This window comes from Dipodomys ordii, unplaced genomic scaffold (genome assembly GCF_000151885.1).
Source record: "Dipodomys ordii isolate 6190 unplaced genomic scaffold, Dord_2.0 Scaffold127, whole genome shotgun sequence".
NCBI classification, from domain to species: Eukaryota; Metazoa; Chordata; class Mammalia; order Rodentia; family Heteromyidae; genus Dipodomys; species Dipodomys ordii.
Window position 1 is genome coordinate 8,016,741 of NW_012267343.1, and position 68,746 is coordinate 8,085,486.

The 68,746-nt window shown below is 46.6% G+C and overlaps 5 protein-coding genes across 9 annotated transcripts in view; 3 read left to right on the top strand and 2 right to left on the bottom strand.

The window, feature by feature from the left end:
* Positions 1–737: 737 nt before the first annotated feature.
* On the bottom strand, positions 738–18,461 carry LOC105996149 (chromosome unknown open reading frame, human C9orf43). The gene is made up of 12 exons (XM_013030132.1): positions 18,214–18,461; positions 15,933–16,131; positions 15,678–15,822; positions 13,815–13,866; positions 11,317–11,417; positions 6,919–7,069; positions 6,554–6,605; positions 6,147–6,271; positions 5,943–5,991; positions 2,481–2,554; positions 1,394–1,460; positions 738–1,196 (listed from the first exon to the last, which is right to left on the bottom strand). Exons 1-12 carry the CDS (start codon positions 18,253–18,255, stop codon positions 922–924), a joined length of 1,332 nt encoding a protein of 443 aa, XP_012885586.1. The 5' UTR covers positions 18,256–18,461; the 3' UTR covers positions 738–921.
* A 313-nt stretch (positions 18,462–18,774) lies between these two features.
* Pole3 (polymerase (DNA directed), epsilon 3, accessory subunit) lies at positions 18,775–21,857 on the top strand. Its single transcript, XM_013030191.1, has 4 exons — positions 18,775–19,227; positions 19,320–19,405; positions 19,761–19,879; positions 20,230–21,857. Exons 1-4 carry the CDS (start codon positions 19,162–19,164, stop codon positions 20,400–20,402), a joined length of 444 nt encoding a protein of 147 aa, XP_012885645.1. The 5' UTR covers positions 18,775–19,161; the 3' UTR covers positions 20,403–21,857.
* Positions 21,858–24,401: 2,544 nt separating this feature from the next.
* On the top strand, positions 24,402–38,964 carry Alad (aminolevulinate dehydratase). Of its 2 annotated transcripts, none has more exons than XM_013030188.1 (12): positions 24,402–24,496; positions 31,632–31,802; positions 33,371–33,421; positions 33,896–33,992; positions 34,339–34,474; positions 34,588–34,671; positions 34,762–34,850; positions 35,124–35,179; positions 35,264–35,351; positions 35,670–35,756; positions 36,096–36,225; positions 38,147–38,964. In XM_013030188.1, exons 2-12 carry the CDS (start codon positions 31,690–31,692, stop codon positions 38,206–38,208), a joined length of 993 nt encoding a protein of 330 aa, XP_012885642.1. In that variant the 5' UTR covers positions 24,402–24,496; positions 31,632–31,689; the 3' UTR covers positions 38,209–38,964. The 2 variants fall into 2 exon arrangements, with proteins under 2 accessions (XP_012885642.1, XP_012885643.1); XM_013030189.1 differs by lacking the exon at positions 24,402–24,496 and adding an exon at positions 29,379–29,399.
* Positions 38,965–45,204: 6,240 nt separating this feature from the next.
* On the top strand, positions 45,205–48,304 carry Hdhd3 (haloacid dehalogenase-like hydrolase domain containing 3). 4 transcript variants are annotated; one of them, XM_013030119.1, is made up of 2 exons: positions 45,205–45,317; positions 47,226–48,304. In XM_013030119.1, exon 2 carries the CDS (start codon positions 47,340–47,342, stop codon positions 48,087–48,089), a length of 750 nt encoding a protein of 249 aa, XP_012885573.1. In that variant the 5' UTR covers positions 45,205–45,317; positions 47,226–47,339; the 3' UTR covers positions 48,090–48,304. The 4 variants fall into 4 exon arrangements, with proteins under 4 accessions (XP_012885573.1, XP_012885574.1, XP_012885577.1 ...); XM_013030120.1 differs by lacking the exon at positions 45,205–45,317 and adding an exon at positions 45,370–45,456; XM_013030123.1 differs by lacking the exon at positions 45,205–45,317 and adding an exon at positions 45,661–45,719.
* Positions 48,305–51,766: 3,462 nt separating this feature from the next.
* The window catches only part of Bspry (B-box and SPRY domain containing), a 17,529-nt gene continuing 549 nt past the window's right edge, over positions 51,767–68,746 (bottom strand). Inside the window, exons 2-6 of the mRNA XM_013030130.1 lie at positions 64,625–64,723; positions 61,912–62,142; positions 59,716–59,741; positions 56,790–56,914; positions 51,767–53,176 (exon numbers count right to left, since the gene is read on the bottom strand). Of these exons, the coding sequence (XP_012885584.1) occupies positions 52,650–53,176; positions 56,790–56,914; positions 59,716–59,741; positions 61,912–62,142; positions 64,625–64,723 (1,008 nt within the window). The 3' untranslated portion in view covers positions 51,767–52,649. The remainder of the gene's footprint in view (positions 53,177–56,789; positions 56,915–59,715; positions 59,742–61,911; positions 62,143–64,624; positions 64,724–68,746) is intronic.

The following is a 68,746-nucleotide window of genomic DNA, read 5'->3' on the forward strand; positions in this document are numbered from 1 at the left end:
TCAAAGAATTTCTTGGCCCCAGGTATGAGGAACATGAATGTTCCATCATTCTTTATACTTTTATGCACTTTGAAACTGTACTATATTAAAAGGCTTTCTGTGTGTTTTTTTCTTCCCATTGTTGTTAGGGTGATGTCTTGTTCTTGGTTGGCACATCTCTAGCTCAGCATTTTGCTAGTTCATTGGAGAGGGAGTTCTGTACTTTTCTGCCAAGGTTTGAACCATGGTGGTCTAGGTTTCAGCCCTTTGAGTAGCTAAGATGATAGTTATGAGCAATTGGAGGCTGACATTACTTTAAAAGTTTTTAAGAATGAAAACATTTTTTATATCCTGTCCCCCCCCAAAATAACAAGGGCTCCAGATGCTCTAGAATTCTGAGTCTATATAAGCATCGTTGAGACTTCCTGCAAACCCAGCTCCCTAGAAAATGGAGCATTAAGCGCTTCCAGGTTAACATGAGTCCAGTACCACATATGTGGAATGCAATGAATATTACTTAATGGTGATGTGGACCCCATCTCAAAAGAAATCATTTCAGGAAACGAGATGGAAATCTAGAAATACAATAAGGGGAGGCAGTATCCCCTATCAGCTTCAGAAAAAGAGATAAAAAGTGACCTAGGCAATAGATACTAAAAACAGAGAATGAATGAGTCTTTTGATTGTGCAGTAGTTGTGTTTAATGACTGAAATTATTATGACCCTAATAAAGAAATCTATGTTTACAAGGGGCTGGATACTTGCTTGCTTAGAAGCAAGTAGTACAAATAAATAATGCAGTATCTCTAAACTCAGACCCTAGAAAAAGCTCCAGAGAGTGAAAGTCCCTCTCTCCTCTACCCTGCGCCTAAGGTCATTGCCTTCAGTATGTGGATCATCCTGCCAGGACAAGGCTGCCCCCACCCCCTGTGGGGCCTGTGCCTATGCTTCCAGAGACTCCTCACTCTGCAGCAAGAATTGGTTCTCCTCCTCCTCCTCAGCAGTAGCTTGAATTATCTTCAGTAGTTTGAGCTCAGGGTTCCAGAAATATTCAGATGGATTCTCTGGAAAGTTGGTAAAGACGGTCTCTTGGCTGGCAACTGGAATTTCCAATATATCCTGCTCCTTAGGACTAGGTTCTATGTAAGAGTAGTCTGACTCCTGCTTAGTGGGACTAGAGTCTTTCCGAAAGTATTCTGTATCAGACACATCAATATCTGAAAGAAGAGCCATCCGTTAATTATACCGTTAGTCTGCTCCCAAATAACTGGCAAGTAAGGCCTTTACAGACTCTAGGATGTCTGTGAGGGCTTAGAACTGTGTCTTCCAGGGAGTTAAGCCATCCAAACCAACAGAGGCTCAGCTCTCCCTCCCCTCAGGCATTAATGAATTTTCCCCCATCCTAATGACTTACTTTGCAGACTGGGGAAGAAAGACAAGTAGTTCTCAAAGTAATCCATCATTGTATTTGCCATAGAACCCTAAAAGTCATTGGAATATAATAAGGAAAGGTGAGTTGAGACCTTAGGACACTAAAAGGATTTTCCTAAAAGACTTGAAGAAATTAACATCTAAGACAGTAAAGACCCAGCCCCCAGTACTGAAGGCACACACACTTCGCCTTCCAGGCTGTCCAGATCAAGCCAGAACTCACTTCTGTTTCCTGTCAGTCACCTAAGGGTGGACCATCTCCAGAGAGACTGACAACAGTTACTCTGCTCCTCTCTTGAAGAGATGCGATTTCTACACTTGTGAATCTGGACTCAACTGTGACTCCTCTGACCAACATAGGGTGGTAGAAGTGACACTGTTTTAGTTCCAGACCTACCACTTAAGAAAGTGTCTCCTAGGCAATCACTAAACCTAAACAAACCATATGGAGATGTGTCATAGAAGAGAACCAAGGGCTCCACATTGCTATAGTGACTGAGTAACTTCAGGCAAGAGTAGATTGACGGTCCACTCAACCCACAAGTTCGTTAGAAATAAAGAATCCCACAGAGCACCAGCAGCTCATGCCTGTAATCCCAGTGATTTAGGAGGCTGAGATCTGAGTATCACAGCTTAAAGCCACCAGGTAGTAATGTCCACGAGACTCTAATCTCCAATAAACCACTAAAAAGCCAGAAGTGAAAGTGTGGCTCAAATGGTAGAGTGCTAGCCTTGAGGGAAAAAATTGCCCAGGGACAGCATGCAGATCCTGAGTTCAAGCCAAAGACCAGCATGAAAGAAAGAAGAAAGAGACAAAGAGAGAAGGAAAGAGAGAAAGAGAGGGGGAAGGGAGAGATGAAGGGAGGGAGGGAGGGAGGGAGGGAAGGAAGGAAGGAAAGGAAGGAAGGAAGGAAGGAAGAAGGAAGGAAGACAGGGAGGAAGACAGGGAGGGAGGGAGGGAGACAGAAGAAAAAAAGAATGAATGGCCATGGCTTGCACTGTGAGTGACTTGTTACTTAGTGGGAGGTAACTGAAAGTGGCCCCTGGCAGAAGTCCTCACACATGCTCACCAGTCTCATAGCATCTGCTTTCTCCATTTGCTCCAGCTTCAGGGCACTTTCCTCACTTGAAGGAGTTGTATCACCTAATAATCATAAAAGAATTACCTTTTCATTGATGCTTCATATCCCATTATTGGACTTCTAATTGATCCCTAGTCACTTGTAGAGCTGGGGACTTGTGGCTCATACCTAAGAATCCTCACTACTCAGGAGGCTAAGACTGGAGGATCACAGTTTGAAGCCATCCCAGGCAGAAAAGTCTTTATTTCCAATTAACCAGCAAAATACCAGATTGTAGGCATAGCTTAAGTAGAAGAATGCCAGCTGTGAGCAAGAAAGTTGAACAAAGCTGGAATCCCTGAGATCAAGTTCTGGTATGGCACAAATAAACAAAAACATACCAGAATTGCATGGCAGACGAAAAGGACTTAACCGTTCTAATTTCCTTTTTTGTTTTATTGTTTCAATTTACACACAAAAAAATGTTATATCTATTTATGGGATGCCATGTGATATTTGAATATACATGCACACTATGTCAGGTCTTCTGAGTTCTATTTGTAATCATATTTACCAGGGCTATAATCACATCTGCTATCGAATTAGAGATGATGGCAATGTGTATGTTCATATACCCAGGAGTTCTCCATAGAGCATGTTGCAAGAGAAACTAGAACTCTGCTTCCATTCATGACTACTCTTGCCAGCTTGAATGGCCAGAAAATATCAGCTTCCTGTGCCATCTCTAATATACCCATATTAGCTTTCTGAAAAGAAGGCTCTAGTCTTACATTCCTTTTGCACTAGCTGTGTCCCTAACTGGTCCCTGAATGCACTCTTCATTTCCTTTCTCAAACTCCCTTTCTGTAAATAAACTTTTTCCAAGCTATCACCAGAGATATCATGCTAAAAGACAGTTGGACCCTAAGCACTGGTTCTCACGTAGATGCATACTGAGAGGACTAGAAAGCTTTAAAAGAGAACTGAGCTGGGCACCAGGGGCTCACAGGTGTAATCCTAAGCTTCTTAAAAAGGTGAAGTCTGAGGATCATGGTTTGAAGCCAGCCAAGGTAGGAAAGCCCATGAGACTCTTATCTCCAATTAATCACCAAAAATCCAGGGGGGAAGCCATGGCTCATGTGGTAGAGCATCATCAGCCTTGAACAAAAAAGCTAAGGGACATTGCACAGGCTCTGAATTCAAGTCCCAGTACTGGCATGAATAGAAAGAATAAAATAAGATAACTGAGGCTTCGTTCCCCATACCAGGAATTTTTATCTAATTGCTCCGGGGTACAGCCTAGTTATTGAGTATTAACAGCTTCTCAGGGACAAAGTTCAAATGCATGTGCAATCTATGACAAGTCTCTACCTACCTTGATTGGTCAGTGAAATACCCACAGCAAGGGGCTGAGAAGGTGGCTCAGTGGTAGAGTGCTTGCCTTGCATGCATGAGGCCCTGGGTTCGATTCCTCAGCACCACATAAGCAGAAAAACCAGAAGAGGCATTGTGGCTCAAGTGGTAGAGTGCTAGCCTCGAGCTGAAGAGCTGAGGGACAGCGCCCAGGCTCAGAGTTCAGTCCCCACAACCGACAAAAAAAAAAAAAAAAGAAAGAAAGAAGGAAATACCCACAGCCAGGCTGAAATGATGCATGCTTACTGAGCAGCCATGCTCCTGCAAGATGACTTTGCACAGGCTATTCCCACTCCCATGAATCCTTTTCCATGTCAGGAAAACTAAGACATATTCAGGATCCAATTCAAAAGCCATCTCTTCTATGAATCCCTCAACTCAGTAAGGACATGACACTTCTCTAAGAACATGACTCAAAATGCACCCCAGTTACTAAGCAAAACAGCTCCTGTTAGAGACATCTAGAAGAGATGCAAAAGGCACCCAATTGAAATTTGGGAGCAGTAGTGGTCACTTTGGATAGAGTGCTATTGGACAAGTCACCACCCACCCTGGACCCCTGCCCTGGTTCTTCTACACCCACAAGAAAGTCAGAACCCTTCTCACATCTTCAGGTTACAAGACAGTAGAAGTAGCAAAGAGCACAGTGAGGTGGGGAGAAAAACAAGAGGGAGCCAGGCACCATAGTTTATGTCTATAATCCTAGCTACTCAGTAGGCTAAGATTTGAGGATTGCAATTTGAAACCAGCTGGAGCAGACAAATTCAACCAGCAAAAGAAAGGCAGTAGAGGTGTAAGAGAGCACTAGCTTTGAGCAAAAAAGCCAGGCAAGAGCCTGAAATTCTGAGTTAAAGCCCTAGAACTAGTGTAAAACAGAAGAAAAGGAAAAAGGAAAGGGATAAGAGAAAGGAAGGAGGAAGGGGAAAGGGAAGTCCTCAGGAACCTCTCACTTGAACCCTGCAAGAGTTCTTTCTCCTCTGAACTCAAACTGAGAAATGGCAGGGGAACATGGCTAAGCTCAACCCTCTGCTCACACAAGATCAGTCCTGTGAAAGGAGATCCTGCTGGTCTCCAGCATGAACACTGAAGGAAAAGGAAGAGCTGACTGCAGTGAACTGGCAACTGCCTTCTGTGTGTGCTGATTCCCAACCGTGTTCTGAACTCTGCAGCTAGTGGTGGGAAGCCAGAGGGCCCTGCAGCTCTGCTTCCTGGGACCCTTCTGGGACTCCAGTGAAGAGCACCAGAAATTCCCTGCCTTGTTGGCACATGGGCCTCCAGAATTATTCTCTCCCCAAACCTGGGTTTGTTCCTACTCTGAGTCCTCAAATCATTTGGCGTTCTTTGCTTTGCTTTCAGCTCTTCCCTTGAGATAACGTGTCACTGTATAGTGCAGGCTGGCCCCAAACTCAAGATCCTCCTGCCTCCGTCTCCTGAGAACTGAGATTACAAGTGTGTGCTACAGCACTTGGATCTCACTCTCTTTTCTAAGGTAGGACCTGGGGACACCTGCCTATGATTCACACTCACAGTCATCTCTCAGATCCCCATGGGAAGTGACATCTGGCCCACTTCCTTCCTTAGTAAGCAGTAGGGAGATGGTACTTGGTAGGCCAGACAGACTGACTTGAGCATTTCCGGAAGAGTTCTGAGAGCCGGACAAAGGCAGAGCTCAAAATGACAAAAGCATGTATGTCTTTTCCTGCCTTCCCATACATCTTAACAAAGCACATATTCCTTACACATCTCCTTACCATAGACAGGCTAGTGAATAAATGGCAATTGCACCAGGTACAGGTGGCTCATGCCAATAATTCTAGCTACTCAGAAGGCTAAGATCTGAGGATCACAGTTCAAAGCCAATCCAGGCAGAAAAGTCCCTGAGATTCATTTCTAATTGACCACCAAAAAGCTACAAATGGATCTATGGCTCAAGTGGTAGAATGCCAGCCTTTAACAAAAAACTAAGGGATAGTACCCAGGTCCTGAGTCCAAGCACTAGTACTGGCACAAAGAAAGGGGTGGGGGGGAGAGAAGTAAGAATGTCAATCAAATGTTTACCTGGAATTTTCTCTTTCTCTGAGACAATCTTGGCTTCCTTGTCAGTTTCCTAAAACCCATGAGGACAAACAACATTAACATTTGGAAGTAAAATTTTTGCAAAGCACTTGGAAATATAGAATTTAACAGTTATATCCATGAGCAGAGAGGAGACAGGGAAAACCCATCTCTCAAGGATTTCTTCCCATGGCGGGCTGCACTCACTTTTAGCAAGTCCTTGGACATTGCCGACTTCTGTCTACTCTGTTTTTTAGCTGAGATCTTTGCCTTCCTCTTCTGAAGCTGTTGCTGGTGCCACAGCAACGATGGGAGCTGCTTGTTCAGGGAACCTGGTGAGCAGAGGGCCAGCTCAATTGTCCTCTCTGGGAGGGCCCACAGCCCCCACAAGGCCACCTTGTATGGCCTGCCCTGCTCCATGACTCTTCCTCACTGGTCAGGACCAAAGCTGGGGGCACTGCTTCCTAACTGGAATTTCCTGAGTTCTACATATGGCCTTGAAGCACTGTGGCCAGAAACATAACTAAATAGGGACCAAGTTAAAAAGAGAGATGGGGGCTAGGGAGCAGTGTGAGGGGAGGTGCCTAGAATTCCTCCAGCACCAGCACCTCTACCTTCTTTCTTCTGTGACTTCATCAAATATTCAGGTTGTTGCCATGAACGCCTCTGAAGGAAAAGAAGTGTAGTTATTCAAAACAAGCATGTTTTGGAAACCCCACATTTTGCAGCACCATCGCAGAGGCTATACAGGAAGGAAGAGATATGGGAAAAGAAGAGCAGAAAACATCGAGATATTGTCCTCATCATCCCTTCCCCCTCCATTGGCTTTCACTGACACACAAGCCCAGCCTTCTGTGGGACCTGGATCCAGAGTGGCAGGATAGAGAAAGAGGGATTGTAAGCCCAGCTCTTCCTCACCTGGAGAGCTGGGTTTGGATTTGTATGTGGGCCTCTCCCCCTGGTACACTCTGGCTCTTACTTGCAGCGTGAGGCCGTGTATAGTTAGAAACATCTTAGAAGAAATCGCACTACCGGGTCTAGCCTTTTTCAAGGGCAGATTATTTTTCATCATGGCTAATTGTATCTTCATCTCTGAACAAGGAACATCTCTATCCACATCTGGCAAAAGGCTGAAGAGGACATGCAGATGACTATTAGTAACAGCTCTTCCCAGAGAGTGTGGCTAAAGATATATAGACAGAACCAGACAGAGAGACAGAGACAGAGGCAAAGACAGAAAAGGTCTCTAAATCTGAGGTGGATCTGCAAAGGTGCCCACAGGTGTTCATCCAGCAACACCTTTGTAAGCAGCTTCCATAATCAGAGCTGTGTTCACCAACAACACAGGGGAAGATAGCACCCTTTTGCCACTAAAGAAAATAAAGTTGAAAGAAGCTAAATAACTCATTGGTGTTCACAAAGCCAGTTAAGATTGAAAATGAAACCCAAAGGCTATCACACTCCAAATTATATAGACCATTCTGCCTCCCCCTTATCCATAATTCATCTATGAATAGTGCCTACCTCTGGGTAGGGGTTAAATGACAGTACACAGGTATGCTTAGCCCAGGACCTAGCAGATGGGAAGTGTTCACTAATGGTTTAGCAAGAATTGTCATCCCTGCCTAAGACTTCAGTACGCAAGTGGGGCGACAGCTTGCTTGCCCTGCTCAGGGAGAGCACACTGCTTAGATGTCCTTCAGCTTTACGGAAGAGCTGGACCCCAGCTCCCCAAAGCTCTTCGACACTCACCCCTCCTTCAGCAGATCCTGAGGTACCCCATCAAGTTGAGCCGAGTCAGATGTGGTTTCTGATATCAATTTCTCAAGCATGTGTACTGAGGAAGATGGAGGCACCATCGCCCCAGGAACTTTTGAGCCTGTTGAGGTGTACTGACTTCCAGAGAGATGCCGGGGTGGCTGGCTTTCCTGGAAGAGAAACATTGGAAAAGAACTCTCTGAAGGGGGCTGGGAAGGTGGCTCAGTGGTAGAGTGTTTGCCTTGCATACATGAGGCCCTGGGTTTGATTCCTCAGCACCACATAAGCAAAAAGAAAAAAAAGCCAGAAGTGGCGCTGTGGCTCAAGTAGTAGAGCGCTAGCCTTGAGATGAAGAGCTGAGGGGCAGCGCCCAGGCCCAGAGTTCAGGCCCCACGACCAAAAAAAACTCTCTGAAGTCATCTCTTTAAGCCTGTTTCTTTCCACCAACATCTCACCCTGACATGTGAATCTCCTTGTTTTCCAAGACCCACTCCAGCCAATCCCACTTCCTCTCCACCATGAGACCCACCTATAGTGCTATATATGAAACCTATGGAGATTGTTTCATTTTTTTCTGGAGAAGCCATTCATTTATTCACTCAACAAACTAATAAGCTTGCCTATGTGCCAAGTGCAAGGCTGGAGAGGGGGCAGATTCAACCAATGAAGTGGAACAAGACACTGTTATCATTGATATAAGTCTCTGATGGCTCTGTGATTTAGCCCAGGTCATATTTACCCAGAAATGGCAGGATTAGGGCTGGAAGCCCAAGTCTTACAACTCCTGGTCCACTGGAATTATATCCTATCACTTGGATAATAGTTTGTTTGGTTTGAGGGTTTGGGGTCTTTTATTACATTTTTTTTCTTTAAGTAGTTGTACAAAAAAGTTAACATTCAACAAATCCGTTTATAAGTACAATGCATTTTGATCAGGGTCACCTCTTTTCATCACTCTCTCCCATTTCTCCTAACTCAAACCCTCCCCTCAGTTTTCTTAGTTTTATAAGATATGCATTGATATTATGACTGCTTTCTTGGGGACAATGTGTCTATGTGTGTGGATCTGTGTGTCTGTGTCTGCATGTATGTCTCTGTGTATATATGTCTATATCTATGTCTGTATTTGTGTATCTGTATGTGCCAGTACTAGGACTTGAACTCAGGGCCTCGGTGCTATCCTTGAGCATTTTTTTTTTTTTTGCTGGTCGTGGGGCCTGAACTCTGGGCCTGGGCGCTGTCCCTCAGTTCTTCAGCTCAAGGCTAGCACCCTACCACTTGAGCCACAGCACCACTTCTGGCTTTTTCTGCTTATGTGATGCTGAGGAATCGAACCCAGCGCCTCATGTATACAAGGCAAGTACTCTACCACTGAGCCACCTCCCCAGCCCTATCCTTGAGCTTTTTGCTCAAGACTAGCGCTCTACTACTTGAGACAGAAGCTCCACTTCCAGAATTTTGGTGGTTAATTGGAGATAAGAGTCTCAAGGACTTTCCTGCCTGGGCTGGCTTTGAACCATGATCCTCAGATCTCAGCCTCCTGAGTAGCTAGGATGACAGGCGTGAGCCATCAGCGCCTGGTTAGGAAGTGTTTAACAGACCAGAAGCCCCCAGAGTACCCATTAGTTCCTTCTCTCACCTCCTTCAAGGTACCCTTCACCTTCCTCCAGGAAACAGATAGGGAAAAGGAGTCTGAAGAGGCATGGTAATTATTCCTGAGAAAGGGATTTCTTGGGCAGATTTGTTCATTTAGAGAGGAATCAGGGCTAGAGTAGAATGGGGAAGACTTTAAAGGAGAACAAAAACAAGGCCAGTAAAGTAATATCATAAAGGATTAGACAAGACATCAAACTTACCCTTGGTGATTTCTTTTTTGCTTTCATCCTCTGCCAAAAAGCCTTTTCATATGAGCTTAAAATGAGAATAGACACAAATTATTTCTCAGACATCTTAAAGAGAGGTACCAAGGATATTTGTGAAAAATGACCATGAAGATTCCTACTTAGTATTCAAAGATGGCTGGTTGGAAGCCAGCAGTTCCAGCTACCCAGACACCAGCTATTAAATAGATCCCTCATCCTCACATCAAAATTCCGTTCCCAATATTTTTTTTCTGACAATCTAGTAATTGGTGCTGACACCAGAGCTCAAACTCAGGGCCCCATGCTCTCATTCCTCTCTCTTGCTCACAGATGGTACTCTACCACTTGAGCCATACCTCCATTCTAGCATTTTGCTAAGTTAACTGAAGTAAAGAGTCTCACAGCCTTTTCAGACCAGCCCACTTCAAACCATAATCTGCCAGATCTCAGCTTCCTGAGTAGCTAGGATTATAGGCATGAGCCACTGGCACCAAGATTAGTAACTCATTTTCATGGCATTAATTTAAATTTATATTATATACCTGACATGATTGTGTTTGCAATGTCTTCTCTCTCCCTGTATATACATCTAGTAGAACAGAATTCCTCACCAGACCCTTGATTCTTATTCCAGAGAAGGTAGTTATAAGTCAGGACATCCAGACTATAGCTCCTGAGTAAATCATAGGCATGAGCCATGGTGTCTAGCTTACAAGATTTTTTTTAAGAAGAAAAGGGAAATGAAAAAGAAAGAAACTGACAAAGACTGGACACTGATGGCTCATGCCTATTATCCTATTTACTCAGGAAGCTGAGATCTAAGGAACACAGTTCAAAGCCAGCTCAGGTAAGAAAGTCTGTGAGACTCTTATCTCTAATAAACTACTCAGAAAAACTCAGAAGTGGAGTTGCAGCTCAAGTGGTAGGGCATTAATCTTGAGCAAAAGAGCTCAGGGACAGTGCCCTGAGTTCAAAAAGAAAAAAAAAAGACTGACTAAAAAGAAATTCCATCACTTAACAAGAATAGAAAAGCCTCAGTGGTCATTAAGCACCAGCTAAACACTTTTCCCATAGCTGTCAATCCTAGCAAGCCTTTGGGGTTTTGCTTAATGATCTCTGTCAGGCTCTACTGTATACACAAGCCCTACAAGCTGTTCATTTTGTACCACTGTCTTAAGCCTTGGGGTTGAGAGCAGAGGTTCAAATGCTTCACTGAAAGCTCTTTCACTGGATGCCCTGGATTACTTTAAAAGAAAAACTGCACAGCACTGGTGGCTCATACCTGCAATCCTAGCTACTAATGAGGAGACTGAGATCTGGAGATCTCAGGCAGATAAGTCTCTAAGAGAATATTTCAAATTAACCAGTGAAATGCCAAACTGAAGGTATGGTTCAAATGGTAGCGCATCAGCCATGAACAAGACAACAAAGAAAGAACAAGGCTCCAAGTTCAAAAACCCAGTATTGCCAAAAACAAAAGATAAACTAGTAGAGAGAGAATTTATTTCTTAACCTAATTTCACAAATAAATTGAGTCCTGGTTTATATGCTATTTGCCTCTTGCTATGTAGAATCTGATATGAAGAAGTCTCATAGCATGATCTCAAAATGAATTAAAACAGAATGTCAGGGTGGTCAAATGCAGAAGCTTGGCCTCTGGCTGAAAGGGAGACCACAAAATGGAGGACTGAAGAGGACTAAGAGGAAGTACAGAACACAAGGGTCAAAGGTCTCCAAGTTCTAGACATGGTACTCACCCCTCTTTCTTCTCTACATCTTTTGGGATCCAGACTACAACCATGTTTCTGGCAGTTTCAGAGTAAGGTAGTTCTGTCCCATTGAAATTCAATATTGAAAGCTAAGAGAAAGATAGAACAAGATGGCTGGAAATGTTAGGCTTTTGCTGGTACTCTATCAGGCTACAATATTATGTTAACCAAAAAGATTATGGCTCAGTAGTTGACCTAAAAGCATATGTGGGGGTAGTGAATATGATCAAAGTACTTCTTGGGCATAAATAAAAATAGAATAATAAAACCTGTTAAAAAAGTGTTTTTAGGCCGGGCGCTGGTGGCTCACGCCTGTAATCCTAGCTACTCAGGAGGCTGAGATCTGAGGATCGTGGTTCAAAGCCAGTCTGGGCAGAAAAGACCGTGAGACTCCTATCTCCAATAAACCACCAGAAAACCGGAAGTGGCGCTGTGGCTCAAGTGGTAGAGCGCTTGCCTTGAGCTGAAGAGCTGAGGGACAGTGCCCAAGCCCAGAGTTCAAGCCCCACGACTGACAAAAAAAAAAAGTGTTTTTAGGGCTGGGAAGGTGGCTCAGTGGTAGAGCGCTTGCCTTGCATGCTCAAGGCCCTGGGTTCCATTCCTCAGCACCACATAAGCAAAAAGAAAAAAGCCAGAAGTGGCACTGTGGCTCAAGTGGTAGAGCGCTAGCCTTGAGCTAAAGAGCTGAGGGACAGCGCCCAGGCCCAGAGTTCAGGCCCCACGACCAGACCCCCCCCCCAAAAAAAAAGTGTTTTTCAAAAGAGGAAAGGAACTGGATGCCAGTGGTTCACACCTGTAATCCTAGATACTTAAGAGGCTGAGATCTGAGGATCATAGTTTGAAGCCAGACCAGGAAGGAAAGTCCCTGAGACTCTTATCTCTAATAAACTACTCAGAAAAACCCAGATGTGGATCTGTGGCTCAAGTGGTGGAGCACTAGCCTTGAGCAAAAGGAAGCTCAGGAACAGTACTCATGCCCTGAGTTCAAACCCCAGGATCAACAAACACACACACACACACACACACACACGCACACACGCGCGCGCGAGAAGGCAAGGCACTAGTGTCTCAAGACTACATTCCTAGCTATTCAAGAGGCCGATATCTGAGGATTTAGGTTTAAGGCCAGTCTGAGACTTTTAACCAGCAAAAGGCAAGAAGTGGAGCTGTGGCTCAAGTGATAGACTGCCAGTCTTGAGCAGAAAAAAACTAAGCAAGAATGAGAATGCCAGGATCTGAGTTCAAGCCCCACTACTGACACCAAAAAAATAAAAATAAAAACAAGTAAATAAGTAAAAGTGAAATACTAGAATAAACCAAAGTAGAAAACGATTAGATTACCTCCCCCTTAAACACTATATAGATTATCTCATGTTTTTGTTATTAAATCTATTTCTTTTGGGGGGGGTGGAGCCCAGTCATGGGGCCTGAACTCTGGGCCTGGGCACTGTCCTCAGCTCTTCAGCTCAAGGCTAGCACTCTACCACTTGAGCCACAGTGCCACTTCCGGCTTTTTTTTTCCTTTTTGCTTATGTGGTGCTAAGGACTCAAACCCAGGGCCTCATGCATGCAAGGCAAGCGCTCTACCTCTGAGCCACCTTCCCAGCCCATAAATCTATTTCTTAACCATAAATACTTTTATTTTATTTTATTTTTTTTGGGTCCAGTCATGGGGCCTGAACTCTGGGCCTGGGCACTGTCCCTCAGCTCTTCAGCTCAAGGCTAGCGCTCTACCACTTGAGCCACAGCGCCACTTCCGGCTTTTTTCTTTTTGCTTATGTGGTGCTGAGGAATCGAACCCAGGGCCTCAGGCATGCAAGGCAAGCGCTCTACCACTGAGCCACCTTCCCAGCCCCAACCATAAATACTTTTAAAAGTTTGAAAGTCAGCTGGGAGCTGAGAGCTCAGGCCTGTAATCCTAGCTACTCAGAAGGCTGAGATCTGAGGACCTCAGATCAAAAACCAGCCCAGGTAGGAAAATCCCTGAGACTCTTATGTCCAATTAATCACCAGAAAACCAGAAGTGGACCTGTGGCTCAAAGCCATAGAGTGCTAGCTTTGAGCAGAAAAGTTCAGGGACAGCATCCAGGCCTGGAGTTCAAGCCTATGATTGATAAGTAAGTAAATAAATATATAAATAAACAAATGTATGTTTGAAAGTCATCAGAGTAGATGACCTAAGGTTCACTTTAGGTTTGATATTACAGCATTTTAATTTTCTGACTATGAGACAACTATTTGCTTTGCCCCTAAGCAGGAAACTTATACCAAACCTTCACAAACCAATCCATCTTGTGCCTGGGATTCTGAAAATTAACCTATAAAGCTGTTATTATAGAGCCTTACACACATTAAGTCACAATACTAGACAGTGCTATCATTATTCCAGCTATAGTGATTCTGAAAAACAATGTTAAAAGCAAACTATTTTTTTCCATAAATAAGGAGAAAATGTAGAAGAGTTACCTTTTTATTTTACAACTTACTTTTGGAAACTTAATTTGATTCATCTCATTTTTGTTAGGTAACCTCTGAGGCCTAAAGAAATGAGAATTTTACTGATTTAAAATATAATGGAATTCTGATACATAACTACTACATAGATGAATCAGAAAATACTATAGCAAGTGACACAAGCCAGATATAATAAGACAGATTCCCATGATTTCACTTATATTAGGTACCCAGACTAGATACCTGTCTCAAAGAGACAGTAAATAGAGTAGGGATTACTAAGGGTTCAATAGAGAGAATGAAGGATTATGGTTTAATGGATATAGTTTGAGATGATAAGAATCCTGGAGGTGGATAGTGGTAATGGTTGTATAACATGGTGAATATACTTACTACCAATTAGTTATACTTAAAAATAGTGAAAACTGCGAAGTGCTGGTGGCTCACACCTGTAATCCTAGCTACTCCAAAGCATAAGATCTGAGAAATGCAGTTCAAAGCCAATCTGGACAGAAAAGTCAGTGAGACTCTAATCTCCAATTAACCAGCAAGAATCCTGAAGTAGAAGTGTGGCTCCAATGGTAGAGCCCTACCCTTGAGGAAAAAAAACAACAAGCAATAGCTCTGAATGTTCACATATGCACACACACACACACACACACACACACACACACACACACGTGTGAAAATTGTACCCAAGCCTGGAAATGTATGGCTATAATCCCAGCACTTAGGAAGCTGAAGTATAATTGTGAGTTCAAGGCCAACCTGCATTATAGTAGAGCATATATATTTAGAGCACTGGGCTACATGACAAGACCATGTCTAAAAAAACAAAAAAATTATCAACTACACATCCTACAATAATAAAGATACTATTGTTTCCCTTACTTTATAGACATCTTAAATTTATAAATGAAAGGATAATGTAGAAGCATAAAATAAATTTCCAACTTTCAGCTTGATTTGTAAAGCCCCATCCCTGCTGGATGGGCCAGATACATAGTTCAATAGTACTTAAAAGATGTCTTCTGTCAGGTGCTGGTAACTCACACCTGTAATCCTAGCTACTCAGGAGGCTGAGATCCAAGGATCATGGTTCAAAGCCAGTCAGGGCAGGAAAGTCCATGAGATGCTTATTTCCAATTAACAGCTAGAACATGGAAAGTGTCACTGTTTCTCAAAGGGCTAGTGCACTAGCTTTGAGTAAAATTGCTCAGGGACAGTGTATAGGCCCCGAGTTCAAGCCCCACCACCACCACCAAAAAAAAAAAAAAAAAAGATTTCTTCTGTCCTTCATGCCTTTACATATGCTATTGTTTAGAACTCTCTTCCAGTTCACCTCCTGCACACAATCCCCACTTTCAGCAGTCAGCTCAAACTTCAGATGTTGGGATCAATGCCACTTGTATAGATGAAAGTGCCCTGAGTTAGGAACTACTAGGCAGAAGTATTTCCTGGCACTCAAAAGAAAATGAACTTCCTGGGAGAGAGCGAGGGAAGGGATGACATTCTTCCAAAAAAGTTATAACTTGACTTATGTAACTGTAGCCCCTCTGTATAACACCTTTATAATAACAATAAAAGCAAAAATAATAATAAAAGAAAAAGCTCTGATACCAGTACTAAACATATGAATAAATATATGTAAGGCTAATCCAAAGAAATGAATTTCATTCTTTAAACCACGCAGTCTAAATCCCAAATGGTCCAAATCCTAAAACATAAGCAGGTATGTCTTCTGTTTGTTTTTCCCTGCTTAGTCACTACTTCTTTAACTGAATGACTATTTCCTTTTTCATTCAGAGTTCTCAAAGCCTACTGTGAGGGTAAGGGAAAATCATAAACTACAATTTGGAGAAGCAGTCTACTAAGAAGATTCCATGATAATTTACCTGCTGGAATGTTTATATTTAAGCTTTGAACCCGGAGACAATGAAGTCTTTCTATAGGGGAAGTGTGATAACTGTTGGTTAGCAAGTCGCTTGGTCTGCAAGCTGGAATCTGACATGTTCATAATAGTGAGCACTGGGAGTTTTTCTGAGAAAGCAGACCAGAAGAAAGAATGGGAGATATTACATGGAGAAAGGGAGCCAAACAGAAACATTTTAAGGATCTTGTGACAAAGAAGGCAGAACTAGCTTATTCACCTCTAGCTTCCAGGGGGGATTTGTCAGGTGCTCCCATGATTCGAGGATGGCCCCTCTCAACGCGGCGAATAGATGCCCAGCATTGCGGATGCTGACAGACAGCCTGGTCACAGGTGGTTTCATCCCACTGGCTATCATCCGGCAAGTTCATGACCATCAGTGATTTAGAAGGAAGGCCAATCCTGTACTTTTCTAGTCGCTGGAGAGTCAAGAATTGCATAAATGAGGAGTAATATTATACAGTAGCTAGATAGTCTAGGTCCTAACTGGGATTCAAATAATAAAATACTTCTATGAAACCCATTTAGGTATATGATGGTCATAGAATAATTCAGGACAGGTAACAAATATAGATGAAAATATCTCAGGGCAAGGTCCAATAGGAAGTATGGAGAGCAAAAGATCTCCTGGTGGACCATTTAACAGCCAACTGTCTAGACTTAAGCAATCTGAGCTTCATTTTCCTCATCTGTAAAATGAGGAAAAGTCTGTCCTAATCATTACAATTAGTTGTAGGCATTAAAAAGCTTGTCATACAGGGCTGGGAAGTTGGCTCAGTTTAGAGTGCTTGCCTGGCATGCATGAGACCCTGGGTTCAATTCCTCAGCACCACATAAGCAGAAAAAAGTCTGGAAGTGGTGCTGTGGCTCAAGTGGTAGGTTGCTAGCCTTGAGCTGAAGAGCTGAGGGACAGTGCCCAGGCCCAGAGTTCAGCCCCCATGACCACAAAAACAAAACAAAAAGCTTGCCATACAGTTAGTTCAGAATAAATGTTGGCACCCTTTCATTTTTCTCTTCATTAATCATCAGTGAAAAGAGGTCACCGTTTTTGAAAGGCCTTCTGAAATTATAATCAATGAAGTCACATAAGTGTTTTTAATGGCTCAAACTTTTGGAAGATGTGGTTCCGTTTTCAATACACTCCAATTCCCATGAAGCAGGTAAGACATCTACCAATTGTGAATAGGCTTGTTCAAATTGCAAATCAGTGGATTTGCCATTGCTTCTCAAGTCACTGTCTTTCTGTGGACTGGGTATATGGCCTTAGCCAAGTAACTTCATCCCTCCCAGCCTGTTTTCCTCAGGAACAGATGTCTTAAAGAAGATCATAGTAGTGTTAAATGAGATACTACACTGTTGTGTATTATATATAATAGGTGCTTGATAAATATTAACTTTCTTTCTCTAAGATGTTTTAGGCAACCACTACTACCTTATCCTCAAGAGCTATTTTCTGTGCTTTAACTCAAGCCCTAGGCACCATCCCTTCACTTTTTTCACTCAAAGCTAGTATCATACTACTGGAGCCACAGCTCCACTTCCAGCGTTTTGACGAGGTAATGGATTTTGGTGCCTAACATGACTTTGAACATTGATTCTCAGATCTCTGCTTTCTAAGTAACTAGGACTACAGATGTGAGCCAGTTTACTTTATAAGGACATTGCCCATTTCACATTTGTTGAATACAAAATGCATAGGAGGACCTTGTTTGGGGCATGGAAAACAGTAACAAACTCCTTATTCTAAACAACTTGTAACAATTTAGATCAGAGATAACCAACTATTGGCCTGGGATTGCACTTGACCCATGACTTGTTTGATAGGCACTTTGAGCCAGTATTTTAAAACTGGAATAGTCCATAATGTCCAGATTTCTGGCTCCTCTTAGAGATCAAAACATCTGACAACACAGGGCCAACTAAAGAGCAAGTGACTGGAACTGAACAGCTACTGAAGTCTTTAAGCCAGGTCTGTTCTGTCCAAGTGCAGAGTTCTCCACACCAGACCAACAGTCTCACTGAAGCAGTTTCAGTGGGAATTTATCATTGAAATGCTCTGTTGTTTCTCCAAATAGGGAAACACATCGCTATAATCATGGCTCCACAGAAGGCAGGAAAACAAGAGCCTTAAGACTGTGTATTTCAAGGAGGAGAAAAGCTGCACTATAATGTTCTCAGTAGGAGAGTTTCTATGCAATTAAATATGGGGGGAAAAATACAAACTAGGGGTATGTGTCAAGCGCTAGAGCACTTGCCTAGCTAGTGAAAGGCCCTGAGTTCAATCCCCAGAATGGGGACAGATGGGGGGGGGGGTTGAGCCTGACATTAATATAACTTAAAACGCCAATGCGACACGTGGGTAATGATTCTGACTGGAAATGATGCACGGTGGACCATTTCAAGAACTAAACAGTAAATGCAGTGTTGACAGGGGTGATCTGTGAATGTCTAGGAGCGGTTGCATGACTCGTTGAAGCTGCCGCTTCTCGCCCCTCGGTTACCTGTCTGGACTGCATGGCACTCCGCGATCTCATCAGGTTCATCTTGTCCGCGTTGTTAGTTCACGTTAAAAACAAAAGCAACAAAACTGCGTAACACTTAATGCGATCATTACAAAGGCTCGAGGTAAGAAGAATGGACAACTGCTCCAGTAGATTTGAAAGGGGAAAAGAACCCAAGAAGGTCTCGTTTCATTTCAAACGAGGAAAAAATAATGGGGACTCCTGTTGGGGGACCAAAGCAGATAACGGAATCTTGGGGAGACCGTGCAGCCAGCTCCCGCGGGGAAGAGAAGTCTCTGGCTGGGCAGCCGCTCCCGCCAAGAGGCCCCGCCTACCGCACCCGTAACCCCACCCCCCGCCCCCGGTCGGTAAATGCCCCGCCCACAACGCCTGTGTCCCTTAGGAAAGGCCCCGCCTATCACCCGCCTCCTTCAGGAAAGGCTCCGCCTATCAACCCGCCTCCTGTAGGAAAGATCCCGCCCAGCCGGCTCCAGACACGCCTTCGCCGCTCACGCTAGAGCTTCCTGGACCTGTAGTCGCCAAGTAGCCGCGCAAAGCACGGTGGGGAATGAACGGAAGCCTCTTGAGGCATACTTCATTGGACGCGAAAGCTCCTGACGTGGTGATAATGTGAATCACACAAAAAAGAGAGACAGACAGAGAAAGCCTGGGGGAGAAAGTGAACGCTACGTTGGCTCGGACGGAAACCCCAATGGGCCAAAAATGCGGATATCTGGAGAGTTCAGATGCTCCGACCACTGAAAGCGAGGGCGGGCTTACGGCAGGAAGGAAGGTGTGGCGCGCGGGGCACTGTGGGACACTGTGAGCAACGTGGGGTGGGACGGAAGCGTCCGAGGGCCAAACCTCAGCGACGCGGGAAGTCCGGACGCTGTGCTACCCTGAAGAAGGAGGCCTGGGGCGAAGAAAGCTCGGGCCCTGGCGGTGGCAATGGCAGAGAGGCCCGAGGACCTAAATCTGCCCAACGCTGTCATCACTAGAATTATCAAGGAGGCGGTGAGCTGCTGGGGCTGGCGGATGGGTCAGGGCGGACGGGCGGGAAGCAGGTCCTGGGCTGGTACTGGTGCTCACCTCCGCTCTCCTTACAGCTCCCGGACGGAGTCAACATCTCCAAGGAGGCCCGGAGCGCCATCTCCCGCGCCGCCAGCGTCTTCGTGCTGTATGCCACGTCCTGGTGAGTGCGGCGGAGCTACCCAGGGCACTGCTGGAGCGCAGAGAGCACCTGCCTCCAGTTGGTGGCCTGGCACACACAGACCCCAGTAATGAATCCGTGGAGGAGAGAGAGCTTCCTGCAGTTTCTACAAGTTCTGGAACAAAGTAAACATAATTTCTGCCTTCGCCCTTTGTGCAGGGAAAGGAAGGATTAACTCAAGTCACACAAAAGCCCATACATCTAGGATGTACACGACCTTCTCCCCCCCCCCCCCCGTCCCCACTCTGCGTGTACTGGTTCCCATCACTCCACACCTGGCAGGAGAGAGTCTGCCAGCCTCTGATCTCTGATGGCCTTTCTCTTCTCTTTCTTCCAGTGCCAACAACTTCGCAATGAAAGGGAAGCGCAAGACACTCAATGCTAGTGATGTGCTCTCCGCCATGGAAGAGATGGAGTTCCAGCGATTCATTACCCCCTTAAAAGAAGCTCTAGAAGGTATCCCTTCTGTTTTCTCAATCATGAAGATGTTCATCCTCTGTGCTTTGATCACCCAGTCTTGAGGCTTTCAGTATACTTACCTTGAGGTCCAATAAGTCAGTACTGGGGTTGACGCCACAAAGATTAGTTGGTACCATCTCAGTTATTTGGGAGGCTGAGCTCTTTATTGTTCCTCTGTGCCTCCATTTTTCTTATTATATAATGGCTACATGGTCCACTTCATGCTTCCAGTTCTGCCTTCTAACCCCACTTCTCCCTATAACAAGCGCCCGGTTTGTTATAGGTATTTATAAAACAAAGAAATATAGCAAAGGTCACTAGAAAACCCCATTTATCCTTCCTAACAGCATATAGGCGGGAGCAGAAAGGCAAGAAGGAAGCCTCAGAGCAAAAGAAGAAGGACAAAGACAAAAAAACAGATTCAGAAGAGCCAGACAAGAGCAGGGATGAGGACAATGATGAAGATGAAGAAAGACTGGAAGAAGATGAGCAAAATGAAGAGGAGGAAGTAGACAACTGAATAGGGTGGGCAGGATGGCATTGTAGAAGATACCATCTAGAAATATCCTGTGTTTATATGAAGCTTTTCCCTGCTGGGTAAGTGGTCTTAGGCACAAGTGCCTGAGATCAAAATAAAAACTGAATAGAATTATCCAAACCAGCTCTCCCAGCCTCAGAACATCTGAGTAGCAGAATCCTGATTTGCTTGATTGGTCTGAAAGTTATGACTTTTTAGTAAGGAGGCTTCTGAAAGCTGATTAAATTGGCCAGTTGAAATCTTCTGTTTACTTAAGTGTAGGTTTAGGTAGTGTTTTGATCCCTGTCTCCCTGTCCCTCCATAAAAGTAATAATAATTTCCATGCTGCTGGCTGTGTTTCAGATCACAGGGGCAGTGAAGGCTCAGGACGAATTGGGGCTTTGATCATGGTCAGCCTACATTTGATTGTACAGTATTTGGCAATAGTAGCTTATTAAGAATGGGCAGGTGGCTGGGGATATAGTTGAGTAATAGAGCACTTGCCTAGCATGTGCCGCTATGGAGGGCCCTAGGTTCCATCCCTAGCACCAAAGAATAGTAGTCTGAATGTTTCAGCTTTAGGAAACTACTGGGACGCTGGGTGAATAATGAAATCCAATCTGCCATCTCTTTATTTGACACAATAACATTGTTTTGTTTTTCACTATGCCCACTTTGCTGCAGTTCTTTATTACCCGCCCATTTAACTTGGTGGAGTAGCTGCACTCTGGGCACTTATGGGCTTAAAGTAGCAGTGGAGATTAAAGTTGGTCATGCAAAGGTGCCACTGAGGTCTTACAAAACACATGACTTAGTGCTGCATGTACCTCACTGCCTACCACTGTAAAGCTTTGGGATTATCACCTCCTGGAAGGTGTAAAATCCCAGGCTTTTTCGTTCCCATTTCCCAGACTGGGTGTGGCTTTGCATTCTCTTAATTTGTGACAAGCTCTAGAATTTATTTCTCCTAAACACAACTTTCTCCCTCTATGCTTCTCTTTGTTTCTTTTTACCTTTCTGCTTTCTAGTCCCACTTTCTTTTACTCACTTTGTTGGCCAGTCTGGGAACTTTGAATACCTGCTTGTATCCCAAGGTTCAGATTCTTCTGGTTCCTTAGTGTCATGTCTTAAAAATGGTTTTATAAAACTCCTCAACCTTAAAGGAAATATGATGGTGCTCAGGAATCACATGCGTGCACACACACACACACACACACACACACAAATCCTTCTCCTTTAACTGTCTCTAAAGTATCCTCATTGGCTTTTCTTAGTCTTCTGTTCCATTCAGTACTCCAAGCACATTCTTGTTTTACTTGAGCACTTGGGGTTGGCAGGTAGTGTAATATAGTTGGATGCTTTTTGTTAAGTGAATACAGTGAAAAGTTTGTTGATAAGTGACTGAAGACTTGAGAAGATTGTAATGCTTTGTATAAATAAAGAACATTCTTGTTTAAAGTGATGACTCAGAGTTTGGTTTTGGAGAGGACCTACTGATCATGTGGAATGTGGACTGGGCCAGCCCTTTGTAACATTGGGTCTTATATCACCTTGGATGACCAGTAGGTGTTGCTCTTCTAATACCAGAACAAATGCTTTCGTGACTTCGTGAATAGTTGTTGTGTCTAGGACTGCTTTAAATGCCTTCAGGAGTTAAATCTTAAAGCCTATATAGTAGCATTACTGTTACCTCCTTTTTAAACTTGTTTTTCTCCTTTTTTTGGTGCTGGTCCTAGGGCTTGAACTCATGCCCTGGGCACTGTTCTTGAGCTTTTGTGCTCAAGGCTAACACTACCACTTGGAGCCACAGCTCCATTTCCAGCTTTTTTGGTAGTTAATTGGAGATAAGCATCTCAGAGTTTCCTGCCCCAGCTGGCTTTGAACCGCAGTCTCAGAGCTCAGCTTCCTGAGTGGCTGGGATTATGGGTGTGGGCCACCAGTGCCCAGCTTTAACCTCTGCTATTTCTTAATCACAACTCTACTACCTATCCAATCTACATAGCTATCAGATCTCAAATCAAATTGTAAAAGTTACATTGGGCATGATGGCACATGGCAGTAATCCTAGCACTTGAGGATCATTGAACGTTGTATGACAGCCTGTATCACATGTTAAGACCCTTTCTCAAGAAAGTTTCACAAAGATTCAACTCAGTGGTCACTTAGGTGATTTTTCCCCTCATTTTCATCATCAGAAACATCCTTTCTTAACCCCTACAAGCACCATTGTAGGCTAATCCCCAGTCTCATCTGGATGTTGATTTTCTCTGAATTCAGTGTCTAACTTCATCTCTGCATCCCCTAATTTCCCCTGGGTATTAGTTGACAATTGGATCCTTTCTGAAACATGACGACTACAATCCCCACCTGCTTCCTATGAAATGAAATCTATACTTAAGACTGAGTAAGGCAGGCTCACTACCATCTATTCTAACCTCCTATATAAAGCTGTTTGTGTTCTAGTCAAGAATGAGTCAGAAAACAATTTCATGAATTCTGCTCCATCCCTTAGCAAACTTACTAAGAAAAACATGTTGCTGATTTTAAGCTACAAAACTTACCAACTGAGAGAAATCTTAGGACAGCCATCAGTTTTTCCCAAACACACCTCCATCGTTCCTATAGTAGTATTGGGATTAGGGAGGTGGGAGGGGGTCATACTGGGATTTGAACTTAAGCTCTTGTGCAAGCTGAGCAGGTACACAAGCCACACCTCCAGCCCTTATTACTAAGGTAATGTTACACCTTTAGCAAGGCCATACATGCCCAGAGATTGTAATCTATATTTGGATGTTAAAAGGATTTCTATCCTAACCCATTCAAAACTACTTATATACCCTAGTCTTGTGTTTTTACCAATGGGAAGTTGAGGCTTTTTAGAGAGAATTGATTTAAGATCTTACCATTAATTTATGAAAATTGGGATTATGTCTCGGTGGTCTTTGGCCCGGCTCCTGGCTTTTGTTTTAATAAACATTTTGTCTTGAAATAATTTTAGATTTACGAAAAAAGCTACAAAGACTTTTTAAGTTACAAAGTAGAATTATATACTCATCCAACTTTCTCCTCATGTTAACATCTTTTAGAACTATGGTACACTTGGTCAAAATTGACAAAGATTAATCTCACTATTCTGGTATTTAACCAGTCTTTCATATCCTTTTTCTCTTAACAAGTTGTAGAATATCAGATTGCATTTAGTGGGTTTTTCTTCAAGAGTTGAAAAAAAATTACAAAACATAAAGTTATAACATGTTTAAGTGAACAATTTGGTGTTAAACAACACTACCTTTAGCTTCAAGACATTTCCCAGTCCTTTATAACCACCAAACCGCTTTCTGCTGCCCCTGCACATACTCTGCTCCAAAACCACTACCCACAGACCTCCGGTCAGATTTTAACGTACCCATTATTGTCCTGTCTGAAGCCCCTGTCTGACTTGGAAGGTTTTTTTTTGGTTTGCTTTTTTAATTCTCCTGTCTATTCATATCCCATCTCCCAACCCATGGCACAGATTAGGTTCTGAGTAAATTAGTTACGCTGGATTAAATTCTCACTGAAATGAGAAAACAGTCTGATGCTGAACTCAACAACTCTAAAGTGCTCAGTCTGCGAAAGTGGACTTAAGTTATTGTGTTAGGCCATTGTGGTGGTGTTTTCCTTGATGCTCATTGTTCTTTCATCAATGAACCAGAGCCAAGTTGGCCCGGGGAGGGTAACAGAACTGCAAAGTGAACTCGGGTGAAAGCTGGGGTGAAGGTAGGGTTAAGCCCGCCTCACACTCCCGCAGAGATCCAACGGGCCCACGTGGTAGCTCTGTGGTCCAGCCAGCGCCAGAGAAGTCCTAGCACCCGGAGGGGTGGCTCTGAAGCCCGAGGGCATATCCGATTGGCCGGGGAGCGGGAGGGGCCTCGCGGGAACTGGCCAATTGTCCCTTGAATGCCCATGCAGGGCGTGGTTTCACGCTATGAGGGGCGGGCGGGAGGGGGGGGGAGAGCTGCTTCCGGGTGAGCCGCCCCGCCCCCACGTGGGACCCGGAGCCTGGAGTCGGGAGACCGCGGTGGCTGCGCCAGCGGTTCGGAGCTCTGGCGAGTCAGGTAAGCGGGAACCGGCGTTCCAGGAGGTGGCGGGCTTGAGAGGGCAGCTCCAGAGCGAGACAAGTGCTGTTGCACCGAGAATCTCGCATCCCAAGATTGTGCTGTGCCCCGAGGATTGTGTTGTGCTGCTGGGGGTGAACCTCCCTCCCCCCCACCCCAGTTGCCCCGGCGCTTTAGGCTTAGACGGCCCGGCAGTACCTAGGGTCGAGGCCTGAATGCAGGCCCCGTTTCTCATCTCTGGAGGCTGCCAGGCAGTCTCCATCAGAGCGGGGTCAGAGGTATCTAGCGGGCTGGAGGAAGGAGCTGGAAACGATAAGAGCCGCTTGTGCTAGGCGTCGCATCGCTTTGTCCCATTCAGTCCTTACAACAACTCATTTTGGTCGGGTTAGGTCCCCACTTAGCAGATGAGAAAACTGAGGTCACATAGCTGGAAATAGAATTTGTCCCCACATCTCAGACTGCAGAGCCCACACACCCTGCTACCAGCAGCAGCCAGATTCAGAATTACCATTACGCCCCCTTTCTTCCTTGATCCATAAACACAGCTCTGCTGGGAAGAAAATTTGAAATCTACCTTATAGTTGTGGTGGGAACTGAGGACTAGGCTGCCGAACACCCGAATTCTAGTCCAGATCTGCAGCCGACCTGCTGCATGAACTTCAGTCAGTGTTTCTCCTACTCCGGAGCCCAGTTTCAGCCTTGTTTGAATGATGTAAATTCTAAGGCAAGATATTCTAGGAGGCTGTGGAAACAGCAGCTTCTCCTTCCAACTCCAGATGTCTATCTAACCCCAAGATTATCAAAGCCCTAGGGCCAGGTGAGAGTCACCCTCTTCCTTTTATACTTAAATTAAGCTCTGGTCCAGCGGGCACAAAGTATTCAGAAAATGCAAATAGACCACTAGTCTGTCCCTTTGCAGAAACTGCCAGACAGCTGCTGTTCTGAGTCTTTGTGGGACTTTGGATTTCTCAGGCTGGGCCCTTCTACCTAGCTGGCCCTCTTAACTGCCTCCTCCTCAGCTGGTACAGAGCCTACCAGATCTGGCAGCAGCTCCATACCCTCTGTGCCAAGAGCACAGCCTCTGGAATCCTCTGGAGCACAACCTGGGGCTCCTTCACAGCCACTCCCATAACTCAAATTAAGTTACACCAGGTGGAGGGGTTTGTTGCCAAATCAAAAGGAGATTTCACAGTTATTGTGAAGAGCTGGGCTTCGGTGTCCTTGAAGCTGTGACTCCAGAGACACAAGCCCTGGGCAGCCTTCTGCTTAGGATCTGTGTGGTGGTTATTTTATTTCTCTCCCACCAAAGCTGCCTGGTGGACAGGGACCTCACCTCAGGTATCTTGAAACATCTATGGCCTGCATGGCTTGAACAAATGCCTTCCCCTCCATGTGGCACAGGAGTACCAGCAACAAATAGTAATCATATGAACCACATATTTACTGTGAAGCCCCTTGGTGCCAGATACATACCTCACTTCTAATTTTCTGCATAGCCCTGCAAGTTTTGGAATATTAGCCCATTTCATGCATTATGAAAGGAAGGTTCTGAAAGGCTACCAGCCTTGAGCTGAGCCAAAATCAGACTTGGGCACTATTTGACTCTGAAACCTGGTTTTTTTGTTTGTTTGTTTGTTTTGGTCAGTCGTGGGCCTTGAACTCTGGGCTTGAGCACTGTCCTTGTACTCTTCAGCTCAAGGCGAGTGCTCTACCGTTTGAGCCACAGCACCACTTCTGGTTTTCTAGCGGTTTATTGGAGATAAGAGTCTCACGAACTTTCCTGCCCGGCCTGGCTTTGAACCTCGATCCTCAGATCTCAGCCTCCTAAGTAGCTAGGATTACAGGCATGAGCCACCGGCACCCAGCTGAAACCTAGCTTTTTTATTCTCTCTTTCCCTTTCCTTTGTGTGTGGAGTGGAGTGGGATGGTGTGTGTGTGTGTTGATGTGTTGATCCTGGGGCTTGAACACAGGTCTTGGGTGCTGTTCCTAAGCTTTTTTGCTTAAGGCTAGCACTCTATCACTTGAGCCACAGCTCCACTTCGAGCTTTTTGATGATTAATTAGAGATACATGGATTTTCCTGCCCTGGCTGGCTTTGAACTGAGATTCTCAGATCTCATCCTCCTGAGTAGCAAGAATTACAGGCAGGAGCTTGAAAGGTGGTTCTTTCTAAGCCACCCTATACTGCTTGCCAGCAAAGCTAACCTGTAATGACATGAGTGAGTGGATGTGCTAGACCTCATGGTAGCATATTCCTCTGAATGATGTGACATAGGACTTAAGCTGAAAGGTGCAAGTTTCCTTAATTTGGGGGGAGAGAGTCCCTTCCCCCAGTGGGAAAATGTTCCAAATTTTGAGGGTTTTTCACAAGGCACACCTTGGCCTTGTGTACAAAGTTTGTTCAGGACATTTTGCAAAGATGTTTACTAAGTACTGTTTGTAACAGAATGCATCTGTGTGGTAGAGGTCACAGTGCACTAGAAGCCAAGAAGAGCCTCAAGGTCAATTCCTTCCTCTGTGCCTCACTCACTGCCATCTCAAGACCATCTTCCACATTAAAATGGAAGGAATTAAGTGGGATCGCTAATTTTCAGTCTTTAAATTCTTTCAGCACTGAGATCTGTTTCTCAGTCTGTTGTCTTTCTGACCATCCCCAATGCAAGTTCAGTTTGCAATGAATCTGCTCTAGCTTCTCTTCCCTTCCCTACCTCTCCCAGGATCCTCAGGGTGAAACTTGGACAGCCCAGCTCCTAGCAACCCTGCGTCTGATAAGCCTGGAGCCTGTGTCTGTTGTTCCCTTAGGCTTCTTAAGGATGTTCCTTTAGACAGTGGAATACAGGTTTGAATTCCAGAATCTAGGGTGTGCTGCAAAAGTTATGTACAAGAGAATAAGTCAGAGCATAGACGTGGTTGTAAAGTTTGATTTAGCCAGGTGCCTCATACCTCTAATCCTAGCTACTTAGCTACTCAGGAAGCTTAGATATGAAGATTACAGTTCAAAGCCACCCCAGGCAGGAAAGACTGTGAGATTTGTATCTCCATTAAACTACTAAAAAAAGCTGAAGTGGAACTGTGTTTCAAGTGGCTGAATGCTAGCCTTGAGTAAAAGAAGCTCAAGGACAGCACCTAGGCCCTGAGTTCAAGGTCCCCAGGACTGGCGCACGAGCGCACGCGCACACACACACTCGCTTTTTTCAGAATGACTTTTCAGAATGACTTTGAACAAGTCACATAACTCCTTTGAACCTTTGTTTCCTTATCACTAAAAGTCAGGACAGTTCTTGCCCTTGAACAAGATAATAGAAATATAAAGTTCCAACTCCAGGGCCCAGCACATTACTGATACATGAAGTATAGTTTCTGTTTTTTCTCCAGCTTGCCAGCATACAAAGCAGAAACAGTATGGTGAGAAGAGACACCTACCTACTGAATCAAATGTTTACTAGTAATATGGAGGTATAGTATGTACAATCTTGCACTTGGGGTCTAGACCAAAGTCAAACCCTAGCTGCTAGTACACACTAGCTGTGTATTCTTGGGGAAGTAACTTAACCTCTCTAAGCCTGCTCCTAGCGGACTTGAACGAAGTCTTACAGAAAATAGACAAACTGGACTTCCTATCTGCTGAATGATTGTTGAGACAGCCCTGGGAAACTCTGGCCTGCCTGCATCCAATGATGAGGCTGGCCCACCCAGGGGTGTGGTAGCTGAGTGAGACCTTGTGTAGCTCCTGATAATTCCTACCCCAGCAAGGAGGAAGATAGGATAAGAGGAGCCCCTGGGCTGATTGTAGGGAAGCTGAAGGGGCCCAGGGGACAGGCAGAAAGACTGCACCAGCACACTGACCACCAGTGTTCTAGTCCTGTTTTAGCCTCTTAACTTGCTGAGTGACCTTAGGTAAGTCCTTGCCCTCTCTGTAGCTTAAGCATCCATTTGTACAAGGAGCATTTGGACTAGGGCCTACCAGACCCTGCAGCTCTAATTTTCTCTCTTTGCTTGGCTATTCATTGTTCCTCCAGGCACCCCTAAAAGGAAATATCTAAAATGGAACTCTTCCCAGTCATGTCCCACTCTAGTTTCCCATCATCTTCTGGCCCTGGCCCTGGCCCTGCTGCCCTCCAGGTCAGGCGAATTTGGAGCATTTGCCCTAAGAGACTGACTCTTGGCTGACTCAAGATGGCCCTTCCTTCCTGCCTCCTGGCTCCTCAGAGCCTCTGTGCTTCTCTGCTTCCTGTCTGCTCTGTGCAGCCACAAGATTTATCTTCACGGTGGCTTTGACCACAGCTTTACTCCCTGCTCAGAACTTTTTCCTGGCTTATTCTGGCCCCCTTGTCCCCTCTTCTTCTGCCTATCTTCAGGACAGTGAGCAGCCATCTCCCATCCCCTTACCTGAAGGCACACTGTCCTCCCTTCCCCAGCCTGGCTGAACGCATACACCTGCAGAACAGAATGCAAACCCTCCCAACTCACATGGTACCCAAGGCCCTAGTGTGTCATGTGCCAGGCTCCTCACTCTGCAGTGCACTTTTAGTCAGCTTGTGAACTTGGGAGGAAGTCACCTGTGAATATGCCGGCTCCACCTGGCACATCATATGGGCTCAAGGCACAAAGGTGATGCTCTGCTTCTTTCTGTCTTCTGTCCCTCCCTTGCTTGGCATGGTACTCATACTGTCTTCTACTTCATAGTAATCAGTGTTTACTAGCAGAGTCCTTGGGAGGGAGAGGTGAAATGAACTCATCCTGGGCCCTGCCCTGCAGAAATTCCTTCTACTGGCATGAGATAAGCTGGGCCACAAGGGCTGTTTCATAAGACACACTGCAAAGCAGGAAATATCAGCCCAAGAGGAGGAGAAGCTAGAGGCTTTGGGTGTGGGAGGTTGTGCAGAGAGCTCAGTCTTTCCAGGTAAAGGGGACAAGGTGCTGCTGGGTGGGGACGGCAGCTGGGTGTCTGGCCCTCTATTGGCCTTACAGGTACTATTTGGTGGCTTTGTATATGTTGTGCCTAGTTCAAAGACCATACACCAAGGAGTTAGCAGCACTTTTTTTGATGAAGGTAGAATTACAGGATCTTTTTCTCTTTTTGCTTACCTGTATCTTTCTAAGATTTCTGCTGTGATCATAGGGATATGCAAAGTTTAAATCTTGGCTGGACCAGTGCTTTTTGAAGTATGAGTAAGCAAGGATGCATTCTGGTTTTCTTTTTTATTTCCAATCCTTTGGTTAAATAACTAGTAACTTGTTACAGTGTGTGTGTATGTGTGTGTGTGTGTGTATGTGTAAATAACTAGTAACTTGTTACTGTGTGTGTGTGTGTGTGTGTGTGTGTGTGTATTACCGGTCTTGTGGTACTTGAACTCGGGGCCTGGGAGCTGTCTTTGAGCTTCTTTTGCTCAAGGATAGCACTGTACCACTTGAGCCACAGCTCCATTTCAGGCTTTTTGTAGTTTATTAAAAATAAAAGAGTCTCAGGCTCAGGAGTCTAGCTCATGCCTGTATACCTACCTACTCAGGAGACTGAAATCTAAGGGTTAAGGTTCAAAGCAAGCCTGGGGAGGAAAGTCCATGAGACTTATCTCCAGTTAAATTTAAAAAGTTGGAAGTAGAGCTGTGGTTCAAGTGGTAGAGCTCTAGTCTTGACCTCAAAAGCTCAGGGACAAGCACCAGGCTCAGACTTCAAGTACTAGGACCAGCAAAAAGAAAAGTCTCAACAACTTTCATTCCCCAGGCTGACTTCAAACCCTGATCCTCAGATCTCAGGCTTCTGCATAACTAGGATTGCAGGTGTGAGCCACCAATACCCAGTGTAAATTGTTACTTTCGTGTGTCAGTACTAGGGCTTGAATTCAGGGCCTAGGCACTGTCCCTGAGCTTTTTTTCTTAAGGCCAGCATCTACACTTACGCCATAGCCTCCACTTCCAGATTTTTTTGTTTTATTTCTGATTTTTATGATTTCTTACCCTTAATTGGAGATAAGAGTCTCACAAACTTTCTTGTTTGGGCTGGCTTCTAAGCATGAGCCTCAGATCTCAGCTTCCAAAGTAGCTAGGATTACAGGTGTGAGCCATTGGCGCCCAGTTTTCCTAGATTTTTTTTTTTTAATCAAGACTAGCACTCTACCACTTGAGCTATGGGTCCACTTCCACCTTTTTGGGGTGGTTAAATGGAGATAAGAGTCTCATGAGCTTTCCTGCCCAGAGTGGCTTCAACTACAGTTCTTAGATCTCAGCCTCCTGAGTAGCTAGGATTTCAAGTGTGAGCCACCAGTGCCCAGCTTAGTTGTTACTTAAAAAAAAAAAATGCTGGGAATGTGGCTCAGTTGGAAGAGTGCTTGCCTTGAATGCATGAGGTCCTGGGTTCAATTTCAGCCCCACATACACAGAAAAAGCCGGAAATGGCACTGTGGCTCAAGTGGTAGAGTGCTAACTTTGAGCAAAGAGCAGCTCAGGGACAGTGACCAGGCCTTGAGTTCAACCCCCAGGACTGGCAAAAAAAAAGGGGGCGGGGCTGGGAGGGTGGCTCAGTGGTGTAGTGCTTATCTTGCATGCATGAGGCCTTGGGTTCGATTCCTCAGCACCACATAATCAGAAAAGCCAGAAGTGGTGCTATGACTAAAGTGGTAGAGCACTAGCCTTGAGCTGAAGAGCTGAGGAACAGTGCCCAGGCCCAGAGTTCAGGCCCCAGAACCGACCAAAAAAAAAAAAAAATGCTGGGTGCTGGTGACTCCCACCTGTAATCCTAGCTACTCAGGAGGCTGAGATCTAAGATTGGTGGTTCAAAGCCAGCCCAGGCAGGAAACTCCATGAGACTCTTATCTCCAATTAACCACCAGAAAATGGAAATGGCACTGTGGCTCAAGTGGTAGAGCGCTCACCTTGAACTGAAGAGCTCAGGAACAGCACCCAGAACCAGAATTCAAGCCCCATGAGCAACAGCTATATATACAAACAGACAGACAGACAGATAGAGAGATGCCAGTGTTCTGTCTTTAGATCCAGATTCCTCTGAAGCTTCTGAAGGGTTCCTTTCACTCTTCTTACCTTGTGGACCAGCAGGGATGTGGAAGAGCCATCTTCTAGATGTGACCGTCTCTTGAACATAGGATTCATGTCTCATGGTCTCCTGTTGCCCCCACAGAGCTAAGTCCCAGCACACAACCCAGGAGCCTTGATTGCATCCAGCTGACACCCTCACCATGCAGCCCCAGTCGGTTCTGCACAGTGGGTATTTCCACCCACTGCTTCGGTTCTGGCAGGGAGCCAACACCACCCTCAGTGCCTCCAACCTCATCTACCCCATCTTTGTCACGTGAGTCCCCAGGAATGGGCCTGGTCTGATCTGCCCAGGGTAGGGGGCAGTGTGTGACTGAAGCAGACATCAGTCTGATGATCAGGGGTTAAAGTGGGCTGACAGTTAGAATCAGAAGTGTTAGAAGTGGCCTAAAGGTTAAGAATAGCAGTCTTAGGGATGACACAGCCTGGAAATGAGCTCACCCCATTTGTAAAAGAAGTACCTTTGCCAGTTACCCTGAGCTTCTGCAATAGGTTCTCTCAGTGGCATAGTACTATGTATGTTAGACATGATTGTTAAAATAATCATGCAATCGTGATTATTAATGATAGTAACAAACATTTGCTGAATACTTACTGTGTACCAGGTACTGTGCTAAGCACTTTATTCAATCTTTTTTTTTTTTTTTTGGTGCCATTTCTGGGGCTTGAACTCAGGGCCTGGGGGCTAGCACTCTACCATTTGAGCCACAGTCCACTTCCAGCTTTTTTTGTAGTTTAGTGGACGTAAGAGTCTCACAGAGGGGCTGGGAAGGTGGCTCAGTGGTAGAGCGCTTGCCTTGCATGTTCGAGGCCCTGGGTTCGATTCCTCAGCACCACATAAGCAAAAAGAAAAAAGCCGGAAGTGGCACTGTGGCTCAAGTGGTAGAGCTCTAGCCTTGAGCTGAAGAGCTGAGGCACAGCGCCCAGGCCCAGAGTTCAGGTCCCACGAATGGACCCAAAAAAAAAAAAAAGAGTCTCACAGACTTACCAGCCCAAGCTGGCTTCGAACCAAAGTCCTCAGATCTCAGCCTCTTTAGTAACTAGAATTATAGGCATGAGCCGCTGGGCCTAGCTCAATCTCTTTTTCTTTCTCTTCTTTTTTTCTTCATTCCTTTCAGCATTCACATGAGAGATAAATAGATATGTCAATTCATGGCAAGGACTTTTGTCTATTTTGTTCACTTAAAATAGTACCCAGTATATAATAAGTACTTAATACAGCCAGGTGCTGGTGGCTCACACCTATAAGCCTAGCTGCTATGAAGTCTAATATCTGAGAAAGTCTGTGAGATTCTTACCACCATTTAATCACCAAAAAGCTAGAAGTAGAGCTATGGCTCAAGTGGTAAAGTGCCAGTCTTGAGTGGAAAAAGCTAAGGGATAGCTCCTACACAGATCCTGAGTTCAAGCCCCCAATTCTGGCACGCGCCCATGCACACACACATACACAACAAAATAGTATATTTTTGTTGAAGGGACTAAGGTTCAAGTTGGCCAAAGTTGCCCAATAATCAGAATGCATGGGATAGGAAGCCAGGACCTTCTAGCTTCAAAGTCCAAGTTCTTAAGCACAGACTCTTTCCTGTGGTTACTGTTCTTTGAGTACAGCTGCTCTCACTGCCACTGTTATTCTTGTTGTTCCTATTATTCTTATTTCAGGCCCTGGGCTTGGCTAGGCAAGGGCACCAGAACCTGAATCCCACCCCCATCCTTCCATCTCCACTCCTACTTCCCTTCCCAGCTTCCTGGCCACCCCTCCCACTCACCCTACCACCAGTGGCCCTTCCCACTGTCCCCACTCCATAGCCCACCTTGCTCTTGCAGGGATGTTCCTGACGACATCCAGCCCATCGCCAGCCTCCCAGGAGTGGCCAGGTAAGAGATGGGCAGGGAGGGTAAAAGGATGGTGTGGGAAGAGATTTCATGGTTGAGGGTACCAGAAGGAAGCAGCAGACCCAGAAGGCGGCAGATCCAGACAGGTAAACTGTAGCTCAGTGAGGACAAGGGTTTTCTGGGGACTGAAGCTATAGCCCAGTGGAGGAGATAGCCTGATAAGATAATGCATACTCGCTCCATCACCTTGGTCACCATAGCAAAGGCTGTTGCAGAGAGAAGCTGAGCTAGAGGGAGAGTTCAGTAAGAGAACCTTGGAGGTTCACCCACAACTAATTCCATAACCCTGCTGCTTTGGTGCCTGGCTTTGGGTGGGTGCATTCCTCCCTGCGCTATTTGTGGGATTTTATGCCCTCCTGCTGCTGTGTGTAATTTGGCTTCTATCAAAGGTGCAGTGGGGAGGGATGGATTAGAGGAACCTGCTTACTTCAGTCCCTCTCCCTTCCTTCCCCTCAGGTATGGAGTGAACCGGCTGGAAGAGATGCTGAAGCCACTTGTGGAAGATGGCCTACGCTGTGTGCTGATCTTTGGTGTCCCCAGCAGAGTTCCCAAGGTGAAGAATCAGAGGAAGGCTGAAGGAGGGAGGCTGGGCCAGAGTGGGCTGAGGTTTACACACTGGCCTAGTCCTCCCCTCCTACTTTGTGCTAACATGGGTGTCATTGGTCGATGACCATCATGACTGCTCTTAAATAACACTGTGTAGGGCCAGGAAGTTAAGTAGGGCTGTAATACCCTAGCAAAATAAGTCAAGCCCCCTCTCTGCATCTTTGCTAGCCTCTCTGCAAATGGGCTGGTCCCCCATGCAGTGGCTATGATGTAATTACAAGAAAGGGCCTGGCTGTGCTCTACCAAGTGTGGCTCCCAGATCTTCATATATCACATATACCATGTTCTTCTAGGATGAGCGGGGCTCCTCAGCAGACTCCGAGGAATCCCCAACTATAGAGGCAATCCGGCTGTTGAGGAAGACCTTCCCTAGCCTGCTGGTGGCCTGTGATGTCTGCCTGTGCCCCTACACTTCCCATGGTCACTGTGGTTAGTTCCTCCCCTCCCTCCCACCAGCCCTGCAGGCACATACCTCCACTTGCCCAGCTCTCCCCCAAGCTGGGCCCAAAGTGTTCTGGAAGCCCAGCCATCTTGTCCCACAGGGCTTCTGAGTGAGAAGGGAGCTTTCCAGGCTGAGGAGAGCCGCCAACGGCTGGCTGAGGTGGCACTTGCCTATGCCAAGGCTGGTGAGTAAAGTCCCCACCCAGCAGGGACTGGGAGGTGGCAGAGTGGGTAGGAGGGGTTGGGAGTTCTGAACACCACCCTCTGCTCTCCAGGATGTCAGGTAGTAGCTCCGTCGGACATGATGGATGGGCGCGTGGAAGCTATCAAGGAGGCCCTGATGGCACACGGACTTGGCAACAGGGTACTGGCAAGGCGTGCAGGGAGGGACATGGGCAGGGAGGAGAACACCAGGACAAATCCTGCCTCCGAGTACCAAGAATCAGACAGCACCAGATGAGGACTTTAAGAGCTGTCTAGACTTTTCCTCAAATTTGGGAAACCAAGGCTGTGAGTCTGCAGTGAGTCTGGGCTATCGGCACTGCTTCCTAGCTGAGGCCCTGTATCCTCGTCTTTTCACCCTGAGGCATCTAGAAAGGATTGGCTGGGCCTATACCCCCACTGTCTCTCCGTACAGGTATCAGTGATGAGCTACAGTGCCAAATTTGCTTCCTTTTTCTATGGACCTTTCCGGTAAGTGGGGCAGGCAGGGGTCTGTTACTTTATATGCCACTTGGGGGCAAAGCTGGAGTCCATCCTGGTGACTTTGCTTTGCAGGGATGCAGCCCAGTCAAGCCCAGCTTTTGGAGACCGCCGCTGCTACCAGCTGCCCCCTGGAGCCCGGGGCCTGGCCCTCCGTGCAGTGGTGAGTGACCAGAGCCTGGGTCTCCCCAACCCCAACCTCAGCCTGTCCCCTTCCAGCATTGTCATCCCCTGCCCCCCCCCCTTTTTTTTTTTTTGGTCTGGTCGTGGGGCCTGAACTCTGGGCCTGGGCGCTGTCCCTCAGCTCTTCAGCTCAAGGCTAGCCTTCTACCACTTGAGCTACAGCGCCACTTCCAGCTTTTTTCTTTTGGCTTATGTGGTGCTGAGGAATGGAACCCAGGGCCTCAGGCATGCAAGGCAAGCGCTCTACCACTGAGCCACCTTCCTAGCCCCCCTGCCCACTTTTTTCTGCATCCTTCAGGACCGGGATGTTCGGGAAGGAGCCGACATGCTTATGGTAAAGCCAGGAATGCCCTACCTGGACATTGTACGGGAAGTGAAGGACAAGGTGAGTACCAGGCAAAGGGAGCGGCTCAGGGGGCTCAGAGCCTTCACCTGTGGATACAAGGACTTAGAGGGAGGGGCTCTGAACTCTGAGTTGGAAGCACTCTTCCCCAAGCAGTCCTTCCCTCTCACTCCTCCCAGCTAACAATCTAGCTGCTACACCTGAGTTTGCAGGGGCCTTTCAACAGCTCTGATTGAACAGCCCTAGAACAGGCTGGGCTGCCAGCAGCCATGATTCAGAATAGGGTTCAAGACCATCACAGCATGGGCAGGGAGGGAGGGATACTCCAGAGCACATGCACCCTCCACTTTAACCTACATACCCATGACTGCTTTCCTTTAGCACCCTGAGCTCCCGCTTGCTGTGTACCACGTGTCTGGAGAGTTTGCTATGTTGTGGCATGGAGCCCGGGCTGGGGCCTTTGATCTCAAGGCTGCCGTGTTGGAGGCCATGACCGCCTTCCGCAGAGCAGGTAAACAGGCAGGGTAGGGTTTGTGACCTGCCATGGGGACTGATGGGCACTTTGCCCAAATAGGAAAACAAAATCATTTGAAGCCTGCACTCTTTGCCTGAAAGTTCTGATTTCTTCAGCCTCCTGAGTAGCTAGGAGGGACAAGCATGAGCCACCAGCACCCAGCACTTGAACTCCATTTATTTATTTATTTATTTAGGTGCCAGTTCTGGGGCTTGAACTCAGGGCCTGGGCACTGTCCCTGAGCTTTTATACTCAAGGCTTTTTTTGTAGTTTATTGGAGATAAGGGACTCATAGACTTTACTACCTGGGCTGGCTTTAAACCACAATCCTCAGATCTCAGCCTCCTGAGAAGTATAGGTGTGAGACACCAGTGCCTAGTTTCTACTTCTTTTTTGCTTTGAGAACTTAAGCCATTTCTGTCCACTTTCAGGCCTCTATCTATAAGCTAGGGTACATGGTTATCCTGAGGATTCAGTGATACTGTGGGTATTTGACATATACGTACTGCTCCATAAACAGCAGCACGTTTTGTTACTATTGCATAGCATGCTGGTCGTTGGGAGGGATTCCAGCTTCAGCTCCAGCTCTGGGTGTAGGGGCAGCCAGAGATTTAACACTAGACCCTGACCTACCCCATTCACTGGAAAGGTGCAGAGAAACGGGAAGCAAAGGGGCTGGGAAGGTGGCTCAGTGGTAGGGTGCTTGCCTTGCATGCATGAGGTCCTGGGTTCGATTCCTCAGCACCATATAAGCAGAAAAAAAGCTGAAAGTGGCGCTCTGGCTCAAGTGGTAGAGCATTAGCCTTGAGCTGAAGAGCTAAGGATCAGTGCCCAGGCCCAGAGTTCAGCCCCCATGACCAACAAGAAAAACAAAAAGAAACAGGAAGCAAATTGGGTACTATAGCTGACCACTGATCCCTGAAGGGAGACAGTGTGGCCTAGGATCAGCCAGTTTTCCTAGATGCCATAAGGTGACCTCATGGCAAGGAGAGAAGTTTGTACAGCAAGAAAACAGAGATACCACATTTTAAGAGGAGTCTTTATTAAAAGGCCAGTGACTGCATGGTAGACTCCTGTCTCAAAGAGCAGCAGCCCCCCCAGAACAGAGCTAGTACTAGCTTTAACAGCCTTATCAGAGGTGTTATACATAAAACAAAGCAAACTAGATAAGGATGCTTATGTCTAATAAGCGTGTTATACATAGGCAAAACCAGCTATCCAGGGGAATAATCAGGGCCATCAGGACCCCAGTTATCTAGGGAAGTATGGCTTTCCTGGAGCTCAACAATTCATGATACATCTGTAATCCAAAGAATGTCCTCTGTCACCTCTAGAGTTCGCAGAAAGTCCCCATCTTCTATTAACTTTATTTATTTATTTATTTGCTGTTCCTGGGGCTTGAACTCAGGGCCTGGGGACTATCCTTAAGCTTCTCTGTGCTCAAGGCAAGTGCTCTACCACTTGAGCCACAGTGCCACTTCTGGCCTTTTCTGTTTATGTGGTACTGAGGAATCAAACCCAGGGCTTCGTGCATGCTAGGCAAGCACTCTACCACTAAGCCACATTCCCAGCCCCAATTCTATTAACTTTTATTAAGATATCCTTATTTCTAGAGGAGGTCTCAGCATGTCTGTAGCTCAGTTTCATTGCAGTGCCGGGCCTTGACTTCCACATACCAGCATAGGAAGGGAACTTGAAGTCACCTGTCTCACCCCCTGCATTTCATGCATTGGCAAACTGAGGCCCAGAAAGAGAAAATGCCTAACCCAAGGTCTGGAGATGACTGAAACCAGGCTTAGACTTAGGCTGTGTCCTTACAGGCGGCAACCTTCATGGTGGCCTCCTTGCCTGTGCCTTGTTCATCTCCCAGGTCTGCTCAGAACTGACACCTTGTTTCCTCCCCTGCTTCCCCACACAGGTGCTGATATCATCATCACCTACTACACACCTCAGCTATTGCAGTGGCTGAAGGAGGAGTGACAGAGAGGACAGGACTCAAGAGCCAGACTTTGAGAAGGTTCCCAGAGCCATGGAGATGTGAAAACCAAAGTAAATGCTGCTGTTTGAACTGTGCCCTGTGCCCGATTCCTGCCCACATGCTGGCAGAGGCCCAGCACCCTGAGTGGTTTATGCCGCACACCAAACCTTAGCAGTCTCAGCTGCAGCCTCACAGGCTCTTCCTTGCTTGCTCAGGCTCAGGCCTGAGTCTCATCTCCCCACCTCCCACACTTTTCAGTTGTGGCTTCAGCAAACTGCAACCTAGAGTCCCAGGCATAAGCCTAGGGCCTAGGAGAGGGGCTTGGATCATTGAGCCAGAGGAAAGCAGTTGGCTCAGGAAAGCCTAAGTCCTCTGGCAGTAGAGCAGGAGTGAGGCCTAGCTTGACATCTGAGTTTAGAGTTGAGCTGTGTTGTGATTCCAGAGAAAAGCATTTCCCACATAGACCAGTGATCACCAGGCAGCCTGAAATCTGTTCCACTCAGAGCCATAGACCAGGGAGAAGACTTATTAACAAGGATCGAAATCCAGAAGCAAGAAGGAGTTCCTGACTGCTAGAGATACAACCACTAGCAAGGCTTTTATTCATGAGAGAAGTTTTGAGACTCTCAGCTCTGCCCGGGCACAGTGCAGGGTGCTGTGAATGTGACAACAAAGGCAACCAGCTTGTGTCTTCATGGAGTTTATGCAGAGAGAAAGGGGGAGATAAGAAAACAGACTAATAAAGCAGTTATAAATAATGATAAGTATTTTAAAGGAAGAAAAGGGTTTGAAAATCAAAGGGGAGAACCCTCTGTTTTTTGTTTCATTTTGGTTTTTTGGTGGCACTGAAGATCAAACCCAGGCCCTGTATAGGCTAAGCAAGTACTCTACCACCAAGTAATATCTGAACTGTTGGCATTTGTAGAAAGGGCCTTGGTATATAGATAGCCCAGATTGGCCTCCAACACACATCCTCTAACTTCTCTAGATTCCTGCTAGAATTATTGACATTTACCACACCCAGTGTCAAGCACTCCCTGGGGTTGAGACTAGAGAGGAACAAAGAAAGATCCTAACAGAGGGCTGGGAAGGTGGCTCAGTGGTAGAGCGCTTGCCTTGCATGCCTGAGGCCCTGGGTTCCATTCCTCAGCACCACATAAGCAAAAAGAAAAAAAGCCAGAAGTGATGCTGTGGCTCTACCACTAGCCTTGAGTTGAAGAGCTGAGGGACATCGCTCAGGCCCAGAGTTCAGGCCCCATGACCAGACCCAAAAAAAAAAAAGATCCTAACAGAGAGGAAGTCATAACAGCCATAAGATAACAAATATAAGCCAGATCTAGTGGCAGACCCCTGTAATCCCTAAGCTCAAGCAAGCCAGGGCAAAAATGCTAGACTATATCTCAAGAACAAAATACAAACAAAAGAGCCAGCAGAGTAGCTGAAGAGGTAGAGTGCTTGCCAGGCATGCTGGAGGCCCTGGGTTCAATCCTCACCACCCCTAGCCCCAAAAAAGGGCAAAGACCCTGTGATGGGAGGAGCTTAGCAGGGCAATGGGGACAGGGGAGGAATAGGAGGGTGAATAACGGCAGAATAACTTTAGTTACCAAGACTAGGTTTTGTTTTTGGTAAGTGGAGAATTGGAGCTGCTGCAGTAAGCCCAATTCTTTTTCATTCTTAGAGGCTGTTAGGTTTATAAAAAGAGGTAGCAGAGTAAGAACAGCACCACGCACGTGATATTCAGGTAAGGGGTAGGTTTATTCAGTAGACCTGCTGGGACCAGGCCAGGTTGGCACTCCACGAGGCTGGCAAAGAGGGCGACTGGCCCTAGGTTAGGCCTTATCTAGGGTAGGGGGTGGGGGGGAAAGGTGTGTCCAGGTAAAGGGAGGTGGGACCAGGTGGGAGAAAGGTGTGGCCTGGTCAGATCCAGATGTGACCTCAGCGGATACAGATGTGACCTCTTCCAGGTGTCCCAGTTGCCTAGGTAACGCAGGTACTGGGCGGGGTCTGCTCATCATCCAGGAATGGACCTTACAGAGGCCTTTGTGGACAACTCATCTTAAGACCTAATGTCACCTGTTCTCTGCCTTCCAGACAGTGTCAGGCCAAGATCAGGTTTTTAAACAGCCTCAAACACTGGGCACTGGTGGATCACACCTGTAATCCTAGCTGCTCAGGAGGCTGAAATCTGAGGATCATGGTTCAAAGCCAGCCTGGGCAGGAAAGCTATGATATAGTGCTAACCTTGAGCAAAAGAACTCAGGGATAGCATCCAGGCCCCGAGTTCAAGCCCATGACTGACAAGTAAATAAAGGGCCTCAATCCTTGACCTCTGGAAGCATTAGCCAGGATATACTACCTAGGGCCCAAATCACTAATCACAGACAAGCCTTGGTGAGCCAGGCATGGAGCTAACCAGAAACCATCCCTTTTGGACCTCTGGTCACCTAACCTCAGGCTCTTCTTTCCTGGTTGAGAGGATCAATGCAGAAGCAAAAGATTATTTCCTTGACTATCCCGGACCCATCATTGCTGAGCAAGTAACTTCAGGCATAGGGCGATGCCACCATTATATAGAACTGTGTATGTACAAACCAGACCCACCAGGGAGCACTTGGTGAATAAATGCTGAGCAGCCTAAGGAGTCCCTGAGAACCAGGAGCAGACACAGTGACTAGGGGTGGGAATGAGGCCACCAGGCCCTGACCTGATTCGAAGGATCAGAAAATGCTTCCCTGAAGCAATAACATTTGGATGAGAGTCCAGGCTAAGACATGACTGAGCAAGAACATTCCAAACTGAAAGAATGGTTATGCAACAGCTAGAGGAGCTAGATGGAGCTGGAGGAAACAAGGCTGGTGTCGCTGGGGCATCAGAAAGGACTGAGGAAGAGGAGGCCAGAAGAGAGTGAGACAGCCCCAGGCCCACCGTGCCGGGGCCCAAAGGCCACATTAACCCTTTCAGACTTGGATCTTCCAAGATCTAAGGGAGACGTTTGATGGGTGTTACCAGGAGAACGACCCCATTAATGGACATTTTAATCAAACCATTTTGATTGCACCATGCAAAATGCAGATGAGAAATTTGGAGGGACTGGAGTGGCATGGAGATGAGATGGAAAGCAGAAAACAGATTCAGGAAGTGTTTAGGACATAAATTAGAGATGAGCAATGAGCTTGATCTGAGTGCTGATTGAGACAGCAACACATCAAACAGGTGTAGGACACAGGAGAAATCCTAAATTGAGCTTGGGATGGTGTGCAGTGACACCAATGGCAACTCAGTAAGTTTGTGGCAGAACTGAGTTGAAATCTTAGTTATGCAAAAAGCCAAACCCATATAGTCCCAACTCTAAGGCCTCTGCCCTTAGCAAAATAATGGATCTAATGTGAGAGTTGGCTCAGATATTGAGGGAAGACCCCAGGGACATTTGCCTTCAGCCCCACAGTATTTTGTCTACAAATCTAGTAACAGGCATCAGAAATGAACTGGAAGGGTTGGGTCCTGCTCTGTGCCCTGCCCTACCTTGTGGTTAAGTTTATCCCGGGACTGAAGCTCAGGCTTTCACAATCTCTCAAAGCATCTTATTAGTCTTGCAGGCATCTCAGCAGGTGATGAGCATCAGGAGCCTCTCACAGACTCGATTTTCCTGTCTCCCTTTCAGAGGTGCCAGCTTAGACTTTAGCTTATCCTTTCAGCAGGCATTTTAATTGTCCGCATTCCTGACAGCAAAAATCACCAGTTTTCCAATTAGGGAAAGGGCAGTCCTGACCGGTTCCCAGCCCCATGAGGACTCTGCCAGTGGCATAAATTAGAGCCAAGTAGTAAGAAGTGAACTGGCTAGATTTCATAGCTGGATCTAAATATAGCCAGCTGTGGGCGGGTCTCAGTCAAAGGCTTTCATGGAGGACTCTTGTCCCTTTGTTTTTGTTTTGGTCCAAGACTAGGACTTAACATTGAGTAGTTGATGATTTCACTCATTGGCTAGTGCCCTACCAACTCAGCCATACCTCCAACCCACTCTGTCCCCTTCTAAGGCACATCTGTGATTGCCTCCACTTGGCTTTATTCTCAGATGAATCTTAGCCACTTGGCAGCAACATGATTCCTACTAACTACAGGTTTAAGTGGTCCTTAAGGTTTATGAAATCCCAGAGAAAGCTCCCTTCTGCCCTACTATAGTGCAAGTCTCTCTAGAAGTCTCTGATTGGCTCCTTGGGTCACATGATCACCTGGCTCAGTAACAACAAACAGGGAAGAGAGATAGGGCCCCAAGGTTAAAGTGTCTACTCATTACAGTAAGGCTGGTAGGGACTCAGGTAAGACTGGGTCTAGCTTAGAACCCACTATGTAGGCCATCCTCCTGCCTCTGCCTCCCGAGTGCCACCACCATGCCCGGTTTAGATCAATGATCAGTCCCCTTTACATAGAACACTTTCCTGATTCCTTTTATGATGTTGTGATCTCAGTTTAGCTGTCACTTCCTCAAGCCTGACTCAACACCTGGTCTAAAGTCATCCTCTGTATTAGGATTCAGGATCTGTGGATATAACAAAAGCCAATATATAACAGTATCTTAAGATAAACAATTTACTTCTCTAGTAAATGTGTCTAGTCCTACACACACCCACATACCCTCACTTAGCATATTGAGAAGCTAAGACCCAAAGAGGGAAAGAAAGAGGGTGAACCAGTTGGAACCAGGTTTAGGATTAGGTCTCTAAGATCACTTCCTGTCAGGACAGCCAGAACCTGGGCTTAGGTTTTAGTAGATCTTGAAAAATGGTGACCCCAAGAATCTCTGGATTGGACCTCTGCACTCTCAGTCACCCTCCCCATCCCCACTCTGGATACTACGCTAGTGACACAAAGCCGGTTTCCCAGGTGAGTCCCAGAATCAAGTTCTTCCTCCCAGAGGCTCCTGCTCTGTGCTTTTGCACTTTGTTCTCCCCTGAGCCCCAGCCCAGGGAGGTGCTGTTAATTCTAAGTGGAAGCAACTGACAGCCAAGGAATACAGGAAGCGGTTTAAGAGGGTGGAGCATAAGAAGAATGCCAGGTGGGGTGAGGAAGCTGCGTCTTTCCTCCCATGTCTCCCCTTGCTGTGCGACCTCAGCACTCTGAAATCAAACTGGTTATTTACTTGATTTTTTCCTGTCCCAGCCCCTCTTCCATTCAAGCAGGAAGCAGCTGGCTTCTCTCACAAAGTCTCTGAGAAGACCAAGGTCAGACACTGAGCTGAGCACAGATACTTATTTAGCAGTTGGTAAATAAATGAGGCTGGGAAACAACTTTCACTTTTTACTTTGATCATACTGATACTTTTAGTTGATTTTTTTTTTTTGCAAGTATTGGAGCTTGCTCAAGGTTAGCACTCTACCACTTTACCACTTTGAGCCACAGCACCACTTCCAGCTTTTTCTGTTGTTAAATGGAGATAAGAGTCTAGTGGACTTTCCTGCCCAGGCTGGCTTTGAACTGCAACCCTCAGATCTCAGCCTCCTGAGTAGCTAGGATTATAGGCATAAGCCACCAGACCAGTTAAGTATTTAGATGAATACATATTACTTTTGCAGGCCTAGTCTTTTTCCTTTTTTTTGTGCTGGTCCTGGCACTTGAACGCAGGGCCTGGACATTGTCTCTGAACCTCTTTGTACTCAAGGTTAGTGCTCTACCATTTAAGCCAAAGTGCCATTTCCAGCCTTTCCTTTTTCCCCCCAATATCCCCCTGTCGGTTGTGGGGCTTGAACTCAGAGCCTCGGTGCTGTCTCTGAAGTTTTTTCACTCTACTACTTTGAGCCACAGCTCCATTTCCAGTTTTCTGATGGTTAATTGTGGCGATAAGAGTCTTAAGGACTTTCCTGCCTGGGCTGGCTTTGAATCATGATCCTCAGATCTCAGCCTCCTGAGTAGGATTACAGGCTTGAGTCACCAGCACCCAGCTTTTCTTTTTTAAGAATTTTTTTTTAAGGGCAGCTAGAACCATATCCGCCATCAGCAAGTTGTGTTGGGTGAGACAGACATGCCTTCAACCAAAAGTAGTTCCCTCCTAGTATGGGTTGAGGACTAATCATCGCTAGGGAGGAGGCCTGCTACTTGGCTCCTGAGTGTCTAGTTTGTGATGTTGCAAAAAAAACTTTAAAACTCATCAAAGTAGAAGCCAACAAAGTGTATTAGTAAAACAAAGCGAAGGGAAGACAGTACACACCCAAACACCAGTGGGAGCACTTCTGGGCATTTCTCAAAATCCATACAAAGGAGGGTTCTGGCATCTCAAGTATTTACAGTGAAAAAGTACAGTCGGAGGTTTGGCTCAAATTTACCCTAGGTTGAGTGTTTCTCTTTGATCTGAAGTCTAGAACATTTTGTCGTTCTTGATGGTTACACTGTCTTGTCTCCAGAGACTGGAGTTAAGTCTCTTCATTAACTTTGGGTTACTGCGACAAAAAATGGTTCAACATCCCTTTAAACCAAGGTTGTATTCTACCAGATATTCTCTTCAAGGCAGGCATCTATCCTTGAGATAAATGTTTTTCTTTATAAACTCATTTGGTATCCAGAGGAGTCATTTACCATATGGCTTGTTTTTCCAGCATAAGTTTAAGATACTGTATTCTTGTTCAGTTCCCATAGCACACAAACACGGTATATGTGTGTGTATATATATGTATGTGTATATGTGTGATACACATATGCATTATACATAAATGTGTGTGTATAAATATAAATATATATATATATATAAGCTTCTGTGCTTTTAATCAAGCTATTTATTAATCTAGCATTTCTCTCGGAATTCGTGGCTGCTGTTCCTTTGCCTCATTGACCTTGATCTGTCCAGCCTCATACCACTCTGCACAAGGAGAGGCTCTGAAGGCATCTCCCAGCTCCAGGCTCCTTAAATCACTCATCCAAGGCTCCTCCCCAGATTGACCAGCCAGGCCTGCCTTCCTCCCTCCTCCCTCCCTCCGCCCCGCCTTGTGTGCCCAGGCTGCACTCTGGCCCCCGGGTCGGGGACAAACCTCCCTCTGAGGGCTCCGCTTTGACTGGGGTGAGAAGCGGCTTGCGGTCTCAGGGCTCCGGGCGGAGGACGGAGGACGGCTTTCCGGTGCACCGGGTCAGTGATCCCCCGTGGGCTGGCCCGCCAGGCCGGTGTTTAGTCTCCCAGCCAAGGATGAAAAGCCGGGGCTCCGCTTCGGCCCGGTGCCTCTCCGGACGTCCTGACGCCAGGGAGATCTGGGGTGCTGGGTGGTGAGGTCAGCCCGGTGGGGAGAGGGCGCACGGGGGCGGGATGGGGGCGGGGCCGGGAGCCTGGACGGTGCGGGGTAACGGAAGGGAGCGACGGGGACGCGGGACCCGGGCGCGGAGGCGCCGGGGACCCGGCCTCGAGGGCCGGAGGCGGGGCGGGAGGCGGAGCCGAGCGGGGACGGCGGTTCCGGAGCCCGCGGCCCCCATCCTGGCCCGCGTCGATCGTGGGAGCTCGCAGGACCCGAGGCCCCTCCCGGACCACGCGGCCTGGGTCAGCCGGAGGCAGGTTGGGTTTTACCCCCGGGCTCCCCGGACCTGGCTCCGCCGGGCCCCGGAAGAGGGGGAAGGGGAGCCATCGGACGTGCAGTCCGAACCCCCAGCCCCACCTCCGGCACCTGGACGAGGGCGGTGGTCGGGAGCCTGAGCCAGAGACCCCTGTGGGAGCCGGGACGAGTGTGGCCCTCGCTGGAGCTCCACATCCACCCGCCTGCACGGAGGCTCCCAGTGGATCGCCCTGCTCCAGGAAGCCCTAAGTCCATGTGCTCGCCCCCCCTTTCTAGCCGCTCCCCCCCACCAAAGCAGCCTGGCTGCACTCTGGCACATCCGGGTCAGGGGACAGCCATCATCTCTGTCTGGAGAGAAACAAAAACAAAACAGCTGCGTTCAGCCCCTGGCTGAGAATTGCTTTCCTGTGCATCCATCGGGTCAGGGATTATCCCTTGGGCTGGCCTGCCAGACAGGTGTTGTTGATTCCCCCCCCCCCCCCCGGGAAGGATGGAGAAGATGGGGCTCAGCTTCAGGGAAGGTTAGGGACAGACTGTGCTGTGTTGTATAGGTTCACCAGAGTCCATGTTGATCACACGTGGAGACCACTACCTGCCTCTAATCCCCCTGTGGTACCCCCTCAGGGTGGCCTCAGCCCTCCCCCAACACCTACCTGCCAGGTGCAAAGTCTGCCTGTAGATAACTGCTCAGCAATAGGGTCCACAATCCGGGCCCCTCATTTACCTGTATGGGCCCCTACTTTACATGGTATTATGTCTAAGCATGGCAAAGTGAAAGGGAACACAGCCAGAATAGGAAGTTCAAGTTCTAGGCCTGCCTGGCTGTTTTGCCTCCTCACTGTGACCTTAGGCACAAAAGCTCCTCTGTCTGCCTCATTGTCTTCACTGCTCAGCAACCAGGGTGCTGGCCATGTGGTCTGTAAAGGACTTTCAGCCTTTTGACATTGCTAGTAATAGCAATAGCAGTCATATTCCTTATCTCCACCTATAAGGCCTCCTGAGCTGGAATCTGTCTACACAAAGCACAAGACTGCTTTGCCCAAAGGACCTTTGCACTTAGTCTTTTCACTGCCAGAACCAAGTTAACCTCTTCTACAACTTGCCCCTGTTTGTTCTTCAGATCTCTATTTGATTTCCAAGATCAGACTGGGTCCCTGGATTTTATATCTTCCTGATACATACTGACTTCACAAACTAATGGTGTATAGTTCTTCCTCTAATATCTATCTCCTGTATTCTTTAATGTCTATAAATGCCAGGAGAGCTGGAAATGTGTCTTGTTCCCCAGCATCTAGCTCCTTATTTGCTGTGGGATGTACGATCACATTTAAGCCATAGTCATATGAGGTCAGTATCATTGTGCTACTGTTACACATGAGACAGTTCACAAAATGACTTCAGAAGATTCTGCATTTGACAGTACTAGGGTTTGAACCCCGTCTCTGGGACCTAAGGACCTCAGCATCCTCCTCACCTGCTGTTTCTCCTTCCAGGAAAGAGAAGATTGTGAAGATCTTGTGGCCAACAAGGCCTTGTAGAGGGGAGGACTTATCCAGCCCAGCATCTCCTTGAACTGAGAGGGACCTGAGGCGGACTTGGCCTCTTCCATGGCACACCGGCTGCAGATTCGCCTACTGACGTGGGATGTGAAGGACACACTGGTCCGGCTCCGCCGCCCTGTGGGGGAGGAGTATGCCACCAAAGCCCGGGCCCATGGCCTGGCGGTGGAGCCCACAGCCCTGGGACGAGCCTTTGGACAGGCATACAAGGCTCAGAGTCACAACCTCCCCAACTATGGTCTGAGCCAGGGCCTCACCTCCCGCCAATGGTGGCTGGATGTGGTCCTACAGACCTTCCACCTGGCAGGGGTGCAGGATGCCCAGGCTGTGGCCCCCATTGCCGCACAACTGTATGAAGACTTCAGCAGCCCCAGCACCTGGCAGGTGTTGGAGGGAGCTGAGACCACCCTGAAGGGGTGCCGCAAGCGAGGTCTGAAGCTAGCAGTGGTCTCCAACTTTGATAGACGGCTTGAGGATATCCTGGTGGGCCTTGGCCTGCGGGAACACTTTGACTTTGTGTTGACTTCTGAGGCTACTGGATGGCCCAAACCAGACCCCCGCATTTTCCATGAAGCTTTGCGGCTTGCTCAAATGGAACCCACAGTGGCAGCCCATATTGGGGACAATTACCACTGTGATTACCAGGGGGCTCGGGCTGCAGGCATGCACAGCTTCCTGATAGCTGGTCCAGCACCTCTAGACCCTGTGATCAGGAATTCTGTGCCTGAAGAACATCTTCTTCCCTCACTGTCCCATCTCCTACCTGCCCTTGGCCGCCTGGAGGGTGTGTGTCAATGAACAGTTGAGGCAGGGAGCCCCTCCTTTTCCTCAGCTCTGGACTGGGATCTTCCTTCTGCAGCCTCCATCATCTATTTTGACCATAAAACTGGGCTTTAGCCTTGTCCTATTAACCAGCTCCTGGTCTCAGAGCCCTCATTCATCTCCCCCCCCCCTCTCGCTCGCTCGCTCGCTTGCTCTGTGTGGTGATACTAAAGATTGAATTCAGAGTCTTAGCTCACTAGGTAAATACTCTACCATTGGATCCATGCCCTCAGTAATTCCTCCCTCAACCCCCATCCCTTCCCCCCCCCAACCACCCTGTACTTTTGCCAGTTGGCCTTGGACTTCCATCCCCAAGTAGATGGGATTGTAGACATGTACCACATGCAACTTTTTATTTATTTTTGGTTGTGGGACTTAAACTCAGGGCCTGGGCACTGTCCCTTGAGCTTTTTTACTCAAGGGTAGTGCTCTACCACTTTGAGCCACAGTGTGCCACTTCTGGTTTTCTGGTGGCTTATTAGAGATGTCTCACAGCTTTCCTGCTCAGGCTGGCTTTGAACTGTGATCCTCAGATCTCAGTCTCCTGAGAAGCTAGGATTATAGGCGTGAGCCACTGGCACCCAGCTACAACTTGTTTTTGAGATGAGGCCTTGCTTTTTTGGTATGTTTCGGTCATGGGGCTTGAGCGCTGGGCCTGGGCACTGTCCCTGAGCCCTTCAACTCAAGGCTAGCTCTCTACCACTTGATCCACAGCGCCACTTCCGGTTTTTTGGTGGGTAATTGGAATAAAAGTCTCACGGACTTTCTTTCCTGGGCTGGCTTTGAACCTCGATCCTCAGATCTCTACCTCCTGAGTAGCTAGGATTATAGGTGTGAGCCACCAGTGCCTGGCTTACACCAGGTACTTTCAAACTTCAGTTTGTGAGGTCCTTTTGCAACTAGAGATCTGAAAGTCACTAATGCAAAACAAATTAAAAAAAAAAAAAGCTGAGCAGAAGTTCTAAGACTTCTCATTATGCCCCAGAGACCTCCCCCATTCCCGCCCTTGGAATCCTAAGGTCAGATTAGTTTGAAAGTCAGAGTGGTGTGCTATGCTGTAGGGACACTGTCCACTAACACTCATAGTTTGGAGAACGGATTGAAAACAAAGAATGTCATAATTATAAGATATAATGTCATAATTATAAGACATGCCAGTAGCTCCTGTCTATAAACCTAGCTACACAGGAAGCTGAAACCTGAGGATCCCTATTTAAATCCATCCCAGGCAGACAAATCTGAAACACTCATTTCCAATTAATGAGCAAAAGGTCAGAAGTGGTAGAGTGCCATCCTCAGTGGGAATTAAAGCCAACTGAGAGTTGGCTTGGGATCAATTCCCAGTATCTGAGCATGTGCACACAGGCACACAAGGAACACTGCTAACTTACATCTGTCCTTACATCTCAGTTCTTCATCTGTATATACAGCTCTCCAAATTTTATAGTGGGCACAAGTGGTAGACCCTCACCACAAATGAACTAGATGTGGGAATAAGTAAGGTGGCACCACTGAGTTTGGCCATTAGGTTACAAACAGGTAGGAGCCATATCACAGGAGACAGTGAAGTGTTGTTGATCCAGGGAGAGGAGGAGAGCTATCTAGAGCAGTGTCAATTTTATGGGGTACCTGATTAGACCTATAGGTTCAGCACAGGGTAAGACACCTCAGGGAGCCACTGCTGGTTTCAGGGATGAGAGGGGAACCATAGGACATTTAAAAATTCCCTGTCCTGTCCTGGGGTTTGAACTCTGGGCCTGGGAACGGTCCCTGAGCTTCTTTTGCTCATTAGCACTTTACCACTTGAGCCACAGTGTACTTCTGGTGTTTTGTTTTGTTTTGTAATTTATTGGAGATAAGGCTCATGGGCTTTCCTGACCAGGTTGACTTCAAACTACCATCCTCAGATCACAACCTCCTAAGTAGCTGGGATTATAGGCATGAGCCATTAGCACCTGGTTAAAATTCCCTTTCTTCCTGCCTTGTCTACACTGGTCATCTCCGTGCTTTGCCTAGTGTGATAGGCAGGTGAGTGTAGCAAAAGCAGGTAGCAAAAGCAGGGAGGGCTCTGGTACTTGAACTGGCTTGGAGTTGGGGTGGTACTTGGACAAGATGAGGGGTAGTGTCTGAAGCAGGCTATGAAGCTTCTTTGGGGAGCTCGGTTGGTAGAAGGAACATGCGATGACCTGCAAATGCCAAGTAGATATTGGCTTTGACAAAGGTGTTTTTGTTTTGGTGCCAATACTGCAGGCTTGAATTCAGGGCCTTGAGCTCTTGCTTGGCTTTCTTCACTTAAGGCTGGTGCTCTACCACTTAAGCCATGCCTCTAACTAGTAAAAAGCTAGTTCAAACTTTAATCCGTAGATTTCAGCCTCCTGAGTAGCTGGAATTACAGGAATGAGCCACCAGTATCTGATTTGACTCAGATTTCTAAAAAAGAGCTGTGTCCAGGCAGAAGCAGAAAACTCTGGGTTTACCAAAGCCTCCAGGTCTGTCTTCATTGGACCTGACACCAGGCCAGGTAGTTAAGCAGTCATTTCCCCAAGAATCAGGCAGGGAGGACACAGGTCAGGAACTATGGTCTCACTATTGCAAGGCCTCAGAGAGCATCTCAATCAAGAGTTGAGCAGAAGGCCTGTGGGTTGATCTGCCCAGTGCTGGGAGTAAACTATGGAGATTTCCTCTAAAACTATTCTAGGAGAACTGGTCTAGTATGGGCAAGTTCCAGATCCATCCCCAGAACTAAGAAAAAAAGATTTCACATAAACATTGAGCTCTTTCAGCTTTTATTCAAAGGTGTCTTCTCCCAGCCAATCTGTACCACATTTTAGCATTTTACAAATAGCTTAGCAGAGTAGCACTTATCTGGAATCTTGGATTATTTCAGTTTATTGCCCACTGATACCAGCCAGCCTTACTTTTTGTCATCTCCCCCAATGAAGCAGTGATTTTTCAAACAGCTCTGCGGCTCCCAAAGTGGAGAAAGCTCTGATCACATTGGTCTGGACCCAGAAACAAAGTCAGTGAAGGTTTTGTTTGCAATGCTTTCTGCAAACAATCCAGGGCCTTCAGCAGGTAAACATGCACTCTATCATTAAGTCATATCCCCAGTCCTGCTTTTAAAGATTGTTCCTGGCTAGGTGCAGTAGCTCACACCTGTAAGCCCAACTACTCAGAAGGGCAAGAGCAGGAAGATCCTAGTTTGAAGTCAGTCCAGGCAAAAAAGCAAAGCCCTACCTGAAAAGTAAGAAGCAAAAAAAGGCTGGAGGTACGGCTCAAGTGGTAGAGTACCTAACTAGCTGGCATGAAACCATGGGTTCAAATCTAAGTACCCACCACCACCACCAAAAAAAAGTGTTTTTAGACAAAAGTTTGAGGGCTGGGCACAAGCAGCTCACCCCTATAATCTTAGCTACTCAGGAGGCTAAGGTCTGAGGATCGTGGTTCAAAGCCAGCCTAGGCAAGAAGGTCTGTGAGACTCTTACCTCCAATTAACCACCAGAAAAAAACTGGAAGTGGCGCTGTGGCTCAAGTAGTAGAATGCTTGCCTTGAGCTGAAGAGCTCAGGAACAGCGAATGCCCAGGCCCAGAGTTCAAGCCCCATGAACCAAAAAATAAAAATAAATTGATGATCATTATTGCTGGCTGAAATCCATGTGGAGAACACAAGCGACGTATTTTCCCTTGGGCCCTAGTGACATCACCTCAGTACAGGCCTAAGGGTACGGAAGACTAGGGCATGTAGTATGTAAGCAATCACCCACAGAGATCAAGGGAGACATCTTTTAGTCTTTGAAAACCTTTAATAATGTTCATGTCCTTAGGGCCAGCCCTCTTTCCTCCTCAGCTTTCTCAGTCTGGAAGCTCTCAGCCCAGGCTCTGCTTTAAGGAAGAAGACCCTTAGGTGGGACACCCATCAGCCATAGTTCAGGGAATTTTACTCCATTATCACAGGCAGGCTGGTGGCAGTTTCCAGGGCTGGGCCCGGGGGTGGGGGAATACAGCACTCTCAGGCTGCTCTTCTGTCACTAGAAAAATATCTTCTGTATGGGCTATGTCATGAAGAAGATGGAGAGGCACAGGATGGGGAAGATAAAGAAGCTTTGGCCACAGGTTTCTTTGTAGAAAATTATTTCCACCACCCAAAGCTTGGGGGTTCTCCAGGAAATACCTCATCCAGTAACCTGTCCATCCATCCACACATCCATCCACTCACCAAATAATTACTACACACTCATTTTGCATCAGGCACTCGATATGCTGGAAGCTAGACCTAATCTGTTGAACAAGAGGCCCTCACAAGGGCACACATATGGTAGACTGGAGACACTGATGCTGAGACATCCACTCCCTGCAGACACCCAACATTTAAAGGGTGTGCCAGATCCAAGACAGATTCCCACGCTGCCCACTAAGCAGGGGCCGTTTCCCTTAAGAAGCCCCCCTATACATCAACTGGGAAAAAGGACTCCAGGGAGAAAAGTGATTTCATCTTCCAGGGTGGTGCGGAAGTGAAGCTGGCCCCGTGATCAGAGGTCAGTGGATGATGGAGATGGTCTGGTCGGCCACAGCGAAGACTGGGAAGAGGGGTGTAGGGAAGGACGTATGGAAGGTGAATAACACGGTCCCTGATGCCGGCTCATAGAAGAGCAGTTCTCCTGCTTGGAGGTCCAGCAGCACACCCAACTGGGCTGGGCACTGCAGCAGCCCCAGGGGCTCATGCTGCCCATTGTGCAAGAAACGGAACTCTTGGTCATAGCGTGAGAAAACCCATGAGAACTCATTGTGGCCCAGGCGGCAGTCATTGCCAGAACCCTTGCGGGGCAGCTGACCCGAGGCCACGCCCACTTTATAGGCACAACTGTTCTGGACGTTTACCACCCAGGCATGGAGCCCCTCCTGGAAAGAAGTGGCTGCCAGGGCATTGGGCCAATGGTCAAAGCGCTCTGGGCCATCCACACAGGCCTTAGGCTTCTTGGCACTGAAGGTCACGGTCCTTCGGTCGTCTGACAGTTGTAATAAGGGGCTGACAGTCTTCTCATCGATACGCACATCCTCCATGCCTGCCAGAAAAAATTCCCAAGAGTTGTCCACATGCTCACATCTAAAGACCTAATCTGGTACCACTAGGTAGGAAGGGGTTTCCTTGCCCACCACTGAAGTAAGACCTCAGTTCTCACATGAGCCATTTATTCTCTTTGAGCCTCAGTTTTCCCATCAGTAAAGTAAGGACCCAATTGGACTTATCAGAGAATGTTTATGAGAATCAGGTGAAATATATGTAAAATTCTAGCATAAAATAAGTTCCTAGTAAGCACAAGTAACAAAAATGGTAGTTACTATTACTCCAGGATTTTTATCTGTAAACTCTGATAGAAACAAGGTCCAGGAGCCAGGCACAGTGGCTGTTTAGAAGGCTGAGATGGGGAGGACTGTGGCTCAGGAATGACCCAAGCAAAAAGTTCATGGGACCCCTCTTCTCAACCAATAAAAGCTAGCTGGGCAACATAGCTGTAATCCTAGCTACTCAGGAGGCTGAGATCTGAGGATTGTGGTTCGAAGCCAGCCTGGTCAGGAAAGTCTGTGAGATTTTTATCACCAACAAACTGCTCAGAAAACCAGAAGTGGCACTGTGGCTCAAGTGATAGAGTGCTAGCCTTGAGCTGGAGAGCTGAGGGACAGCGCCCAGGCCCAGAGTTCAAGCCCCATGACCAACCAAAAAAAAAAAAAAAAAAGGCTGCTATGGTGGTATATGCCTATGATTCCAGCTACATGGGTAGTATAAATAGAAGGACTGTGGTTCAGGCCAGCCTAGACATAAAAAGCATAAGACTCTATTCAAAAAGATAAAGAGGGAAAATCTGGGAGAGAGCAAAGGAAGGGGTGACACTATCCAAAAAGAAACCATTCTCATTACCTAACTTATAAAACAGTAACCCCTCTGAATATCACCTCTCTCTTTCTCTTTCTCTTTCTCTCCCTCCCTCCCTCCCCCCCCCCCCCCCCCCCCCCCCCCTCTTATCCTGGGGTCCTTGAACTCAGGGCCTGGGCATCACTTTACCACTTGAACCACAGTGCCACTTTCAGCTTTTTCTGTTTATGAGGAATCAAACCCAGGTCTTCATGCATGCTAGGCAAGCATTCTACCACAAAGCCACATTCCCAGCCCCAGCTGTGAGACTCATCTCCAACAGACTACTCAGAAAAAAACTGGAAGTAGAGCTGTGGCTCAGAGTGGTAGAGTGCTAGCCTTGAGCAAAAGAAGCTCAGGTACAGTGCCCAGGCCCTGAGTTCAAGCTCTAGGACCAGACAAAACAAAAGAAAAATTTAAAATATATTGAGCAGGGCACTGGTGGCTCACACCTGTAATCCTAGCTACTCAGGAGGCTGAGATCTGAGGATCGAGGTTCAAAGCCAGCCTGGGCAGGAAAGTCTGTGAGGCTCTTATCTCCAATAAACCACTCAGAAAACAAGAAGTGGAGGCTGTAGCTCAAGTGGCAGAGCGCTCACCTTGAGCTGAAGAGCTGAAGGACAGCGCTCAAACCCAGAGTTCAAGCCCCATGACTGACAAAAAAAACCCCACAAAACAACAACGAAAGAGAGAGATTTAAAAATAACTAAAGCTCATGTGGTAGAATGCCTGCCTAACAAGCATGAGACCTTGAGTTCAAACCCCAGTACCACAAAAAAAAAAAAAAAAAAAAGAAGAAGAAGGAAGAAGAGAAGGGGAGGAGGCAGAGGAGAAGGAAGTAAGGCCAGGTTCCACACACAGTTGGTTGCAGGATAAATGTTTCCATATCTAGCCAAGCCATCCTGCTTGTATGCTAGTCCTATCTATGATTTCCAGACCTGGAGAGAGAGGCCTTGAGCTAGGAAACATGAGATACATGGTTTTGAACAGATAACTAAAAGGACTGCTAGGAAACCAGGCACCATCAGATACTGGAATCTAGTCTAGACAAGAAGCAGCTGCACTACAATTTTAAGGCCAGTATGTAGGGAGCATTTAGATTCAAGCTAAACCTTATCCCTTCCTCAAACTGTACAGACGAGCCTAGGAACATGACACCTTCCATCTAGCCTAGCCACATCTGCTCTGAGAACCCTCAGGCTATATAACGTTGACCCATGAGACTCAGCATGCAGTGGGGCCACGCCCACCGGCTGCCTCAGTCAACTGTTCAGTGAATGAGTGAAGTGAATCTAGGCAGCTTTATACCTGGCCTAGATACCCTCATGTACCACGTACCTCATGTACCATTGGGTTGAACTAGGGATCTTGTGCTTGCTAGGCAGGTGCTCTACCAGTTGAGCCACGCCCCCATCTCTTTTTGCTTTAGTTATTTTAGGGATGGGTTTTGAGTTTTTGCTCAGAACAATCTGGACTATGATTTTCCTACTTATGCCTCCTGCATAGCTGGGTGACCAGCATGCCCAGCTATTAGTTCAGATGGAATCTTTTTTTTTTTCTTCCTGTGTGTGCTAGGCAGGTACTCTTCCACTGAGCCATGCCTCCAGCCCATTATTAATTTTTTTCCTTGAATTTAAGACTTCATCCTCTTGCTTGGCTTTCTGCTCACTGCTGGCTCTCTACTACTTCTCTACTGCTTGAGCTGTACCTCCAGTTGCTTAGAGGCAAAGTCTCTTTTTTCTTGGTTAATTGGAGATAGTCTCTCAAACGTTTTCCCCAGGCTGGCTTCAAACCACCATCCTCTCTTAGCTCAGCCTCCTGAATAGCTAGGACTACAGATATGAGCCATTGGCACCCAGATCCACTATTAAGTTTTTCCCAGGCTGGTCTCAAACCACTGTCCTCCTAATCTCTACCTCCTATATAGTAGGGATCACAGGCATAAGTTACTGCATTCAGATTTTTGTTGTTGTTGTTTGTCAGTCCTGGGCTTGAACTCAGGGCCTGGGCACTGACCCTGAGCTTTTCTGTTCAAAGCTAGAGCTGTACCACTTTTGAGTCACAGCTCCACTTCTGGTTTGGGGGTAGTTAATTGGAGATAAGAATATCACAGACTTTCCTGCCTAGGCTGCCTCTGATCTTCGCCTCCTGAGTAGCATTATAGGCATGAACCACCAGTGCCCAGCCCAACCTTTTTAATTTGTTTTTCCACTTTTATGTACGTGTGCTGGTTCTGGGGCTTGATTCAGGGTCTGGTTGCTGTCCTTGAGCTTCTTTGGCTCAAGGCTAGCACTCTACCATGTGAGCCACAGATCCACTTCCAGCTAGTTAACTGAACCTAACAGTCTCACAGACATTCCTGATCAGGATAGCTTTGAACAGCAATCCTCAGATCTCAGCCTCCTGAGTAGTTAAAATTATTAGATTATTAGAAATATAGGATTTCTAATAAGTCATAACAGGCAGCAGCAGAAAAAGCAGGAGATAAAGAGGCTGTGATTTCTAGTAATAAGATTCATCTTAGACCCAGCACAAAGTATGCTGGTGTGGAAATGGGAGGAACCTGGCCTAGCTGCTCAGCCCCATCTACTGCCTTGACCCCACTGAGCAGCCTGCCACCAGCACCACCCGCCACCTAGCTACCATCCCAGAAGTCTTGGTGCGAAGGTAACCAATTAGCAAAGCCTGACAAACAGGCCCGCAGGCAGACAGACAGACAGAAGTGGGGTCACTCCAGCTGGGCTGGGGCTCTGGCAGCTTCTTACCTGAGAGGGACCCAAGCACAGCTGTTGCCCAGAGCTGGGTCAGTAGTGGACTCCGAGTACATTTCTCATTAAAGTTCAACTTTTCTGACTCCTGGGGATCCAAAATGCCCTCTGCTTCCTCAGTCCTTAAGCAAAAAAAGAGATTAAGAGATTCAGGAAGGCTCTGGAAAATGAATCTGGATCAACATGAGGTAAGAGGACAGAAGTAAAATCCTCCTAGTATAGGGCCTTTAACTGACAAGCAGGCCCCACCCAGGGGCTGCTAAAGGGGACTAGAACCAGAAGAGGAGGTGGGCATTTCCTCCACCACCCCAAGAAGTTGCACTCCAGCAGAGCAAATAAGTGTACAGCAGGTGCCTACTCAGGGCCAGTTTTCAAAACTGGAAGCAACGTGCTCTGGGGGCTAGGGGAGCAAGTGACTACAAAGCTGTTCCTCAATAAGCTGGCAGCAGAGCTAGGGCTCAGACATGGGCTGCTGGAATTCCTAGGTGATAGTGTTGCCATGCCAACATTCTATCCAGAAAACCCCACCCCGGCACCAGTAATCTTTGCTTTGCTTTGATCGTAAGTTATAGCCATGCCTCTGCTCTTAAAATATAAGCCTCAGCCGGGTACTGGTGGCTCCCGCCTGTAATCCCATCTACTCAGGAGGCTGAGTTCAGAAGGGTCGCAGTTTGAAACTGGCCAGGGCAGAAAAGTCCACACAACTACATCTCCAAAAATAACTAGTAAAAAAGCCAGGCTGAAGGTATGGCTCAAGTGGTAGAGGGCCAGCTCAGCAAATAAGCTGAGCTGACACAAGGCCTGAGTTCCAACACTGGTACTACTACTAGTAATAATAATAAAGCCACACAAAAAAAACCCGTCAATCATCCAGAGAGAATTTGAGAACATAACACACTTAGATGGACATTCACTCAGATTCTGAGCTCTGGGCTTACTCTTTTCTTTTTTTGTGGGTCCTGGGGCTTGAAATCTGGGCCTGGATGCTGTCCCTCAGCTCTTCAGTTCAAGGTGAGCACTCTACCACTTGAGCCACAGCACCACTTCTGGTTTTCTGAGTGGTTTATTGGGGATAAGAGTCTCACAGTTTCCTGCTCTGGCTGGCTTTGAACTGCGATCCTCAGATCTCAGCCTCCTGCATAGCTAGGATTACAGGCATGAGCCACTGGCACCTGGCTATTTTCCTCCTTTCCCAATCCTTCTCATCCTTCCCTCTTTCCCTCCCTATCTTTTTTTTTTTTTGCCAGTACTGGGGCTTGAATTCGGGGCCTAAGCACTGTCCCTGAGCTGCTTTTTGTTCAAGGATGGACTCTACCATTTGAGCCATAGCACCACTTCTGGCCTTTTCTGTTTATGTGGTGCTGAGGAATCAAATGTAGAGTTTCGTGCATGCTAAGCAAGCACTCTATTACTAAGCCACATTCCCAGCCCATAGGCTTACTGTTTTCTATGCAGATTCAAAACTCTTCCAGAATTACCAGGAGGTAGACCATTATTCAAACTGACAAGAGGGAACAGAGATTCAGCCAAAAAAGGGAGCTGGATTCAAGTCTTCCCTCCTTGCAAAAATAGAGCAAACTCAGAATGGAGCCTAGGCACCATTCAATGTACATCTTTCCTTGACCTAAAATGAAATCTCAAAGGGGTTTGAGAAATCCACTCTGAGTTTTCAGACTTCTGAAGTCTCAGAATGAAGCCAGGATTTATCACAGAGTTTTGCAGCCCTCTGACCTGGCTCCCCAGAAAGAACTTACCACTTCTAACCCCGAAGGTGGCTTGAGGTCACTCAGCAGTGACCAGAGGACGCCTTCTTCCCCCTGATGCACACAAGCTCTTTGCAAGGCTGTTCCTGACTATCCCAGCAGAGAGAACTGAGATGAATAGAGTCTTAGAAATGCTCTGGGAGGGCATTGCTAACAAAGGCTCTTTGTGGTGAGGACAAGAAAGGGTGTATTGGCACCTTCTCAAAGCTCCAAACAACAGGCAGGGAAGGAAGGAGGAGCCAGGGCCAGCAGGGCCAAGCTATCTTCCTAGGACAAACTGGGACCAAATATGGACAGGAGAATCAACAGGGAAACACCTGGGCCCACTACATTTAATAACCAGGGCTGGCTTCTAAATTCCTTTCCCCACTAAAGTTAACTAAGATCTCTGGAAAAAAAATGAAATTGAGACAGCTTTTTGTGCCAGAAAGCTAGAAAGTGCTCAAAGATGATGAGGATGGCTGAGCTCGGGTGGCTCATGCCTGCAACCCTAGCCACTTAGGAGGCTCAGTCAGATCTGAGGATCAAGATATGGAGCCAGCCTGGGCATGGAAAGTCTGTGAGACTCTTATCTCTAATGAACTACCAGAAAGCAAAAAGTGGGACTGCGGCTCGAGTGGAAGAGCACCAACCTTGAGCAAAAAAGCTAAGGGAAAGTGGCTAGGCCCTGAGTTCAAGCCTCAGTATCAGCACACACACAAAAGATGAGAGTCGGGGCCCAGTGGCTCACACCTGTAATCCTAGCTATGCAGAAAGCTGAGATCTGAGGATCACGGTTCAAAGCCAGCCTGGGCAGAAAAGTCCATGAAGCTCTTATCTCCAATTAACCACCAAAAAAGAAAAAAGGAAATGGAGCTTGTGGCTCTAAGTGGTAAAGCACTAGGCCTTGAGTTCAAGCCCCATCACTGGCAAAAACAAAAAACTCTTCATAGCTTGCTCACTAATTATAAAAAGGAACTAGAACTTTATAATGTGGTGGAAAGCACCTTAGATACCACTATTCCAGGCATCAAGTGGGTCCAAGCCTGCAATAGGAAGTTCCCTGTCCATCAAGCTAGGCTCTAGGGTAGTCACTTAGCCCTGTGGCCCTGAATGCAACTGACTAGAGGAGGTCTGAGGGTCTCTGGGATGGTCCAAGCAAATCACAGGGCCACACTCACCTCTCGAAAATCTCCTGCTCTTTCTGCTGCAAGAAAAAGCAAAAACAAAGTCAGGCTGGCAGCAGAACCCCAGCAGGTGGTCACAATGAATGTCCCCAACATCCTGGGGTTCCTCCTCTCCACTTTAGGGGCCATCCCACAACCCCCAGGAAGACTGTCTGCTCCTGTATAGCTGTGACTTTCTTCTGCTGTGACTGTCCCAATGTCTAGGACAAAATGTGTCACATTCTGGAAGCTGATGGCTGAAGGCCTGATCTAGGGCAGCTGTGACACTGCCCTACTTGAAAAGCCAGGCAGGCCATTCAGTTTGCCACAATCCCTTTCCTCTGCATGACAGATGTTATACTGTCTTCTCAAAATGGCAGTTGGCTATATAGTTCCAAAACCCTTTGTCTATGGACCAATATTAACCATGCTAATTTGTGGATAACCATGAAAGAATAAAATTGCATGATTTCCCTACGCTCCCACCCCTTCTGTTGCTAGTACTGGGGTTTGAACTCAGAATCTCACGCTGTCACTTGGCTTTTTCCACTCAATGGTGGTGTTTTACCACTTAAACCACAGCTCCACTCCTGGAGGTGTTTTTTTATTGTTATTATAAAGATGATCTACAGAGGGGTTGAGGTCAAGAGTACATTTCTTACTAGGCCCTGGTGGCTCACACCTATACTCCTAGCTACTCAGGAGGCTGAGATCTGAAGATTGCGGTTCGAAGCCAGCCCAAGCAGGAAAGTCCATTTTTTTGTTGGTCGTGGGGCCTGAACTCAGAGCCTGGGTGCTATATTTGAGCTCTTTCACTCCAGGCTAGGTAGGGGTCTACCACTTTGACCCACAGCTCTACTTTCAGTTGAGTCTCACAGAATTTCCTGTCCAGGCTGGCTTCAAACAACGATCCTCAGATCTCAGCCTCCTGAGTAGTTAGGATTACAGGCATAAGCAATCGGCACCCAACCCATGAGATTCTTATCTTCAACTAACCACCAGAAAACCAGAGGCAGCACTGTAGCTCAAAGTGGTAGAGTACTAGCCTTGAGCTAAAAAGCTCAGGGATAGTACCAAGGTCCTGAGTTCAAGCCCTACAACTGACAGAAGAAAAAACAAAACAAAGAAAAGAGTACACTTGTTTTTGAACAATCTTACCCCTTCCCTTGCTCTCCTAATTTTCCCCTCCCATTCCCATCCCACTCCTGAAGTTTTAGTAGTTAATTGGAGATAAGAGTCTCTCAGATTTGTCTGCCCAAGCTGGCTTCAAACTGTGATCCTCAGATCTCAGCTTCCTGAGTAACTAGGATTACAGACACGAGCCACCAGTGCCTGGCATAAAATTATATGTAAGATTATAAGAAGAATCTCCGTATTGTCATAGTGGAGCCTTTGCTTAGGTATGTAGTAATTCTGAACTCTCCACCTCCTCAGTTCCTTGAAGACAGGCACTCTTCTTACCACTTCATCCAGGAAGCCTTCCATGACCACCCTCTGCCTGGACTGTGAGGTTCCAAGTACAGCATGCTGTCCTTCACCAAAGCACCTATCCTTCCATGTTCTGTCAGTTTAAGGGCTGGGCACAGCTGAGAATTGTATCTCGTAACTCTCATCCCTACCCCCCACAGCATAATGCTTAGCATGTAACAGGCACTCAGTATTCCCTCAGTGTTGAAAGAATATTGTCATTGGATGCCAAAAGATTCATGTAATTTTATTCTTCTGCCTCATGTTAAATCATTCAATATTTGCTAAAGCCCAATAAGGAAGATAAGAATAGGGACTTCTGCTGCAGGGCCTTACAAGGAGGGAGAAAAACTAGGTTCAGCTCTGCATATAGCCTGGGCAAGAGGGAATTTATCACCAAGGTAGGTTAGGTCAGTGGATGGAAAATTCCAGAAGGAACATTAAAGGTAAGTGGGATTCCAGTTAAACTGACCTAACAAGATTCTTGCTGAAGACAGGCTGGGGTATCAGACATCACCCCGAGGGAGGGAAATGAGGAAGGGAGGGAAAATGAGGAACCTGATAACAAGAGTGATATCAAGAATGAGGGTGTTCTAGCCAACCTGACTTAGTAGGGTTCTGAGTTTTAAAGGCAGTGCCCAGATGGGCCTGGAAGGAGCTTTAGAAGCGGAAGTCTGTCCAGACACAGAATTCTCTTTGCCATTCACCCCTAGCAAGAAACCACCTTAGGGTTTTCAGACTTACAATCAGCTGGATGTCATCCAGATGGGTGAGCAAGCCCACCAGACTGGTGCGGATGGTGTCAAGCTTCTGCAGGGCCTCAGCCCAGTGTACTCGCTGGGTCAGGATGCTCTGGTGAGTCCGCTCCTCTTCACCATGCACCTGTTCCAGTAACCGCTGCTCCTCACTTTCACACAGACTCCGCACCAGACTCAACCGCTGGATAACCAGTTCCCGTGCTGCGCTGGCCCTACTCTAACAGAGGATAAAATGAGAGTCAGGATTAGTGGGGTTTGAGTCCACTGAGAATGAGTGCTGGGATTGATTGGTAATGTCTGCCATGGCATAAGAATGGGAACAATAAAACTTAAGCTACTTACTTTGACACCCCAGACTTAAGACTCCCTAAATGTGGTTTAGGGTAAACAAATTTGAGATCGAGACATTTGGCTCATATCTCATGAGGCCATGACCACAGAATGGAATTGCTAAGCAGGGCTTAGACATCAATTCCTTGGTATTTTCACAGGCACAAATACCAAGGCCAAGAGACCATGATGAGAAGAAATATCAGGCATGGTGAAGGACCTAAAGTTATCCCTATCAGATGGAACCCTAACAACTGTAATTTCCAGTTGATATTTCATGATATCGGAGGACAAAAATATTCTTCCTAAAGCTGTTCCATTCCAACTGGTTCATTAATAAAATCTCTCTTTCTCTCTTTCTGTGTGTGTGTGCGTGTGTGTGTGTGTGTGTGTGTGTGTGTGTGTGTGTGTGGCTTGAATTCAGAGCCTCATGCTTTTTTTTTTTTTTTACTTTTTCACTCAAGTGGTAGAGCACTAGCCTTGAGTGGAGCTATACCTCCACTGGATTTTTGCTGGTTAATTGGAAATAAGAGACTTGGATTCGTCTCCCTGGACTGGCTTCTAAGTTCAGTTCTCAGATCTCAGGCTTTTGAGAGGCTAGGATTATAAATGTGAGCCCCTGTACTCAGTCATTAATGGAATTTTCATCTGCCATAGAGAAGAGATGAAGTTTCAGTCAATGAGGTTAATGAGTGTCTGGCACGTAGTAAGTATTCCCAGTATTCACTGAATCAATGAATGGGACTTTTTTTCTGATATAGTAAAAAATACCTTGGAGAGCCAGATGTGGTGGTGTACTTTTGTGCCAACTAGGCATGAGCAGGAGGATTGCAATCCAGGCCCAATAAGGCAAAGTGAGACTCTATCTGAAGAATAAACAAAAGCAAAAAAGGGCTGGAGGCGTGGCTCAAGTGGCAGTACTGCCTGCTTAAACAACTGTGGGACCCTGGGTTCAAACACACACATACACACACACACACACACACACACACACACACACAGAGGGGGAGGGAGCAGAGAGGGAGAGAGAAAGATAGAGAGGGGGAGGGGGGGAGGGAGGGAGGGAGGGAGGGAGGGAGGGAGGGAAAGCGAGTAATTCAGTGGCAAAGCTGAAACAAGAATCCTGGTCTGGAAGATACAACCATTTTCCTCTCAGCTCACTATTATTCCATATTGGTAACCAGTCCTCCCCAGTGGCATCTGATGTACAATGCCTCCACACCTGTACTACACCTGTACTCTCACTATCCAGGTAGCGCTTCCTCCTTTCTGTCAGAGCACAGGGTAGTCATCCCTGTCCCTGAGGCCCTTTCCCCAAAGACCTGCTCTGTGCAGTGCAGTGTAGTTAGTTGCAAGCTCTGTCCTCAATACGTGTTATTCCATCTTCTGTTTTATACTTCTCCACACCACCACCTTCTTACAAAGCACATATTTTTATTTTCTATTTTATTTGGGGTTACTAGGGTTTGAACTCAGGGCCTTGTACTTGCTATGCAAGTACTCTCACTTAAGCTATGCCTGTAGTCTATCGTATCATGTTATTTTTTTTTATTGTCTCTCCCCCGTGACAAGAATATAGACCTCAAGAAAAGCAGAATTTTCATGTTTTGTTCACTGCAAAGCACATGTTCAGGGCCTGGCACACATTAGATGCTCAGTAAGAATTTGTTAAATAAATAAATGGGAGCTGAATGCCAGTGGACCACTCCTGTAATCCTAGCTACACAGGCAGCTGAAGTCTAAAAACCACAGTTTGAAGCCAGCCTGGGCAGGAAAGTCCCTGTGACTCTTACCTCCAATTAACCACCAAAAAGCCTGAAGTAGAGGTGTGGCTCAAGTGGTAGAATGCCAGCCTTGAGCAAAAAAAAAAAAAAAAAACAAACTAAGGAACCAGGCCCCGAATTCAAGCGCTGGTACCAGCATAACAACAACAACAAAAATTGAATAAAGGAAAATGTTTTGAAGTTTTTCCCTTAAAGTCACGATCAGCTATTGTAGTCAACATTGTACTGAGGTTATAGGCAGTGAAAGAAGACAATAAAGTAAAATATGATGATGATGATGATGATGATGATGATGATGATGATGATGATGATGATAGTGAGAAAGAGATCACTGAGCAAACTGACACAGAAATAAATGTAGAACAGTTGTCCTTGAACTGGCCTTGCACTTGTAAGGCAAGCACTGTATTCCTGAGCTATGCTTCCAGCAATTTCTTGCAGTTTTCCTGTTTCTGATTCTAGTCACCTTTAGAGAAATCTGAGTGAGTCTATGAGTTGGGAAAGGATCCCCAGATTGTCCAAGTCCCTGGGCCAGGGCTCTAACCTGGGAGAGAACACAGCACAGACAGGAAAGGGAAGAATTACCACTGCTCTCTGGCTCTTCCCTGGCAGGACCTCAGCCATATACTTGCTGATGCCGGCACTCTGTAACTGCAGTCTCTCACATTGGTCCACAATCTTGTTCTGTAACATAAACAATGCTCATGGTGTCTCCATCCACACATTCAAGCTGTTCTGTTATTCCGGTAATTTTCCCCCCTTTGCACCTCCCCTCAGCTACCTCACTCCCTTGGTCATATCCCAGACCTCATTGTTATTAAAAAACAAAAACACCAACTAGGCTATTAAGGAGGCTGAGGTCTGAGGACTGCAGCTCAAAGCCACTCTGAATAGGAAAGTCCCTGAGACTCTATTTTTTTAATTTTTTTTTTGTTTTTTTGTTGGGCTTGGGCTTGAACCGTGGGCTTGGGTGCTGTCCCTGAGCTCTTCAGTTCAAGCCGAGCACTCTACCGCTTGAGCCACAGCACCATTTCCGGTTTTCTAGTGGTTTATGGGAGATAAGAGTCTCACGGACTTTGCGCCCGGCTTAATATATTTTTTTGTTGTAAAGATAATGTACAGAGGGGTTACAGTTACATGAGTAAGGTAATTAAGTACATTTCCTATTGAGCATTGTTACCCACTCCTTTGTTTTTCCCCTACCATCCCTCCCTGAGACTCTTATCTCCAGAAGTAGAGCTGTGGCTCAAGTGGTAGAGAGCCATCCTTGAGTAAAAAGCTAAGGGACAAGTGCTAGGGTCTGAGTTCAAGCCCCAGAACTGGTGTGTACATACACACAAAATACCACTTTCCAGTCCTTCATATCAAAAATCACACATCTTGTCCACAATTATCTTATCCTTTTAGCTCACCAATGCTGCATTTTAACAGCTCAGGTGAGGCCACGAATGCACTCATCTCCCTTTCACTGTCCCTCATCCCCTCCTGCAGCCTCATTTTCTTCTTTATCCCAAGGCCCATGACCTGTCATTATGATCACTTCCTGCATATGCTCTAAACCCTCCTTATGCAGGGCCCCTGCCCCTCTATACTTGCTCGTGTCCTGTACAGAACATGGCTTCTAAAGTGCTCTTGCTGAAGGTATTCTCACAGCCACCAACTTGTCACCCAGACAAAAAAAATCCAGAATTTTCTCTAACTCCATATTTAAATGGCTAGTGAGCCCTATCAGCCCCATGTCCAAAGTGTCTGTCTCTTTCCTGGCACTTCTCCTTCTGTTGTTCTGTTCAACTGGCCATTGCCTCTTAAAGAAATCCTGTTAGAAACTCCTCCAAATTGGGCTTTCATTCTCACCACCCACCTCCTTTTAACCACAGACACTTTCTTTTTCTTAAGGAAATCAGAGCAGGCTGTGTGCTGCTCCAAGCCTTCAAACGCCTTTCTGATTCACTCACGGTGAGATCAAGCATCTTACCTAAGCAAACAGGCCCTAGCTGACATGACTCAGCCATGTCTTTAGTGTCACCTCCTACTACACTCCACACTGACCTCCTTTCTGTTCCTTAAAGACATTGAACTTATCCTGGCCTTTGTACCTGCTTTGCCTTTCCTTCTACTCTCCCTGTGTGTCTTGCTCCTTCATTCCATCTAGATGTTGCCTCTTTTTTTTTGTTGGTCGTGGGGCTTGAACTCTGGGCCTGAGTGCTATCCCTCAGCTCTTCAGCTCAAAGCGAGCACTCTACCACTTGAGCTACAGCGCCACTTAACAGTTTTCTGGTGGCTTATCGGAGATAAGAGTTTCATGGACTTTCCTGCCCAGGCTGGCTTTGAACTGTGATCCTTAGATCTCAGCCTCCTGAGTAGCTAGGATTACAGGCATAAGCCACCGGCGCCCGGGTAGATGTTGCCTCTTTAGAGAGGCCTCCCACCAACACATTCCTGCCTTTACTCTGCTTTAGTTTTCTTCCTAGTAATATATATATATATATATACACACACACACACTATATATATATATATATATATATATATATATATATCTGGTAGGTGTGTATGTATTGTCTCCTCTGTATTGAAGCACAAGCATCATAACTTCACCTGTTCTCTATATTCTAGTACTTAAAAGGGAGTTCCTGAACATAAAGGGTCCTAAATAAGTATTTGTTGAATGAATGAACAAACATCCACTGAGTTGACCATAAGAGGGTCAGCAGTCCACAGCTCCCAGAGCCACTAACATCAGCCATGGGGGCAGGGAGAGTTCTAGATAAGAGAGTGTAGCTCATGGATAAGTGGCTCACCCCAGGAAATACGGCTAGGTCCCAGCTTCTCTACTTCATTTCTCACATTTTTGTGGTACTTTGTCTCACACACTTTCCTGCCCGGGCTGACTTTGAACCATGAGCCTCAGAGCTCGGCCTTCTAAGTTGCTAGGATTATAGGTGTAAGTCACCGTGCCCAACCATTGTGATTTTTTTATACATGCATATAACGTACTTTAATTGTGTCTGACTTTCCAATATCGTCCCTTATTCTTCCTTATCCCTTCCTAGATCTCTTTCCTCTCTCTAATAATCTCTATTCTATTTTCTTTTTCTGCTAGTCTGGGGCTTAAACTCAGGGCTTTAGACTCTTGCTCACCTTTTTGCTTCTAGCTGGAGCTCTATCACTTGAGCCATGCCTCTGGTCTGGCTTGTTAACTGGAGATAGAGTCTTGAGGATTTGTCTGGCACAGCTGGCTTCAAACCTCGATCCTCAGATCTCAGCCTTCTGAGAAGCTAGGATTACAGGCATGAGCTACGAGTTCAGCTTCCTTCCTAATTTCATGTCATTGTTTGTTTGTTTCTATAGTATACATATGAGAAAAACTATGCAATATTTATCTGAGTCTGGCTTACTTCACTTAACATGATCTCAGTTTCATCCATTTTCCTGCAGATGACATAATTTTGCTCTTCTTTAAGGTTGACTAATACTCCATTGTGTACATATACCACATTTATCCAATTATCCACTGATAGGCACCTAGGCAGATTCCCTCACTTGAGCCTAGCTTCTGAAAAGCTACAGGGTAGAAATCATTTCTCCACAATATATGAGATCAACTGAACTGGCACTGTTTTCCCCGAGTTCATAACAATCTTGCCGTGGGGTCCAATTTCGTTGCTGACAACAGGGATAAGGGAAAGATGGTATGAAAGACTTTACCTATTCTAGGGTTAGGGGTGCACCTCAGTGGTAGAGTACTTGCTTAGCATGTCAAAAAAGAAAAGAAAAACCATCTATTCTAAATCACAAGAACAGCAAGAGCAAAACTCACCTCCCTTTAGGTTAAAGCAGATGTGGTCCAGAGAAGGAACCAGGGGCAAGAGTACACTCCAAAACAAGCACCAGGCCTACCATTGTGGCCAGGCTTCACCTGGCCAGGCTCCACCCTCAGGCCCAGACGGTCACTTTTTGTAAGGGTTTCTATTAGTGTCACTTCCTCCATCATAACCACTGAAGCAAAGGAGTGGTTTCCTCTGGCCTAACCAATGAATCCCCCCCACCCTCCAACCCTTCAGCCCCTGCATACTAGCAACCTGGGAGGAGGAATTCCGGCCTTGCTCTGGGCCTCAGATTCCTCATCTTGTTTTTTTAAAAAAACTCCTCAATGGCTTGGTCTGCTTGGGATAAGATGACAGGTATTTAAGTGTTTGGAATTTGCAAAGTCCTAACCATTAGGCCAGCTGATTGTATCACCTTATCCAAGATTAGTTTTAGCATCACCAACCAGGAGCCTCCTGTGTGTCATCTCCTGGATCGCGCACCTTGTGGCTCCCCCCCCCCCAGTTCTGTCTAAGGAGGTGAAGTTCCCTGCAACCGATGCACAGTCAGGCTGAAGTCTACCGTAGGGCTGGAAATATTATGCTATTTAATCAAATTGCTAGGAACCCCCCAGAGGCCGCAGCTTGGGTGGAAGGGGAGAGGAGCACCAGGGTGACCAGGTTGTCCAGTCTCAGAGGCTCCAAGGAGGGGAGGGTGAATTGCCTGGAGCCAAGCTGAAAGTGGAAGTGAGCTGAAAGCTTAGGTTGAGACAGAACGTCCTCACCTTCTGCCAGCCGGCTGCGTTTACCCAGGTGAAACCAGCTTCAAGTACAATCAAGGCCAATCCAAGAAGAGAACTAGATCACCCCACCAGGAAATCCCAGGGCAAGTAAGGGTAGT

What these genes read in the sequence shown, in the direction of transcription:
- LOC105996149 (XM_013030132.1), bottom strand. Translation starts at nt 18,255, where the DNA reads ATGAACCTGATGAGATCGCGGAGTGCCATGCAGTCCAGACAG. An exon ending in GTGCCATGCAGTCCAGACAG is followed by an intron (nt 16,132 to 18,213) that starts GTAACCGAGGGG and finishes TTGACTCTCCAG; the next exon opens with CGACTAGAAAAGTACAGGAT. An exon ending in AAATATAAACATTCCAGCAG is followed by an intron (nt 13,867 to 15,677) that starts GTAAATTATCAT and finishes TCATTTCTTTAG; the next exon opens with GCCTCAGAGGTTACCTAACA.
- Pole3 (XM_013030191.1), top strand. Translation starts at nt 19,162, where the DNA reads ATGGCAGAGAGGCCCGAGGACCTAAATCTGCCCAACGCTGTCATCACT. An exon ending in CTAGAATTATCAAGGAGGCG is followed by an intron (nt 19,228 to 19,319) that starts GTGAGCTGCTGG and finishes CTCTCCTTACAG; the next exon opens with CTCCCGGACGGAGTCAACAT. An exon ending in GTGCTGTATGCCACGTCCTG is followed by an intron (nt 19,406 to 19,760) that starts GTGAGTGCGGCG and finishes TCTTTCTTCCAG; the next exon opens with TGCCAACAACTTCGCAATGA.
- Alad (XM_013030188.1), top strand. Translation starts at nt 31,690, where the DNA reads ATGCAGCCCCAGTCGGTTCTGCACAGTGGGTATTTCCACCCACTGCTT. An exon ending in AGCCTCCCAGGAGTGGCCAG is followed by an intron (nt 33,422 to 33,895) that starts GTAAGAGATGGG and finishes CCTTCCCCTCAG; the next exon opens with GTATGGAGTGAACCGGCTGG. An exon ending in TCCCCAGCAGAGTTCCCAAG is followed by an intron (nt 33,993 to 34,338) that starts GTGAAGAATCAG and finishes ATGTTCTTCTAG; the next exon opens with GATGAGCGGGGCTCCTCAGC.
- Hdhd3 (XM_013030119.1), top strand. Translation starts at nt 47,340, where the DNA reads ATGGCACACCGGCTGCAGATTCGCCTACTGACGTGGGATGTGAAGGAC.